Source organism: Vigna unguiculata, chromosome 7, assembly GCF_037176805.1.
Source record: "Vigna unguiculata cultivar grain cowpea cultivar isolate G323 ecotype 2 chromosome 7, ASM3717680v1, whole genome shotgun sequence".
Lineage (NCBI taxonomy): Eukaryota > Viridiplantae > Streptophyta > Magnoliopsida > Fabales > Fabaceae > Vigna > Vigna unguiculata.
The window spans coordinates 30672183-30744271 of NC_140798.1; the positions used below are offsets into that span (position 1 = coordinate 30672183).

Consider the following 72089-nt stretch of genomic DNA (forward strand, 5'->3'; position numbering starts at 1 on the left):
CACTGCTTTATCATCTCCTCGAAGAGACTAATTGCCTCTTGGGCAAGCCCATGCTGCGCATACCCACTAATCATGGTATTCCATGTGACAACATCCCTACCCTCCATATATTCAAATATATACAAGGCCTCATCAATTGCCCCACATTTGGAATACATAGCAATGAGAGCATTATAAATGTGGAGGTAAGAGTGAAAACCCAGGTGAATTATTTGACAATGAGCACAGCTCCCATATTCCAGTGCTCCACTGCCCATACAAGCACTTAGAAGACTAGTGTACGTAAAATAATTTGGTCCCAAATCTGATCCCCTCATTTGATGCAAGAGCTCCAAACACATGTCAAAACGCCATGCTTGTTCAAACCCAGCAATAATAGCCGTTCACGAAACTACTTTTCTAACAGGCATTTCTTCAAACTCACGGTATGCATCATCCAATAAGGCACACCTGCTGTACAAACTTATTAAAGAACTTCCAACATAAACATTGGCAATGAACCCAGTTGTTATTGCTAAGCAGTGATACTGAATTCCTCCCCAAAGGTCACGCTTGGACCTACATGTGCTCACAGCTTGTGACAAGAAGCGCACATCAACTCCGACGAACCCTTGTTCCATCTGTAGAACAGAGGACTGAATATTCATTTCAGTTGTAGTCCTTAGAGTAGGTGAACTGTGACCGAGAGAGGAATGGTTATGATTGCATTTTCCAACATGTTCTCAATGAGCCTCAGATGGCTTTGACGACTCTTAACATCAGCACCACGTTTTTGAGGGGATACAAGGTGAAGGACTCTTAGTGCATTGGTTAAGCCTTTGTTTGATAACAATTTATGGGAAGAGAAAGGCCTAAAATTTTGATTCCTAAGACAAAATGATGGATTCCTTGTGAGGAATGCATTTATTGATTCAAATTGAATCCTTAGATGGAACAATTTTGTGGCCATTCCTATCGGATTGAAGCCTCTGGTGACAAAAATATGTCGGTGTTGCCGAGAAGGTGAAATCTAAATTTAATGGTGGCTATGGATAATGTCTTCCCGTACGCCCCCAATTGCATTCTCAATGCAGCGAAAAACATGGCATCGAGTTAAGAAAAAATAAAACAGATCAAGGGAAAAGAAGAATAACGGATCCATTATTTAACCCTAATACACTTGTTCATATCCATCACTATAGCTTCGTCTGGTTAACTAACCTTCAAGTGAAATCAACTCACGTATCATAGCAAATCCTATGACCCGAAACCCACACAACCCAAAACATAAATAAAAAAGCTAGCACATAACCTACAAATTACTTCCCAACAAAATAATGAAAAACAATTTCTATAACTCGTCTATCACCAGATTTGATCATGATGAACATCGATAGTTTAATCCGATGCAATGTTTCAATGCTTACCAGCTATAATTTTAATATGAACCCAATTGCTGACTTTTCCCCCAAAATTTTATTGTAAGTAAACAATGGTCAACAGAGTGGACAAGAATTTTGTCGGAACAAAAAACAGTGAATGGGGAAAATTATTACAGTTAGAAAGAAGAAGAATCAAAAGTTGTGGTGCGTGCAGAAGTAGGGTTTGAAGATCTACACTAATATTGATAACAGAGGAAGGAGAAAACTAACCAGAGGGAAACACAGGCGAAGACGGTCGTCGAGAGAGTGCGGGAAAAGACGCACGTCAATGAGAGTATCCATTAGTATATATGAAAGGCCACGACTCATCGTGGGCCGCAGGCCCAATTCCAATTGAGTTTGGGCCTTACATATTTGTTTGAGGTCATCCAACCCAATATTTCCATATTTTTCTTTCTGCGCATTCATAAAAACGAAAATTCTTCTTTGTTTGTAAAACATGACTATTAGATTGTTTTTACTTTAAACTGTGCAACTTATATTTCTTTCTGACTTATGAATCGAAGAATTTAAAAATTATTATTTTAAGAGAAAATTTTCATTATTTACATTTTGAAAGACATTAACTTTGCATAAAAAAACCTTTATATTGTGTAATCTAAACTTATTTTTTAGACCGTACAAATCAAAAGTTATTGTTTGACTTTTAAATCGTGTAATTCAGATGTTTTTTTGTTTTTTTATTGTACAATCTAAATGCTTTTTCTATGAAAAAATATATATTTCTACATTGCATAACACAAAACATTTGATTTTCAAATTATAGAATCTTACACATTTTTTTTCCTTTAGTTGATTCACAATATAACATAGAGATCATGATAACAATGAGAATTGAGCAACTATAACAAGGGTGTCAACCTTAGCAAGGGACTCTGATGGCTAGAAAGTAGAGTGACAAAACGGATCAGCCTGACTCGTTTTGGCTCGGTCTACCCTTAACTTGTAAAAAATGAGTCGGGTTGGGTTGACATGTCACTAGCAAACGGGTTCAATACTGTAACTCATCCCACTTGTAACCCGTCCCACTTCAGTGCGGGTTGGCAGGCTGGCCCGCCACATTTTTTAATTTTTTTTAAAATTTTTAACTTTTTAAATTTTTTAATATTTTCTTTTAAATTTTTTTAAATTTTTGTTTACAATTTTTTTATATATACAAATTTGTTTATATAATTTTTTTTTTAATTTTTTAAAAATTTAAACATAAAATTATAAAAAAAATAGTTGGCAGACCAGATCAGGTTGGCCCGCCAAACTGGCATGCCGAGTCACAACGGATTGGCAAATTAGAAATTCTAACCCGGTCCACCTTTTTTTGGTGGGTTGGCGAGCCTGACCCGCTTTGACATGTCTACTAGAAAGTAACAACAAGAAGGGGTGATAATGGTATGAGAGATAGTTTAGAGATAGTTTAGTGTTTTAACCACCTCTATGATGCACATACAAACTATGGAAGTGCATAAAGAAATGTCATTGTTATGCTCTTTTACATTTACCTTTCATAAAGCTATTATAAAATATGATAATGATATTTTGATGGTGCTACATTGGGTTCCAATATTTTTTTACTATGAGAGAGCTCTCTTTTTTTACCTCGATAATAAATATAATTTTACGGGATGAAATTCTCTTAGATATTTATAATGTGCTAAAAATTAAGTAATGTTTTGGATTTTTTATGTGACATAATTAACATTTTAAAAAGCTTAGCAATTTTTCACTATTTTGTTGAGCTTATATAGACATAATAAATAAAAGTAAAAGTAAATTTTGATCTTGAGTTTAAATTAATTAGTTTTCAAATGATAGATGTTCGTTAAAATATATTAATTTAAAATCTTGTGAACTCAGGGGTGGGATAGTTAAAATCAAAATTATGGTCAAGATGTAAAAGAATTTACAAGATTGTAAATCTGAAATTATAATATGAATCATATATTTTATCTTCTTCAAAAGTATGTTATATCTATATACATATATCTTAATTTATTTTATTTTAATTCAAATTCATTTAATTCAAATTCATTAAATGAAATAAGGTGAAAGGTGCATTAGAAAACACCTTTAATTTCTAATTGAGTTTGATTTTTATTTTAATTAAAATCTCATCCATCAAGAAGGTAAAAAATGTTTCACCTAAGAAAAATGTGAATTTTAATGGTATTAAATTTTAATTGGGTGTTGTGATTGACAACACATATAACAAGATGAATCTTTAACTTCATTACCTTTTATTTAGGTTCATGTTTTATTTAAATTGAATTACCCGAAAATGTGCATAGGTGATGTAGCGGACAATTAAAAAAAAAAGAAAGACAATCTAAACTATTTTATGACTTTGTTCGATGATCCTAACAATTTTACAGCATGAAATCTGAAATACATTACGAATTTATGTATTAGATCTTAATTTTAACAAATGATTATTAATGCTTCTAGTAGGTTTGAGATGTCATGAGACTTACTGAAAAAAGATAAACAAAGTGGATTACTTAAATGACAAGATATGATGTCCTTGTTAGTAAGATAATTTAGTGATCTAAGTACATTTTTTATTTTCTGATTTTTAATTAATCTAATTAGACACACATAAAATAATGTAAGAATTAATATATTTTGAAACGTGAGATAATCATACCTGTGTGAGGTAGAGTTAGTGAAGTTTGAGAGTTTAACATGTGTGGAACACCTTTTAAATTTAAGAGCTTCTACTCAGGTAAGGGAAGCTAGTGTTATTTTATATATGTTAATTATTTGATTTAATAAACTAAAATTGTAAAGTAGTGATTTCCTGGTATGTGTAAGATTGATGAATTTGTATGATGGATTTATCTATGTTAGTTGGCCTGGGAAGTATTAAAATTTTGTATGAGTTGATTGTATGATGAATGAATTTTTTTCATGGTATATCAAATTGATTAAGTGATGCTTTCTGAGCATAAATTGTGCCAAACTACACCTACTTTGATACAAGAAAAGAGTAAACTAACCTAGACAAACTCAGTTGCCTAATCTGATTCACATAGGTAGCTTCTAAAACATGCATTACCATTCGATGGAATCATAGAGGCATTGACCGACAACGAGAATGAAAATTTTAGAGATTTACAAAGGTCAGGGGCGTTGGGCGCCACCTGTTGACCGTTGGGTGCCACCTAAAATTAAATATCAGATAGCTCCAATGACCTTGGCTTGGGGAGCCAACTTCCTCTCACTAAGTGCTGGCTTTTGCTATTAGGCGCTAACTGGTACAAAACCTTTTGCTTTGTTTCTGTTGGTCGCACCTATTTATCCGGGTGGGCCTTCCTTCAAGAATGGCATGATAGGTAGAAAATGGGTAGCTAAGCGGAAACTATAAAAGGTTTTCGTAAAAAGTTTTCTTGAATGGAGTATGGTTTTAAAGGTTGTAATATAATGAAATGTGGAAAGGAAAATGTTGAGTATGAAATGTGAATTATGGGTGAAGGTGGTTGGACCAGGATCCTTTATGATATAAATGAAATGGTTTGACCTGGTTATCTTATATATGGATGTGTTGTATGAATGTGGTTAATTTTAAGTAGAATTGTCACATTGTATAGGTTTAAGATATGTATTGAGTTGGAGTCTCAATTGTGAAGTCAACTTACTATATTAAACTCATAGAGTCATATAGAAAATATAGTTTAAGTGGTAAGAGTTAAAAAAAGGTTCCTATAGTGGGATTTAGTGTGAAAGAGAACCATTATGACTATGCTATAGTAAATTAATTAGGTTATGGAGGTGTGTGCCAAGTGGAGCCACAGTGATTATTTTTGCTCGAATCCACTATAGAAAGATAACATATGTGTGTCAAGTGGAGCCATAATGGTTATTTTTACTCGAATCCACTGTAGAGAGATTTCATGATAGGTGTATGACTTTGCGCGTATTTGACTCATTACATTTTGAAAATTGAGTCTTGAGTATATATGTGTCTTAAATCAATGTTATATTGAGGATAACTTATTTAGTAACATATGCATATTGGAATGTTTGTACTGGTGGGTGTTTGAGCATGTATTGGTTAAAATTTCACTAACTTACCCTATTGGACGTTGTGTAGTGATTTTTCCACCTATAATGATCGTATATTATATGTGAATAGATGATATTACAAATGAAAATGATAATAATAGTGAAATTGCTTAGAAACTTTGTAGGGAGTAGTACTTTCACATGTATATATATGTTGTATTTTGTATGTTCCTCCATTTTTTTTATGAAGGAGTTTTCATTAAGAACAAATTTTCCCTATTTTCAGAGAGGATTTCATCTACATTTTTTAACATTTTTTATAGATGTTACTTTAGTTTTTCAACATCATATTAATAATAGAGTTAGTTTTATCATAGTACCACCCTCTCTCGTTTGTTTACTAACCTTTTGGTTTCTGTAAAAAAGAAGAAGAAAACTATTAGAATAGATTAGAGGAGTAGTTATATTTGTATATTGTACGGTGTGAAATTTTTTTATCAGTAATTTATATACTTTAACGTATATAAATAATTTTATTAAAATATTAAAACTTTTTGCAATTTTTAATTTATTAACAAATACAATTTCCAACCTAAAACGGAAATAGAAAACAGTTGGAAACGGTATCATTGATGCTAGAATATCGTCATTAAGCAAATTAAATACATTTATTAAAAATTAATCAATATTTTATACAAATTGTAACCATTTTATCAAATGTATTTTTAATATAATAAACATTGCTATTTTTGAATATCTGTATTTCTATTTTCTGAACTAAATATCATTAAGTTATCATCTATTATTATATTTGAATTAGTATTTATTAACTCTAAAAATCTAAAAACCTGATTTTCGTCCTCCATTGAATTCCATAACTATCCTCTATTGAGTTCTATAATCAATTATTTCTACAATAACAATTTTAATAACAACTACACTAAAAACAACAACAACATGCGAAAAACACTTATAAATAGTTCTAGAAAACATAATTAGGGAGATAAAATATTAAATGTTCATCATCACAGACTCACTTGTTTGACTCTTTATTAAGAAGACTTTCAATAAATGATTCGTTTGAATCAGACCAAATACAAAGACCGAATCACGTTTCTTTGACCTTCCGTTAGAAAGACTTTCGATTCATGAAGTCATCCTAACAAATTACCATGACAAGTATTTGATTTTAATATCATTGATGAATTCGAGGAAGGATAGAAAGAGATACAGAGTACTAATGAAACATAAATTTAACTCACACACAAAAAAGTGACAATACTTCCAATAAAAATCTTGATAGTGTAAAACTTAGACCAATATTCAAATTTAAAGAAAAAACTAACTCCTAAATTTATTTATTTAAAAATTCTAATCTGATCTTCTTAACTCCTTGGTTTTTCAACAAAAAACATGTAAAATTTAATTTATTTAAAATTCTAATTAGTTTTTCTTAACCACTGCTACCAGACAAAAAATTTAATAGTTGTTTAAAAATATGCGACATAATAATCACTCACTCACCATCACCAATAATCAAATAATACCACATAAAAATTTATTACAACATTTTTCTCACTCGTCGATACCTAAAGTGTCTTCGAACTTGTCCAACTCTGAACCTGGGCCATGTGGTGTTGTAAAATGTGCTGTGTTGTTGTGGAGTGCAGTTGGCTCCTATTTAAAACCCCTTACTAATTTCACTTTCAAATAACTTCCTTCGGTCAATTCCATCGCACATACTCCAAAGCTCTCTCTTTCTCTCTCATGGCCCTCTCTTCTCCAAAGGGATCTTAAAATGGGATTTTCTTCCTACGCCCCCAATATTTCTTGTGCACCTCCAAACTTTTCTTAAATTTCAAAACTACCCTTTTACTATTTTAAAATTTTAAATTAATCAATCTCTATTTTTCTCTCTTATTTAATGTCTCGCTTTGTTTTGACTTGTTGGAAATCCCACATCGACTAGAGATAAGGCTAATTTATAATATATAAAGTGAGGTGCAAACCTCACCTTACAAGCCAGTTTTGTGGGGTTGAGTTAGGCTTAAAATCCACTTCTAACATGGTATCAGAGTCAGGTTAAAGCCTATCCTAGCGGCGTGAGGGGGTGTGTTAGAAGTCCTACATCGACTAGAGATAAGGCTGATTCATAATATATAAAGTGAGGGTGTTGGAAGTCCCACATCGACTAGAGATAAGGCTGATTCATAATATATAAAGTGAGGTGCAAACCTCACCTTACAAGCCGGTTGGCGTGAGGGGGTGTGTTGGAAGTTCCACATCGACTAGAGATAAGGCTGATTCATAATATATAAAGTGAGGTGCAAACCTCACCTTACAAGCCGGTTTTGTGGGGTTGAGTTAGGCTTAAAACTCACTTCTAACATGACTAAACCCTAGCCGCCGCACACCCCCCAATCTCTCATCTGCCCCACTCTCCTCTCTAAGGTGTCCCACTCCTCTTTATTTTTTGTCCGCTCTCCCTCTTCCCTTCACCATTCCTCTCCATTAACAGGTAAGTAAACGTATCCTTGTTATATATTTTAATTCTTTTATTGTTTTTGCCATGTTTGCTGCATCGTATATAGTCATTTTTCTATTTGAGTATAAATCTGTAAAAACACAAACCCGGAAGTCGACTTCCATAAGTAACGGAAGTGGACTTCCATAGAACAAGTTTCAGAAGTGTAGATCACGCAAAAACATAAAAAATGGCACTTACGGAAGTCGACTTTCGTAAGCCATCAATACCGGAAGTCGACTTCCGTAGTTAAAAATGAGTTTCGTGAGGTGAATTCCGTAAACATTATTGACTTCCGTAAGAGAGTATGACTTCCGTAGAATCGTGGCGTGACTTCTGTAGAATCGTGGCGTGACTTCCGTAGAAGACGCAACTTCCGTAGGCGTGACTTCCACTTCCGTAATGACGTGTTCCGTTTGTAATTTTTTTACTTAATTTTAATTTTAATGTAAATAATTTTGATATTAATTAATTTTAATTATTATTAATTTTAATTAATTATAATTTTAAATAATTAAAATTTAGAATAATTAAAATTTTAGTTATTTACGATTTTGAATAATTTTAATTTTATTTAATTTTATTATTGAGTAAATATAAGTTTAAATAATTATAATTTTAAATAATTAAAATTTTAGTTTTTTACGATTTTGAATTATAAATTACAAAATAAAACTAAATTAAAATATCACTAAGTCTAAAAGCATCTACGGAAGTGGAAAAGTGAAAGAAAAAAAAAAGAAAGTTCAGTGTAAAAGCATCTACAGAAATGGAAAAATGGTGAAAAATAAAAATTAAAAAGAAAGCTTAGTCAAAAGCATCTACAGAAGTGAAGAAGTGAAAAAAGAAAAAGAAAAAAGAAAGCATGGTAGAACATAGAAAGCATCAGAAGTGAAAAAAGTGAAAAACAAGAGAAACCACCTTACTATAGAAGTCAAAAAAATTTACTCACCACACTACTTACCAAACAAAAAAAAACTCTTCGGAACTCGACTTCCGGGCAAAAAATTCACTTAAAGACCGGAAGTCCACTTTCGTAACACTAAAAAAATTTCACTTTATCGGAAGTCCACTTCCGATTTAATCATACACTTCCGGAAGTCAACTTCCGTATAAGGGAAAAAATAATTTGATTCCCGTAAAATTTCACTTGTCTTCCGGAAGTCGACTTCCATTTTAGATATACACTTCCGGAAGTCGACTTCCGTATATGGAAATAATAACTTGACTTCCGCATAAGTTCACTTCTGTTTCAGAAGTTTTCACTTCCGTAAAATGTAGCATGAAATATTAAAAATACAGCATAACATTTATCTCAGACATAAACTTATCAAATATAAACTTCTATTCTAATGCGCGTACCTTTTTCTGAGAATAAATGAAGCAAATGGTGAAATACGAGTGGACCCTCGACTGAAAAATTCACACCTCAACCACCAACAAAATTTCTTCTTTTGCAGTGCAAGTGAAAAAGTGAAAGTGAAAAAATTGCAATGTAAGTAAAACTGAAAGAAGAGGGGGTGTAGGGTATATAAAACACTGCTGGTAATTAATTCAGGCAGCCAACTAACTCTGTCATTTCATAATTGTTTAATTATTGTGTCTAACTAATTAATTTTTTTTTGTTTATTTAATTTTTCAAGGGCATAAATGGAAGGGCATGAATATTTGGAGGTGCAGAAGAAATATTGGAGGTGCAGTAAGAAACCTCCTCTTAAATTTAAGATGCAAAACATAATAAATTTTCTGTAAAAGTTCAAAAATTAAAACATGAATCCTCAAAAATAAAAAAATATTTATTTAGAATATTTAACACCCTAAACCAAAACATAAAACCTATAGCATACTCAAATAAAGGGTCTATATTTTAAAATATTAAGAACATGCAAAACACACACATAAAACTATATCTTAATTATACAAAACACACACATATGAAAAAAAAAACTTATATAAAATAAATAAACTTTATCAATCAAAATTACACCACACCACACCATAATCATTACATGGATCTATATTTTAAAAGATATTCAATAAATGAAATATTGACTCACGTTTTCTTAATACTAATATTAAGTCAATCTTATAATCAACTAAGGTTGTGTTCTTTTGGAAGAAATGATTTCAAGGAGAGAGACAGAAAAATATTGGAAAGATTCGATGGTGAAATTTGTGTTGTTTGTTTTAAGAGATTTAAAAGTGATTTTGAAGTGGATTAGAAAATAAAGCCTGTGAAAGTTTGTGACTTAATTAACTGATGTGACATATTAAAAAAAATTAATAGATAAAAAAGTTAAATTATCAAAATGTCCATATTATTAAAAGTAATATAAAATGATATATAAATGATTTAGAATTATTTTTATAAATTTTATTGAATGATTGAAATTATAAAAAAGTTATTTATAAAAAAGTGAATAATACAATATATTTGGTATGAAAATAAATTTAATATATGAGGTGGAAAATAATTTATTTACATGGAGAGTTTATTTTATTTTTAATAGTAATTTTAGAAGTAATAAATTTTTATTATAACCATAATAATTTTTTATTTGTGTTATTAATTTTTATTATGCTATTTTCATCATAAGGATAAATGAATAAGTCACGTGCAACAGAACTAAAATATGAAGGAGTAATTTCGTAATTTGGAGTGTGCCACCCTCTAATCTCACCATCATGAACGTGGGGATTGCATTTAGAATGAATTCCCCTAATCATCGCTCGACATCAACTTCTATCACTCCCAAAAGAACAAGCTAATCACCTGCTAATCCTCTCTTCCCATACCACATGAATAGTAAATTCTTCCAAAAGAACACAATGTAATATCCAATCTAAGACATGCATTTATGAGTGAACCCACAAATCATGAAATTAGGGTAAGTTCATCACATTCCAGGTTTGCACATATACAAATGTCACGATGTGTGCAAACTCTCCCATTTGCTTTTCACCACGTTGACCTCTTAGTCCATGTGCCTTAAATCATTAGTGAAAAAGGTAGGGCTGGCAATGCGGGCTAGCCTGACTTGTTTAGGTTCACCTCGCTTCAAAAATGCGGGCTCAAAAGTTTGGCTCGCAGACCATCATATTTTTTTTTTCTTCTTGTATTAAAGCTTTCAATGTTCAATAAATTGAAAAATTTAACAAGTTCACAAAATTAAGCAAAGACTTTGGGGAGTTAAATGATAAATTGATAATCCAACATTTTCATCATATCTATATTCATACTTTGACATGCACGATGAATTCTTCAAATTTTAACATATTTAGAAATACATAACACTTGTCTTTTCTACTCATACAATAGTTTAGAATGTCCATGCAGAAGTTCAGAAGAAAAGTAACTAACATACACAAGTGCAATTTTTTTTATACAGGTTATGGGTCAGCCTGTCGTGTCCTGCCTCTGGCCCACATGGATTGCGGGTTATGCAGACCAAGCTTTTGCGAACCAACAAACTCAATATCTCAGTCCGTGTTGCATATTTTCGAGATATCTATTACAATACAAATATTTAATTGACAACTCAAACAATAGTTCATACATCATTTCATATATATGACCTCAAATATACACAAGTTTCATAAATCTTATTAAGCATTGTAAAAAAATATAACTAATTCAAATATAACCACAAATCAATCAAATATAAATATTTACATTCATTTTGAATTTATGAAAACATGCATATCTAATTAAAGGGACCAACAAGAAAAAAATAACTTGATCAAAAATATCCTCGTTTAAGTGAAAATTAGTTAAGTTGCAGTGCTATTTTCACATGTGTTATAAGACAAAAAAACAATGCTATCTTCAATTCTATATTTGTTTGAGTGAAAAATATTTCGCTTGGTATATAATATGCCAGAGTGTTAGGTCTAACTCTATGTTTTATTTTCATTTGGTTCTCATGGATGTACTATTACAACTCATGAGAATAATAATATTTTATTTTATATTAATTTTAACAATAGAAATAAATTTATTTATTAGAATATTTTTTATCGTATCTATCGCATCATTTATAAATTTTCAAAAACTTTATTTTTAAATTTATATACATTCACCTCTTCATTATTTAAATTAAACAACATAAGATGAATTATTTTACACAAAAATATTCTTCACTTTTATTTAAATTTTAACTAAGTGGTAAAATAATTTTGATAATAATAATAATAAAACTATTACTAATAATAATAAATCTCATAATAATAATAATATTTTATTTTATATTAATTTAAACAATACACATTATAATATAATAACTTTATTTATGAAAACATTTTTTTATCGATCATTTATAAATTTTCAAAAACTTTATTTTTAAATTTATACATATTTACCTCTTCATTATTTAAAATAAACAACATAACAATATTTTCTATATATTTTGTTAAATAAATTTATTTATTATTTCAAATGTGTTCATCGTTTCAAATCTTCGACTCCTAAATTTTGAAATAAACAAGAAAAAAAAAGTAAAAGAAAAGAAAATGAAAAAAACGTGTGAAATATGAGATATTGCACAGGGATAATATATAGTAAAAATAATGACATTAAATAGATATTTAATAATATTTATTAACATTTCATTATATTATTTAACTTAGTTTTTATTTTAAAAAATCAAATAAAAATGATAGAATGAAAATCCTATAAAAAGTTATTTAAAAATAAGATAATTATATTTTAATTTATTATTTTTATTATTCTTGATCATCACATCATACTACTAAATATAATTAAAATATTTAAATAATTTTTTAAAAACGATTAAAATAATAAATTAAAAATAGATTAAAATATTATTATCTTTTAAAATTACCTCACATGTGACTTACTGATAATAAATAATATCACATAAAAATTTATTACATTAGTTTTATATTAATTTAACATTTATTTTATTTTATTTCTCAGTTGTCGTACCTAAGTGTCATCGAACTTTGAACATGGGGTATGTGGTGTTGTAGAATGTGTTGTTGTGTAGTGCAGTTGGCTCCTATTTAAAACCCCTTTCTGATCTCATTTCCATAACTTCCTTCTGTCAATTCCACTCTCCAACACCCCCAACACACACTCCAAAGCTCTCTCTTTCTCTTTCTCTCTCATGGCCCTCTGTTCTCCAAAGTTTCTGATCTTTCTGCTTCTCCTCACCGCCATACCCATCGGAATCATCGTCACGTTGGAGCGAGCCCAACCCGCCACCCATGTCTACCACTACCACAGTTCTGGGTGGTTCCGAGAATGCGCCAAGTGGGATTCTCATCACGCTCGCTTCATAGTTTCTTTTTTCGAAGGCGGTATTGGCCAGGTTAAGTTGCCGGAAAAAGATTCCGACCCATCGCCGCCGTTGGAGGAGGTGACGGTGGTGAAAGAGCCCAACTTGGCCGGAAACGCGTCTCTGGGTATCGCCATTGACACACCTAGAAATAGAGTTCTCGTTGTTAACGCTGATGCCATTGGCAATCGATACGGTGCGCTTGCTGCATACGATCTCTCCTCCTGGGATCGCCTATTTCTCACCCAACTAAGTGGCCCTAGTAAGCTTTTCTCTCTCTCGATATTTCTTTGGGTATTTTCTTTCTTTTAATTTATTAATCTTAGAGTTTAAGTGTAAAATCAAACTAATTACAAATAATAGCAAGTAAGTATGGAGCATGATTATGAACTAATTAATTTATTTTGGAAATCAACTAATTAGCTTACTATAAATTATTGATTGTTATAAAGTTTTGTTTTTTTCGTAGTTACTAATTTTGCGTAAGTTGTGTATACATTTTGTGGGATATTATTATGTTTAGGATGAGAAGTTATTATTTTTATTGAATCAAATAAATAAAAGTTAACTATTAGGGAGTATAAAAAGTAATCAAGTTATTGATTTTCTACATTTTTTCTAATTAAAGTTTTGTAAAATCACCACAAGTTGTTATTTTTCTACCCTTCTCGGGGTGTCCTAAATTAATTACAACAAGTAGTGGAAAATTAAATATACAAATATTTAATTTGTATATTATTATGTTTAAGATGAGAAGTTATTATTTTTATTAAATCAAATAAGTAAAAGTTAACAATTAGGGAGTATAAAAAGTAATCAAGTTATTGGTTTTCAACATTTTCTTTAATTAAGTTTTGGAAATCATCACAAGTTATTATTTTTCTACCTTTCTCGGAATGTCCTAAATTAATTACAAAAAGTTGTGGAAAATTAAATATCCATTTTTTTTTATTGAAGAATTAATTTAAAATTTTCAAATATTTAGAACCTATTAGCATTTTTAACCATACACTAATGCATGTTTGCTCACGTGAAGAGAGGTGTCAGAGTGATTCAGTAACCGTTGAGGTAAAAATTAGTGCATTTAATTTGACTTACTTTTTTATGGGTTAAAGAAATTATATAAAAAATTCTAAAAATTATGAAAGAAATTTTAAATGACTAAAGTTGTTAATAACTTGCCAGTTAAGAGAGTCGAGTTTAATTTTCAGATTAAGTTGATTCATATTTAAAAAATTACAACTTTTTCAACTCAATTTAAATTAAAATTTATAAGGACTTATGTAGTATCAACTCATTTTAATATTCCTTTTTGTGATTTCTAGATAATTGATATGATATAGATAAAGCAACAATATTTTTTTTTCTTCTAAGTTTAGGATAGATAAGGTAATAACAATTTATAAAATATTTTATATACGGGAAATATTGATAAATAAAGTAACAATGATATTTTGTCATTAATTCATAATTAGAATGATCACAACTTACAAAATAACATTTGTGATCATAATAAGGAAATGTAGTTTTTGTCTATATCATAACCAATCTGTGTACTATTTGATTAATAAATCTCAAAACAAATAATGACTCGACACAATAGCTTAACATTTAGACAAAAGCAATGTCAAATTTCTTTAATTGTATTAATTTTTTCTCCTACGTTGTTATCATTTAGAAAATGTTACATAGTTTCTAAATTTATTTTAGCAAAAGATAACTCCACCAATTCTAGAAGTCCAACACCATTGTCGTCCACTAATATATTATGCAATCTTCTCTCTATTATTTTATACAATAATATCTCTAATCTTTCCCAGACAAAAGGCAAAGGTTCAACATATACTATTAAGAAATATTCAATAGAGGAAAATTAAAAATCAAATGCAATTGTTTTTCTATAGAAAAACAGGTCCTTGTCCACTGACTGCTGATTCATAAATTTTATAATGGCATTTGAAATTTAAAACTTAACTATGTGAAAATTCCACGAGGATTCGTGTTATCTCTTCATTTACATTTTTTATTCAATCATATCTATTTGTTATTTTGAAAGTTACACACGCAACATGCCATCAACATCATTTGCAGTTATTTTTTCATCTGAACAAGTCTTAACGCGTTAAAGTATTTGTTTTTTTTTCTCAAACTAAAGTCATGAGAACTCCCTTTTGAAAACTAACCACAGGTGTGGATGATTGAAAAAAAATGCTAACATTTTGAATTTTGGTGTTTTTTTTTTTCAAAATATTTAACTCTAGGAAACCTTTTGTTGGGTATTTTTTGAAGGTAATAAAGAGTTTTACTTTTTTTACTTCAACCATATCAGAGAAAAAAGATAAATGTATTGGCAGAGTATGGAAAAATGTATGACGAAACATTTAAAGTCTGTGTGTTGGATTACCTAAACAAACTAATTGGGAATTCGCGTGGAAAATGGTTGGTAGTTAGTACTTGGTAGTTACGATAGTTAAAAAGTAGGAACTTTTTTCTTGTGCTGTGTCTGAACTATTCCCATCTTCATTGTGTCTAACTTTTTTATTAATCCTATAATTATACAATAGTGTGTATATATATCATTAATCAACAGATGAAACACAGACCTAGTAAGAGATCATTATTCGACCATCCGTTATTGTTTTGCGATAATAAAAATGTTTCTTTTTTTGTCAAAATCTTTGAACATTTGATCTACACCATGAAGTTGCTTTGTTCTGTTTGACATGCATAAAAACATTCACATCGAAGCCACAAAAAGTTGTCTGCACATGCAAGTATGCATGTGGGCAAGAAGGAAGCAAGAAAGAAAAAAACACAGGGATGGCAGTGAATTGCATTGGACAATATGCATGGCAATAATAAAACCAAAGGGAAATGGCCTACCTACCCAGTACCTGCTATTCAATGCATGTCCTGTTAACTTGTTCCCTTGGAAAAAAAAGTTAACTTTTCTATTTGGATTGGCTTGTGATAACAGCTAGTGGACCATCGCAGAGAAGTTATCTTTTATCTTACCGATTTAGGATTTAGGGTTTAGGATTTAGGGTCTTAGATTCGACACGTAACATTTTTGTGACAGTGTCGATTTTGCGATGGATGCAGGTGATGAAAAATCTTTCGCAGACGATGTTGCAGTGGATGCGGAAGGCAATGCCTATGTTACTGACGTAAAGGGCAATAAAATCTGGAAAGTTGGGGTGGAAGGGAAGGTTATGTCAACCATTAAAAGCCCGTTGTTTTCTGCAAAAGAGTGGTACAAGAACTTGGTTGGGCTGAATGGAATAGTTTACCACCCAGATGGGTTCCTGATAGTGATCCACACTTTCAGTGGCAATTTGTTGAAGATTGATTTAACAAAAGGGGAAGAGGTGAAGATGATAAAGGTTAAAGGGAGTCTTTCTTTTGGTGATGGTTTGGAACTGGTGTCTCCTACTAAGCTTGTGGTTGCAGGGAATCCTTCAGCAAGATTAGTGGAGAGTTCAGATGGGTGGAACAGTGCTTCTGTTGTGGCGACATTTTCAGGGCCTAAGCATCGTTTGGCCACAGCAGCAACTGTGAAAGATGGGAAGGTGTATTTGAACCATATGGTTGGAATGGGATACCCCAAGAAGAAGCACGCACTTGTTGAGGCAGTTTTTTAGTTCTTACTTTCTACAATTTCTCAACATTGGGGATGTGGGGATCATAATTTAACACCACGTTTGGTTTAGATTTGGTGTACCTTTGATTATTTATGTTTGGTTTTGTTGCATTACTTGTTCCAATGCTTTTTTGTCTCTTCAATCTTAGCCTCACATACCAAGGTTTTCTTCTTTCCGATTTCGATGGTAATATTTTTTTTTTTTTTTAGGAATTTAATGACTTCAATTTGGATTTTGTTGTGCTTTATTTTCTGAGCGGTAAGGATACACGTATTAGTACTTTAAAAATTATTTTAATATATTTTAAAATTTTAAAATCAATGATTATTAATATATTTTAAATACAAACCAATTCTGCAACTATTTTTATCACAAGTTATTTTAAATTATAGATTTTTTATTGATAAATGCTAGACAAACATTCTTTAACACAACTTTTTTTTCATTTGCTAATGTTGTTTAAGCATCGGTTTGCCACATTAATTAGCAGCCAGGGAAGGTGTACTTGTGCTATATGATTGGAACAGAGTAAGCGACACAAAAAATAATTAGTCCATTCTATCTTTAATTATAAAATAAAATATATGAGAAATAATGAGTTTGTGTTTAATTTTTTATTTATTTTTTTCATAAAAAAAAATATATGTGAGAGTGAGAATATCTAAGAAATTCAAAAAATAATGAGAGAACATACAAAATATCTCAATCAATATATATTTTTTATTGTATTTAATTTTATATATTCATTAACATTAAATATTGTACTTTATAAAAAATAAAAATATACCTCATTTAATTTTCACTGATATAATATATTCTACATATAATTTTAAAGTTTTTAAAAAATTTAGGGAGGCCATAATCCCTTACGTAAACACTTGAGATCGCTTTAGAAGTTGCATAAATGAGTAGGACCCATTGTCAATAATTAACAAATTATATCTTGTTAGTTTAAAATGTAATTTTAGTTATTTTTTATATGTTCTTAGAGTTCTCTCTTTGACTGATGACAATATTCATTGTCTTCACCACTGACACCGTAAAAGATCTTTGCATCATTATCCATGGCATAAAGAAAAGGAACTCGAGTAGGAGAAGAGAGCGAGAGAATGAACAAAGGGAAAACGTATTATTTCTGAATTGTTTGATCAAAATGTACATATGGGAAGAGAGAAAAAAGAACTTATAAAGGAAAAGAAAGGAGAAACAGAAAACAATTGTCACTCCTTTGGACGCGTGTAAACGGTGTTATGCGGTTTGCGGTGCGTGTGGGAATCACTAATATTTTGAGAGCCTTCCTCCAGCTGGGAGTGGATGTTGAGCATACCCAGCTTGGAACAAAGAATTTGGAAGCTTGAAGGTGGCAGAGCCTTAGTCAGAATATCCACATGTTGATTTTTGGATTCAATAGGGAGAAGTTTGACAATGCCGTTTTGAACCTTTTCTCTAATAACGTGGCAATCATTTTCAATATGTTTTGTTCTCTTGTGGAAGACTTGGTTAGTGGCAATCTGCATGGCTGATTGGTTGTCACAAAATAAGAGGGCAGGTTGAGGATGCTGAACTTAAAGATCCTGGAGAAGATATAATATCCATTGTATCTCATATGTGGTGGAGGCAAGAGCCTTGTATTTAGCTTCAGTTGAGCTCCTAGAAACTGTGCTTTGTTTCTTTAATTTCCAAGCAATGAAGAGTGGCCAAGATAAATGATGAATCCAATAATTGACTTTCTTGTTTTTGGACACCCTGCCCAATCAGAGTCATTGAAGCCTTTGACTCTTATTTCATTGTTTGCATCAAGAAAAATGCCATGGCCATGATTTTGTTTGAGATAACGGAGCACACGAAAACAGGCCTGATGATGAACGGTGGTAGGAGCAGCAACATGTTGGCTCAATTGGTGAACAACATTGGAAATATCAGGACGGGTATTGGTCAGATATATGAGTTTTCCAATGAGTCTTCTATAGGCAGTGGTATTAGCAAAATGTTCTCCATTTTCAACGATGTTACGCTAGAAAACTTCATAGGAGTGGGCATAGGAGCAGAAGCTAACATTCCAGTTTCTTATAGTAAGTCTAGATTGTATTTGTAACATCCCTAAGGAATATTACTAATATTTAATAAATAAAAATTCGAAATAAAATAAATATTTCATTTAATATAAACTATTTCCCAAAAGCACGGGAATTTAAAACTTTAATATATAAGTCATAAAACCAGGAGTCCATAATTTATAAAACTAAAACAATAATAGCTCCCAAAGGTTTACATATTTATCTCAAAAGCCAAAATAATAACGTATAAACAAAATTTCCGGCTATCCCTCGCTCCGAGTCTAGGCATCTCCTGGCCCACCTGTCAAATCATCTGCTTCCGGATAACGAGTTATCCGATCATCGTCACACACACACAAAAAGGGTGAGCTATGCACAATATATATATATATATATATATATATATATATATATATATATATATATATATAAAAACAGATACATGAAGTAAATATGCCACCCATCCCAAAATAACATAATTAAGTATCTCATTATCAAATTACCCAACCATGACCTCATAGTCCTTCATGAGTCATATGCATGAACTAGGTCTTGGGACTTCACTGTGCTCCCACGAAACTAACTCATTCGTGGTCCAACCCTATGAGCCTATCCCGTTCATAGTCCTGCCCTACAAACTCCTCACCTGTAGTAAATCATCCAAGCCTCATAACTTGGACCTTGGCACGCACGTAATCACCATACTATGGACTCCTCGCCCAATAGTAGCCGACAGGAACATAACAGTTCCTTGTCCATCGTGCGCCCGACACATGTAATCACCATACTAAGGACTCCTCGCCCATTAGTAGCCGACGGGAACTCAACCAGTTCCATGCCCATCATGTGTCCACCCACCAAGCACATCCCAGACCCCTATTGGACTTAGTCCTTCAAGCCTAAACACCACACCACATGCATATACATCCTATACCTAGGATAAAGTAGCCAAATCACACCCATAAGCAATTACACATGACAAAATAGCATAAACTCACTTAAGTCAGGGACACTCGCTCAGGCTAAGCCCTCAGTCTCGCTTGGGCTAGCTCACCTCGCCTGAGCGAGCTTAAAACAGTAGCATCAACACATCATGTCGCTTAAGCGAGATCCCCTCGCCTGGGCGAGCCACACATTCGCCCAAAACCACACCAAAACCTCGCCTAGACGAGTATTCCACAAAAAAACTCCAAGTTTCATCGCGACCTCGCTTAGGCGAGCCATTCTCGCCTCAACGAGTGTACTTGTCGCTCAACACTCCAAAACTTCTCGCCTAGGCGAGAAGTCACGCTCAAAATGTCCAAGTTTCCTTACGACCTCGCCTAGGCGAGCCATTCTCGCCTAAGCGAGACTAGGTGTCGCTCAACACTGAACTAGGTCGCATGAGCAAGCAGCGAACCAAAACCAGAAATTAGGTTCTGCAACTCTCGCTTAGACGAGATAGACCCGCATGGGCGAGACTTGCCGAGCTCCCTCTCTGTCACGCACATGATTCACCCAAACCAATGCCAAACCAAACCAAAATCATACCACAATAACACTCCATCATTACCAACAAAACAACACACTTATGCATCTTTCAAGTATAAGCACACATTCCTCTCTTTTATAATTCATATATACTTACCTCTTAAATCAATTCCAACACACACTTTATTTTCCCCTTCTCCTTTTCCTACCCTTTGCATGCTTACAATTCACATACCCCACATAAGACACAATCAAAGCTATATAGTTATTTCGCATGCCCTCGCAATTCCATTACTTTTAAATTATGATTATCATGTTCCCATACTTTCCCAAAACCCGTCATGATCATGCACCACTCGATCATAGTGATATCATCAATAGTGGCTTTATTCACACACTTATAACATCATACATTCGAGCTAACATATATAGGTTCATATATTCAACATGTTTCAACAAGCACTACCATAAACATACTCATCAATCACACATCTATATGTTTATATATATACATTCACCAATCAAGGCCATATCAGCACTTGAGCACACTTAATCATCCATTAGTAATCATACTATTAGGGAATTCAAAAAACCAGTCATGAGTGACGTATATCTGCCTCTGCAGGCATCTAATTCAAATCTTCACCGTTCAAAGTGAAGAACAACATGTTATGAAAAACCTTCCAAAATTTCACCTAAATCAGACGGTTAACGAATCGGGAAATGCAGTTTTACGAAAACTGCGCAGACCAGAAAAATTAGTGGCGCCTGGCAGCATGAAAGCAGAGCCCGGCGATACCTGCTCTGCGAAAACACGAAAAACAGCATTTTTCGTTAACAAAACACCACACTTATCGCCTGGCGGCAGCTCGTTACCGCCAGGCGGTGCATACAGTTCTGGGAAATTCCCAGATTTTTCCCGCACTCGTGAAGAACCCTAAATTCCCAAATCTCATTCAACATGCATAGGATACTTTTGCATCAACCCAAAATATCATAAAGTCCATAAAAAATATCACATCAATCACATTATTGTTCGTGCTGCCTGGCGGAAGCACTTGTGCCGCCCGACGGTTAATCTGAAACAACCCAAAAGTGGGTGTCACGCTCATGCATCGCGTGACGAATCTTCAAAGCCGCCAAGCGGTTTCTGGAAATTTCCGGAAACTTAAAACCAGTAAAATTTTAATGTAGAAAAGTCACCCAATCATACAACATACCACATAAATCATACAATTTAATATGACAAATAGAGTAGCTCCCCTAACTTGGTTCCCTTGGCTTAAATTTTGGAATTGTTGTGAATTCTCTCTTGATCCTCAATGATCTCCCTTTGGCTTTCTCTCCCAATTCATCTTCAAAGCTTCACTCCAACCTTACTACTCTCAAAAATCGTGTTCTGTTTTCTGAGTACACTCGTAGCTTGCCAAAACCCTTCGTTTTACCTCACATTGGCCTTTTAAAGGTGCCTTAAAGCTAGATAATTACCAAAAACGAATTTAAGGTTTAATGGCAATGTTTATTATCATTCATTGATTCTTTATGGTCCGTTTTTCAACCTCCCTTGGCTGCCCATGCATCTAGGTTTCCCTTAACCCTTCAAATTCAAGCCAAAACCCAAAATAGCAAAAATAAAGTTTAATTTGGGTTCTCCAAGGCTTGATCCCATAACCATACAAATGCCAAATCAATGTTCAACCATTTAACCAATTCATGTTTCATGATAACTTATATAATTAAATGTTTATATCATTTCATAATCATGCTCAACATATATTTAAAAATAAAAACAAATAAATAACACACAATTGGTATATATAGGACTCAAACCCAAGTCCTCTCACATAATAAAGTACTCTCAATCACTTGAGCTAATACCTTTCCACATGATAGCAATCCGCATTAAATGCCTTAAAATCTCATACTACCCGCATTTATTAAATAATTATTTAATTAATTATTCAAATTTCTCGAATCTTACAGTATTTCTGCTGGCAGAGATGTATTCCCTTGCTGCTCCTTGCCACCTCGAGACCAAGAAAATAAGTTAGATTTCCCAAATTTTTAATTTTGAAGGATACATCTAACTCATTTGTTATATTATTGATATCTTCTAAATCGTTTCCAGCCAAGATTATGTCGTCTACATAAATCAATAGAGTAGTAATGCTAGAGTGCTTTGTTTTTGTAAATAAAGAATGATCTGCATTAGCTTGTTTAAAATGGTGAGAAATCAAAAAAGTGGAGAGCTTGTCATACCATTGACGACTAGCCTGCTTAAGACCATAAAGTGATTTGTGCAGTTTGCAAACCTAGTTCGGCTTTGTTGACTTCATACCCAATGGAAGGTCCATATACACCTCTTCATTCAAATCCCCATGAAGGAAAGCGTTGTTAAAATCTAAATGTTTCAAGCGCCATCCATTTATAGCAGCCAAAGACAATAAGAGACAAACCGTGGTTAGTTTTGCAACAAGAGAGAAAATATCTAGATAGTCCAAACCTTCCATTTGTGTGTAGCCCTTGGCTACGAGGCGTGCCTTGAATTTGTCTACATCAGCTTTATATTTTGTCTTGTACACCCATCTGCATCCTATAGCAACCTTATTCTCAGGTAGGGTGGTCACGGTCCAGGTGTTATTCTTTTGGAGAACTTGAACCTCTTCATTCATAGTTGCATTCCATCTTTCATCTTTAATGGCTTCCTCATAAGATGTAGGCTCAACATTGCTGTCAATAGCAGAGATAAACTTTCGAAAACTAGGTGAAATTTTTAAATATGAAATATAGGATTCAATAGGATATCTAACATTTTTAGTTAATTCAGAAGCAGCAGAAAAAGTATGGTAATCTTTCAAGTATGAAGGAGGCCTTCTTACTCTGGACTCACGTTGACAAGCAGAGTGATCAATATGAGGTTCTACCTCATGAACTTAAGCTTTCGTTATCAACATTATCAATGTCAACACAAGGGCTTTTAATAATATTAGTCATAATAGAATGGTAATTTTCAGAAACAGGCAACGGTATATCAAAGGAATTCATGTTAGTATCATCATTGGTCTTTCTGGAGTACGGAAAATAATTTTCATAGAAAACTACATTTCGAGAAACATTAATACTATGATTTTTAAGATCAAGAACAATGTATCCTTTCACATTACTTTTAAATCCTAGAAACACACAAACATTAGCACGTGGATCAAGTTTATTTCTGTTAAAAACAAGAGTGCTATTGTAACACATGCAACCAAAAACACGTATAGTACTAAGATCAGGTTGTTTGTTATATAATTTTTCAAAAGGGAAACATTTTTTAGAAAAGGCGTTGGTATACGATTTATCAAAAAAATTGCATGTAAATCTAAATATGTGAATAATAAAATATGTGAAAAAATATTGTTTTGTTCTCATGTATCTTTCCTTTTATATTTTAAAAAAATAATCTATTATTTTATTATTATCTAATCTATTTAAAAAAAATTAAGAATAAAAATAATTTATTAAAATTTAATCAAAATCGAGTTATAATTAAAAAAAATTATGAAAAAACATATAATAAATAACTTTTCTTTCTATATTCATAAAATAATAAATATACACTAAACATGAGAGAAAAAGAAATACTATTTACTAAATTAATATTCCAGTATCAAGCGATAAAGAAAAAGAGTTAGTCCTTTCTATCTTCAATTATAGAATAAAATATATAAGAAATAAATAGAATATATGAGAAGTAATAATAGAAATAATGTGTTTATTTTTTTTATTTTTTTTCATAAAAAAAATGTGAGAGTGAGAATATCTAAGAAATTCAAAATATAATGAGAAAGATATCTCAATCAATATATTTTTTTCTATTGTATTTAATTTTATATTTTATTATTTATTAACATTAAATATTGTACTTTATAAAAAAATAAAAATATATCTCATTTAATTTCCACTAATATAATATATACTATATATAATTTTAAAGTTTCTAAAATATTTAGGGAGAACATAATCTCCTACGCCAACACATCGTTTTAGAAGTCGTATAAATAAGTAGGACCCATTGTTAAGAATTTGTTAGTTTAAAATATAATTTTAGTTTATTTTTTATATGTTATTTTGATTCAACATTTTAAAATAAATACAGTTAATCTTTCATTCAATTTTTCCAAAACTAGTAGTTTTAGTTTAATCATCATAATAATGTTAAGTACACTGAAAATCGAGAAATTGAAGGAGGAAATCGTTAAGAGAATCAATTGAATTTAAGGAATCAAATGAGGTAATATGATATAAGACATAGATATATGAAGGTGAAAGGACCCACCCATGAGAAAAATTAAAAGAAAGAATGCTCAAGTAAACAAAAGCCAGCGAAGAGCTCAACGATCATGGCACCATGGAAGATAGCATTGAGAAAAACTTGTTTTGGATAAAGTCAAGAAAGGATTAAAGTCAGATCGAAGGAGGAGTTAATTTATGAGAACTGCTACAAAACATGTGAAAAGGGACACATCTAACACCAGAGACACTTTTAAAGTAGTTATCACAATTTATATATTTTTTTCTTTATTTTATTTTAGTTTAACCGTCAGAAAAGGAAAAATAGAAACAGATAATTCAAATGTAAAATAAAGATGAAAAATAGTGAATATAATTCAAAAACTTTGTGAACGCTATATACAAAAAGAAAGAACAAATCTAGTAATATATGTAGCGATTTAAGTTACCGTTTTCATAATTTTTTTTTACCATATCTTTTATTATTCTTAATAATTTAGTTTCTCGCAATTTATAATCATGCATTTTTATTTACGGTTGTTCATTTCAACCCATCTTCATCTTCAACATTTTCTTTATTTTTCTTTTTACAGAATAAAAAAAAAGTTATGATGAAAAAATGCATGAATTTCCGTTAAAATATACGTTAAAAGAGAATTAAGTGAATTGAATGTAATTGTGAATTTGATCAAATGACATAAATTGTTTACATATTATTTTATTTATTTATATTGTAAAATCTTAAATCTCAACGTGAGCTTGCTTCAAGTTGAGTTGATGATCATAACCATATGAAATGAATTAGACAGTATCAAATCAAAATCTTGAAAAAATATATATTAATTAATGCTGACATTTACTCCGTTGTATTTACTAAAGTTATTTGTTTATTTTAAAGTAATTTAACTTACTTTTCATGGAGTTGCATAATATACTGTATCTAGACGATTCTAATTAATTATTGGGTCTAAATTGTCTATATCTAGTTTTATTGTAAAAAGATGATTAACTGAACAAGACAATATACATGGCGGCTCGAGCCGCCTACTCTAAAGAATAGCGCATAAAGAAGAACCGCTAATCCCAAACTTAGAAAATTACAGCAAGGTCTCTAGTGTCAACCCACTAACATAAGACTTGGGCTTGGCCTAGGCCCATTTAGAGTCTGAACATTGGCCCAACACAATAAAGAGGGTCCAACCCATAAGAAGGGAAAAACATAATTAATGACTTTATAAATGCACGTGGACCCTGACAATTAAAGGGTACACTTTCATTAATTCAAATATTTGACTTTTGAGAGTTTCTGCTGACTTGATCGTAGAGTCTCTTCCGCATTAGACGACAGAGGAATAACCAGTCTGAGAAGTCAGTAATTAGGATAAGATGTAATTTGTGTTCCCTGATATTCTGTTATTGTTTTCCCAGAAACACATAACTTTCTTAATTTGTTGTGATCACAGTTCAAATGACAAATAATATCATTAGATGTGACTCAGGATTAATATCAAAGTCTTAAATTAGACAGTTAAACTCAAATACTTATATTTTTGAAAATTTAAAAACTAAATGTCTTCATCTTAAAATAAATGGATCAAAATTGTAGAATGGAAAAAATAAGAGCACTACATTTTTTGTAATGTGAGTTTTCATATTTTGACATGAGTAAACATTGAATTGACATGAGTAAACATTGAATTGAAGATTTAAATCCTAAAAAAAAGGTTTTTCAACTTGTAAATACTATATTTGCATTTGAAGTATAAATAAAAAAAAATTATAATTGTGTAAGTTTTTTCCAATCGTATCCTTAAAATGAGTTCAGTTTCTTTACTGAACTGAGTTTTGTGTGCTGTCTTCTGCTAAACATTAAAAATATACTATTTTTTTGTATTTTAAAGATAATTTTAATATATTTTAAAATTTTAAAATTAATGACCATCGGTATATTTTGAAGACACAACAAAGGAACAACATAGAAAAATAAGTAAAAAATCCAAACTCCTTTAAAATGATAACACATAATAAAACAAAATACCATATATTTCTTTCTGTTAGAGGAAATGTCCTAACACTTAAAATATATTTCTTTTTCATTTCGTGCACTTTATTCTATTTATAAATATCTTGGATGACTCGTAAAATGAAGGGTAAAACCAAGTTCGAAGAACTAGTTGACTGAAATGTCATGCCTAGTACCTGAAACGAAATTCTATTGCTTTTGTTCCCAACAGCTAGGCTAGTTTGCAGCTTGTTGAAACTGAAATGTCAACATTAACCTGCTTCATCATGCCTTCATCTCTTGCCCATTTTATTACCTAGCTAGCTCTGTCCTATCCATAATTTAAGCATATTTAGCATCAATAAAACCGATTATTTGTTTCCTTCTTTTGTGACAGTTGATCTCGAACCTAATGGGATGTCACAAATTTGTCTATGTAGAGAATATAAGGAATTAGAAACCAAAAATATGTATGTCTGGACCTTGGTCCAGGATTCCAGAATCATCAATGAGACTGGTGTTTCTTTGCTCTGCCTTGACAAACTGTTGATTCGTCGCTCTTGGAACCCTCAGGTTTACGTGCCCATGGCGGTGCTTGATCTGGACCATAGCGATAATCATAGAAGAGCTCCTCGCTAGCATCTATGTGTTCCTTGGCAAATATGCCTACTCGGTGATCTCCAGCAACCAGCATCACCTGTGCCACAAGTACACGAGGCCAACAATTGTAATAGTTCAGAGATAAGGCAACTTAGTCCAAAGTGTACTATAAAATCCTAAAATTAGAGTTTCTGGTCTCACCTTTGCGTAGCAGTTGGGGTTTGACGAGTGGTTTGCAAATTTTAACTTGTCTCCTTTGCGATAAGCATCAAGAACGTACTGTTAAAAAACAGAAAGCAGCTTTAAGGTCTAAATTAGATTGCAGTCCCAACTTGTTATAGCTTGCCATGAAAGAAATTTGACCGAAAAGACTATGTTGACAAAAGTAACAAAAATATAATGAAACAATAATACAAGACAGAAGAAAAATGTAGAAGATGTGAGATACTTGATCATTCAAGTCAAAAAGGAAAGAAGAGTTGGCGCGGTCATATATTTTCCCACGCTTATCGGCTTCTCGGTGGGAGATCAGTTCTCCTGTGTACTCTCCTAGATAATCATTTTTGTTAACAGGGTTCTGAAATATCATCATCAATTAGTAAGGTGAACAAGCTAATGTTGGAATTTAGAAAACAAACGAATCTGTTAATCTTATCAATAACCTTCAAGAAAGCTCCCCATCCTGCAACATCAGACTTTGCCAAGAGAATCTGACAGACACCAATAAAGCAACAGTGAGACCCAAATGCATGAGTTATGCATCATGGTGTTTGATTCATGACATGAGATTAAAATCTGGATAATTTTAAACGCCTAGTTACTTACTCTCTGTTGTTGCCTTAAAAGAAGCCTCATATTTCCACATTGACCTTCTCCACGCCGGGGTGGCTCCCCTAATGAACCATCACCACAACTGTTTACAAAGAACATATAGTCAAAGTAACATACAAAAGGGGAAACCGCTGAGAAATTTTTTACTTGAACAGCAGTAAAGGGAAATACGGTGGTTTTAAACTAAAAGATACTCGCTAAATAGAGAATTATCAATTTATGGTTTCTAAAGTTTTGGGTGCGGCGCGGTGGGGCTTGTGGAGGATATGGGTTCCTGTGATGAATAATTTAATAGCATAATTATCTGTTCAGGATTTACCCTATTGTTTCCGCACAAGAATTGCTTTACTTGTTTAAAAAAGGGATAAATTCACCTAAAAGTTCTAAGAAGTAAATGATTACAATCAATGTAGTTCATTAAGAATTTAAAGGAATTTAGGACAGTTAAACAATAGAAAAGAGAGTCATCCAACTGAAATAGTATGATTTTGAGACAACATAAATGCTTTATATACAGTTAGAAAACGGAATAATACCACAAATAGAAATATTTAGTCTCCTCTAATAATGAAAACGTGATAAAGGAGTAAATAAAGACATTCCTAATAATTTATATATAATCTAGATACTCATGATTACATAGGATGTGCGCCTTATTTCTACATTATAACAGTCCTACTCAAGCTAAAACATATAAGTCATATATGCCCAATTCGCTGCGAAGGGCGTCTTAGAGACTTGATAAATATGTCGACCAGCTATTCACTACAATTGACAAATCTAATGGTATTGTTCCAAACTCTAGTTTTTCATTTATGAAATAACAATCTACCTCAATATATTTAGTCTTGAAAAACAGGATTAGAGGCTGTGTAATGCTACCTAGTTGTTACATACAAAGCTTCAAATATAATCTCTTTGACAAGTGACTGATAGGACTCCAAATAAGAGTCATACAGTGAGAAAGGAGCATGGGCCTGTTACTCAACAAGGCACAATTATTGACGGTAGGCCCAAGATATGGAATGTTTATACCAGAAGAAAGAAAGTGGGGCCAAGTGGGGAAGGAGTGAGAAATTAGTTATGAAGCAGGGCTAACGTGTAAGAGATTCTATTTTGGTGGGTTTGGGTATATGGGAGAGAAGAGAGTGGTGGAGGGCAGTTAGTTAGTCTTTTGGGTGGAAGGAGAGGTATTCTCTGGAGGAGTCTATGACTCTGGAATTATTGTTTTGCTGCAGAATTATAGCCCATTACTGTTTTACTGCATAAATTGCTGAATAATACATACTATCTTTTTCAGTTTTCCCTAGTTTCTATCATTGGTCCGACCTGCCGGATCACGAGGGGAGCTAGTATTGTTGTCCATGCCACCAAAAATGTCTCACCGAGTCGAAGCATTGGAGGAGAAAATGGCAGCAACGGAAGTATTAGTACGTCAGTCATTGGCGGAATTTCGCCAATCCATTTTGGAGGAGTTTGCTAAGTTGCATACAGAACGGCGTGAGGATCATCAAACATCTCCATTTTTGGGAATGGAGTCTGGTGCAGAGTATAAGATGTCGACGAGGAAGGTTGAGTTGCCATCTTTTGACGGCATTGACCCTGTGGGGTGGATTACGAGGGCAGAGACATATTTTGAGGTGCAAGGCTCGACCGAGGAGGTGAAGGTTCGTTTAGCCAAGTTGAGCATGGAAGGTGCAACCATTCATTGGTTCAACCTTCTACAAGAATCTGAGAAGGACTTGTCGTGGGCCCAGCTGAAACGAGAGTTGATAGGTCGTTATGGGGGTCGTACCAGCAATAATCCTTTTGAGGAATTAAAAGATTTGCTGCAGACGGGTAGCGTTGAAGAATATTTGGCAGAGTTTGAATACATATCGTCTAAAGTATCGCGGCTACCAGAGGAGCAATACCTGGGCTATTTTATTGGAGGACTGCGATTAGAGATTCGACGGAGGGTTCGCACTTTCAACCCTGTGAACCATCTACAAGCCATGCGTCTGGCTAGAGATGTGGAAATCGAATTACAGGGTGATGGATTTCAAAGAAGAGGAGGAGCACGTGTTTGGAAAAGTAATCGGGATTGGGGTATGGGTCAAGTGGACAAGTTTGGATCTGGGTCAGGCCAAGGCCCATATCCAATGAGGTTAGGAGTTGGACCAGACCCAACACAAGGGACAAAATCCAAATCATTTTCGGTGAGTAGTTCGGGTCCCCATGAATCAAGATCTGTGACACCGCAGGGTAATCGTGTATCCATGGACCGCACTCCGACCACCGATCGCAATCGTGATACGAAGCACTTACCGTATTCTGAGCTGATGAACAGGAAGGCTCAGGGGCTTTGTTTCTGATGTGGTGAGAAATACCACCCTTTACACCAGTGTGCGGAGCGCCAGTTGAGATTGGTGGTGTTAGCAGATGACGAAACAATTAATGAAGAGGGGGAGGTTATCGCGATTGAGCTGCGAGAGGAGGAAGCTGATCGTACCTTGGAATGTGGGTCTATGGGGCTGTTTGCGGAGGTCGAAATATCGTGTGGGGGTCGGAATCGTCCTTCAACCTTGCATTTAGAGGGTCGTCTCCATGGAGTAGCTTTGGGGGTGTTGATTGACAGTAGTGCTAGCCACAATTTTATTTCTCCTCATGTGGTGGTTGTAATGGAGTTGAAAGTCGACAAAGGGAAATCGATGGGGGTGCGTTTGGGAGATGGGCACAAGGTGTCAACTGTGGGAAAATGTAAAGAGCTGAAAATTCAATTAGGAGAATTCTCTACTATAGTAGCGCCATATGTGTTAGAGTTGGGAGATGTAGACATGATTTTAGGAGTTGCTTGGTTGTAGAGATTTGGGAAGGTCACTTTCGATTGGGAGAGATGACTTTGAGTTTTGTTTGGCATGGCAAACAGATAGAGTTACACGGTTAGAAACAAAAGAAATCTGGACAACAAGGGCAAACAGTGACTTCCCTCCAGAGTTTGGTTAAAGGGAATAGTCTTGATGAAAAGTCCAATTTAAAACAAGGGTTGTAGGATAAACAAGTTGGAGATATTCGACAAATTTTAGCAAATTTTGCGGTTGTCTTCTAGAAGCCACAAGGACTACCACCATGCAGGGCTGTTACTCATTCCATTGAATTGCAGCCTACAACGGGGTCGGTTAGTGTGCATCCTTACCGATACCCATATCACCATAAGGAGGAGATTGAAAAACAGGTTAGGGAGATGTTGAAGCAGGGAATTATTAGACATAGTTCAAGTGCGTTTTCCAGCCCTGTCATTCTTGTTAAGAAGAAGGACGGATCTTGGCGCATGTGTGTGGATTATAGGGAATTGAATAGGGTCACAATTCCTGATAAATATCCCATTCCAGTTGTAGAGGAGTTATTAGATGAGTTACATGGAGCGATTTATTTCTCAAAACTAGACTTGAAATCGGGATATCATCAAATACGTATGACGGAGGAAGATGTTCATAAAACGGCTTTTAGGACACATGAGGGTCACTACGAATTTTTGGTGATGCCTTTTGGGTTGACTAACGCCCCGACAACTTTTCAATCAACCATGAATAATATTTTCAAGGCATATTTACGAAAGTTTGTTCTAGTATTCTTTGATGATATACTAGTGTACAACAAAGGATGGGGGGAGCATTTGAAACACGTAGCTATAGTGTTGGAGTTGCTGCGTTAACAATACTTTAAGGTAAATAGAAAGAAGTGTGTTTTTGGGAGTAGGCAAGTGGAATATTTGGGTCATTTAATTTCTAAGAAAGGAGTGGCAGTGGACCCAGAAAAAATTAAAAGTGTGTTGAATTGGCCTATTCCTCATAATGTAAAGGGTGTAAGAGGTTTTTTGGGCTTGACGGGGTACTACCGAAAATTTATTGCGAATTATGGTAAGATTGCTAGACCTCTCACGGAATTGACAAAGAAGGACGGATTTCATTGGGGTCCTGCAGCAGAGTTGGCTTTTGAAGAATTAAAAAAGGTAATGACTCACGCTCCTCTATTGTCCTTGCCTAATTTTTCCAAGCCATTTGCAATCGAGTGTGACGCCTCCAGAGCAGGGATAGGGGCAGTGTTGATGCAAGACGGTCACCCAATAGCTTATTTCAGTAAAGCTTTGTCACCTACCAATTTAAATAAATCAGCCTATGAAAAAGAGTTAATGGCGTTAGTCTTAGCTGTCCAACATTGGAGACCGTATCTGATTGGAAGGAGTTTCAAGGTGTATTCTGACCAAAAAAGCTTGGGACACCTTTTACATCAAAGGATCACCACTGCAGTTCAAGAAAATTGGTTGGCAAAGCTGTTGGGATATTAGTTTGAGGTGATTTACAAACCTGGTCCGGATAACAAGGGTGCCGACTCACTGTCAAGAATGTTTGAAAATGGTGAATTGAAGGAGATTCAATCTTTTCCAATATGGCTGCAGGAACAACATGTCCAAAAGGAAGTTAAATCGGACCCTTTCTTGAAGCAAGTGGTGCAGAAGTTGCAGCAAGGGGACTCATCGGTTGCGTGTTTCAGCAAACATCGAGGGGTGTTATTTTACAAAAACAGATTGGTGTTATCAGCAAAGTCATCGTTAATTCCAACCATTTTAACTGAGTTTCATTCGTCACCAGCCGGTGGTCACTCGGGTTTTCTAAGAACCTATAAACGTATTGCAGGAAATGTCTATTGGACTGGTATGAAGGGGATGGTTCAAGAATTTGTTAAGGCATGTGAGGTCTGCCAACGCCAGAAGTATGAGGCAACTTCTCCAGCAGGATTACTTCAACCCTTACCTATTCCGGATAGGATTTGGGAAGATGTTTCCCTAGATTTCATTCTAGGATTGCCCAAATCAAAAGGGTTTCAGGCGATATTGGTGGTGGTGGACCGGTTGTCTAAATATGGTCATTTCATTTTGCTGAAACATCCTTACACCGCAAGAAAGATTGTTGAGCTATGGTATAATACTACGTTTCATGGATCTACTGGCAAAACTCCTTTTGAAGTGGTTTATGGGAGAACACCACCTCCATTAGTGCGTTTTACACAAGGGGAAACGCGAGTGGAAACAGTAGCAGCTGACTTGGTTGATAGAGATGAGGCCATTCGACAATTGAAATATCACTTGTTGCAAGCTCAACAGCAGATGAAGAAATTTGCAGACAAAAAACGTAGGTTCATGCAATTGGAGGTGGGAGAGTGGGTGTTTGTCAAATTGCGGCCACATAGGCAGCAGACCATAGCTCGACGTATTAATCAAAAGTTGGCACCTAGGTATTATGGACCTTTCCCAATAATTCAGAAAATTGGAGCAGTGTCTTATAAGGTGCAACTGCCAGAATCAGCCAGAGTACACCCAATTTTTCACATTTCTCAACTGAAAAAGGCGATTGGGAACCATGTGGTGGAATCTGTTTTGCCACAAGAATTGGGCATAGAGGAAGAAGGGATGGAAGAGCCCGAGGCAGTGTTAGCAGTTCGGGAAATTTCTAAGGAGGGTACCATTATCAAGCAATGGTTGGTGAAGTGGAAGGGAAGAACGGAGGAAGAGACAACATGGGAAGATGAAGTGCTATTGCAAAGTCAATTTCCTTTATTCAGCCTTGAGGACAAGGCTGTAGTTGCAGAGGAGGGTAATGATAGGACTCCAAATAAGAGTCATACAGTGAGAAAGGAGCATGGGCCTGTTACTCAACAAGGCACAATTATTAACGGTAGGCCCAAGATATGGAATGTTTATACCAGAAGAAAGAAAGTGGGGCCAAGTGGGGAAGGAGTGAGAAATTAGTTAGGAAGCAGGGCTGACGTGTAAGAGATTCTATTTTGGTGGGTTTGGGTATATGGGAGAGAAGAGAGTGGTGGAGGGCAGTTAGTTAGTCTTTTGGGTGGAAGGAGAGGTATTCTCTGGAGGAGTCTATGACTCTGGAATTATTGTTTTGCTGCAGAATTATAGCCCATTACTGTTTTACTGCATAAATTGCTAAATAATACATACTATCTTTTTCAGTTTTCCCTAGTTTCTATCAGTGACAAAGGTCATTGCCTATATTTTGCTTGTGCAACTGGTGTTATTACATTTTGTTTCTTACTTTTCCACACAATACCTTGAAGTGGAACGTCTGTTGCTTGGTGACCTTGCCAAGTCAACATCAAAATACCCAAAAATTTAAGTATTTCCCTTAAATGAGGTCTTTGTCATGAACATTCTTAATATATCTTAGTATCCTTACGGCTCCCTCCAAAAGGTCTTGACAGTGAGAACTTAAAAATGGACTTACTACACTCAGGATGAGTTAAAGTGAAGTCTTTCAGCTGGATAATATCCTTCTTATAATTGCCTCATCACATATATAATACGATAGATATGTATGTTGTATATGCAAAAGTCCCTATATGGCCTCGAGCAACAAATCCAAGAGATTGCTCTATGTAAACTTCCTCGTCAAAGTCACCATGTAGAAATGCATTCTTGATGTCAAGTAGATAACATCTAATGGTGAATAAGAAAAGGGAAGTCGAATAGATATCCTTTTGGCAATTGAAAAGAAAGTGTCAATGTAATTTTGGCCATAGATTTGTGTACGTCCTTTGACAACAAAACAAAACAAGTTTTATAGCAATTAATTTTACCATTTCCATTTCAGGAATGTCAAATCACCGACACCAACAATTAATTTACCAATTGGAACAGGAACAAACTCCTAAGTATCTACTTTGAAGAACACATATCTCATCAATCACTCGTTGTCACCACTTTAAGAGAGGTTAAGTGAGATAAAGCTTTATCTAGACAATTAGGAATAGGAACAAATGATAACAAGGACAAACAAATATATGTATGGTGAAAGACGATGATAAATTTAGTTAGTATAGTGAGACAGGTTATGCATCAAATGTGTAGAAGAGACTGAATTCAATATGGGAGATAGTGTTGGGGAAAGATCAGAAATAGCCTCCACTACAACATTATTCGTTGAAGATAGGTCCCATATTTGAATTCTAATAGGCCTTAAACGACATTGATATATATGAAGAAGGGTTGTAGAAGCATCCTGGGTCATGGAAGAGACGCCTAATGGTGATGAGAGAAGATTGACATTGTGCGAAAGTGACTACATGGAAGAACTTGTTATGAAAGTTGATGAGGTGCTGGAAGATGCGTTTTTTCCTTGAAATCTGGAACAGAATAATCCAAGGAGAGAAACGTAGATTAGACCACGAAACAAACTCCAAGGGAGCCACTACCACAGGGAAAGGAATGTATGGAGGAGGTGACCTGAGCACAGGTTGGTCAGTCATCAGGCGTTGCCATGCACCAGTTGGAGTTGTGGTTGTTGGAACAGGAGAGAGATGTGAGAAAGGGCACAAGGATGGATGTCCCACGTTGGCCTTGATGTTTGGATAGTTCAATAGTTAGGCACAACACAAGCCCAACTTGTGTGTACCGAAGAAAAAAAATGGTCTCTAGAAACTTGTAGGAGGTAGCACTAGAACAGTGCATGTGAACCTGAGAGAAAGATTCGCCAAAACAATCCTCAAGAAACAATGGATCTACTAAGCCAACATGGTTATAAGATACCATGTTATTAAACCATAGGAAAGAGAGACATAGTTAAAAGTGTGTGTTTCTGAGAGCATGGATGTTTTACTTATACTGAAAAGATGAAATCAATACAATTGAGAGAAAGGTTTGCCAAAAATAAAATCCTCGGTAGACATTGGGTTTACCAGGCCAACATATAGGAATATAGGAAAGAGAAACATTAAGCTAAAACAATAGTTTTTGAGATAACAGGGATGTTTATTTATATTGAAAAGACGTAATCAAGACCATAAATAGAGGATATTTGATGTTCTCTAATAGTAAGATGTGATACAGGAATAAATGAAAACATTTACAATAATAGATATTTGATCTAGATATTCTTGATTATATACGATGTGCTCATTATTCCTACATTTGTAATAAGGACAGTTCCAAGAACAGCTGGCATTTATTAGGTATAGAGGGAGGAGAAAGAGAGAAAAGAGAACTTTGAATAATGTTTAGTTTTGTATTGTGATGTTTTACAATAAGATGTAATTTGATGAAAAAATCTGGAGCAATCACTCCTAACTAAATAAGGAAATAAATTATACGCCCTCTTATCCTTAATAAAATACGCTTCTAATACAATCACAACACACCAATAAAAAGTAATTATTTCAGTAGATTTTGTTGAAATTTTAAAATAACGATACTGATGTATCAAATTTACCCACATTATTAATGGATTTTAAAATCCTTTCTTGCTATTTATTAATAAGAAAAACAAACATTCATTATATTTAAAAGGGACAAATTAATATTTGCTAAAAATAATAATATATTTATATAAACCAGATATAAAAAAAAATGATTCCAAGAGTGTAACTTTGGTTTCTCAAGTCAGTCGATATATATGACTGAAAAATTTACAAAAGGTTTGTGTAATACACAGAAACAACCAAATTGAGCAGATACTACTGAAATACTGGATTATTGGTGCACAAATATTACAGGTGATTTTTTGAATAATGACTTTCTTAATCAGGTGAAGCAATAGAATGGAGATATGTTCATTCAAAAACTAGCAGTCTTAAAATAAATTTCACAGAAAAAATAATCGCCATAATACCTAACCCAGCAATTCCGACAAACATCTGGGTCACATTCCCGTCCTGCAGCAAAACAAGGACATTGTCGACTTCTGCACTGACTCTTGGCACAATGGCATCCTCTGAATCGATTTTTGCAGCTTTTTGAACAACTGAAGGTAGAAAAACCAATTTATTATATTAAATCATGATTTACGAACACAACTACACATTAAGTTGAAAGTGCATTTTATAGGAACCTAACCACTGAAAAAAGAGTTTTGAAGAAATAGCTTTATATTGACAGTTTCACATCTGTTGCTCCTCAGAAATAGATGATTGCTTCTTGTATTATGTTCAAAGGTTTGCTAACCAAGGGAAACCATATTTGATCATCAATCCAGATTTCTTGCAAGATGTCTTGCAATTTTCTCTTCCATTATATTAATAAAAGCTACATAATTAAATGAAAAGTGAAATACCCGCAATACTTTTCACAGCATGTTCCACCATTAACGCAAGTACATTCCTTTCCACACATTGACTGACATCCACATGGCGTATACTGCTTGCAAGATTGGTTTTTCCCATCAGCAATTCTTTTCCATATTGATGGGTGGCCAGTAGACTTCCAAGAATATTTAAACTTCCTTGTTTTGCCCCTTTTCCTCAGCAATCGTGACCTAGATGGCATCTCCTGGTCCTAGCATGAAAACCCAGATACGAAGGAATTTAGTTGGCATCTAAAGTAGAGTGTGCTCATAAAGGTTGGTAGAAGTTTTCAGAACAAAAGTAGCATAATACATGTAAGTGCAGCCAAATGATGTTTTATTTAAAAAAAAAAAAAAAAACTCATCATACAATGGAGTATCGTGGCAGAGGTAATAAAGAAAGAATATTTATCAACTCAAAAGCCAAAAGAAAGCCAAATAAGCACCCTCATAATAAATGTAAGTGCAGCCAAATGATGTTTTATCTAAAAAAAAAAAAAGAACTCATCATACAAATGAAGTATGGTGGCAGAGGTAATAAAGAAAGAATATTTATCAACTCAAAAGCCAAAAGAAAGCCAAATAAGCACCCTATTTATGAGGCAGCCAAATAAAAAAGCCAAAAGAATTCCTTCAATCAAAGATAATTCATATATTTTGAAGTTCGATGCCTAACTAGCCTATTGAGATACCAATTATCCTATTTGCAAAGAAATTTCAGAAAATATTGATGTTGGTTATATAATTTTTTAAATAAAAAGATTGGTCATATAACCTATTGGTATATTACAAAACCTACACAAGAAAGTAGTAGGGCAAAGAAGATGGAAACAGGAAAGCTTGAATTCTCACCGTGTACTCTGCATCAAATTTTCCCTTGTCATCCATGATTGAACTAGGTGCAATGATAGACCCATGGGACATTGACACTCCTCCAGCATGCATGTAAGTAGCTATTTCCATGCAAGTCTTTAATCCAGAAAGTAAGTTCCTTGCTATGAGGCAGCTGCAGATTACGAGTTTCACTTTACATGAGCACAAAATTAAATTAGAACTAACATGAAGTAAAAGTATATGACAGGAAAATGCAATATGCTTTTAGTTTCATTTGCATAAGAACCATTAGTAACAACTGGATAAGCTTCCTACAATGGGTTGCTATTACTTGCCGCTCAGAGAAAATCATTAGTTATTATTAATTGCATAGTACAATGAAAAGGGCTGTTGCAATAGAGCACAACACTAGCACAAGAAATAAGATTATTTCACAAATAACTACATGATATGTTATATGGATATAATGTGTAATACATCAAATTCCACGGACAATTGTGAAGGTTATTTATTTCAGAGGTACAGCATTTCCACTACTAGGATACAGGTATTAATCTAAATTGGTCATACAATTTTGTGATACAGGCGAAGCTAGTACAAGATGACATTTTGGTAACATTTCAAGTTACTTGTTGCTCTCCCCTTCCCCCTCCACTCCATTAACCTTCCCTCACCAAACCCCATCAAGCATGTGGAGGGTGGGTTCCCTCTCATTTAGATGAACTCTTTATTTCTACCCACTTTTATTATTTTATTTTTGGAGGGTACTGGAGGGGAGAGATCAAGTGCTCAATGATTTCTTCCAGAACATGAGTGCAAGACAATATGTTACTTCCAAGAAACAAAAAACACTCATTTCACTCAGTAGAAAACATATGAAAGTACAAAAAATTTTACAAACTCTTTCGAAGTTAAAAGCTTTATTTTCCGTAATTACTCACATCTTCCAGAATATTAATTGAAATTGAAGTTAAAACAAGAGGTTGGGTTTGTAGCATTTAAAGGCAAAGAAAAGTGTAACTTCCATAACAACAACAACAACAGTGATAAGTGAAATAAAATAAAATCAAAACAAAACAGTGTGCAAACAAGCAAAAGAAACATATACTAGACATGAGAAAGTGAATAGACACACTATAAATTAAATTTGGTGACATCCTTGCATTTCTCAACAGAAACAGAAAAGCTCCATACCTATTTCTTCCAAACATCTCTACTCCCTTCAAGTATAATTCTTTCTCTAGAGGTTTCCAATCTGAGAGGCCTGGCATCGCATCAACTTTCCCTTCCATTGAACTGGGAAACTTAAATTCTATCTTACTTGTAGGATCTTTGGGTCCATCCCCAATACTTTTGTCCTGCTCATCCGTATCGCAAGTACTAGAAGGGTCTATTAATTTATTCGAATTATGTTTATCAGATTTGTCCAAAATTGCACAAGTAATAGTATGTTTACTTTCATCACATGCACCCAAGAGGTTATTGCTAGAATCACTATTTACAGTAATTACATCATTTGAGATAGTCTTCAGTTTTTTATTAGAATTTTGAGAACCATCAGGAGGGGTTGTTGAGTCACAAAGTGCTGTGTCTGACAGATTTGTGACTTTCCGTTTTTCCACACTTAATGAGATAGGAACATTTAAATTGAGAGATCCATGACAATCAACTTCTGTTCCAAAAGGTGCTGTACTCTGATTACCAGGTTCCTCTATAGTGGAGGGTGCCAATATCCCATCTGCCTCTTCCATAGTTGTAGTTCTCTTATTTTGATCAGACCCAGAAGTTGCATCTGTTGACACACCTTTGACTTCATTTAACTTCTGGTAATTGAAATGGCAATCAAATACAAGAAACACTTGAGTTTAAATTGAAGTTGGGTGAAAAAGTGGACACCAAAAGATAAACAGACACACGCATAGAATCAGTCACCATATACTACGTCTAAAGCACACCTTAATAAGCCAACATGCCTCATACAAAAAAATTGACTGCATTGACTTCCAATATAAATCAACAGAGCATATCTATTTTATAATGGTCGACAGTCAATGAAAACCTGTTCAACTGAATACCGGGGGAGCGGGTGGTGTGACTAATTTCATCTTTTAGAATTGAAAACCAGTAAAAAATTCAAAATTTGACAAATATGTATCTCAGACAAGGAAAAATACCTCAAGGTAACACTGATCACTGCATGGTTTCTTGTCACCTTCAGGATCACACCATACTGTCTGCTTTTCACTCTGAAGTAAACCATCAAATTAGTCTTATGGATGAGGAAACTATGGATTGAGTTGAAAATAACACAGGATACAGTTACTTACAGGATATACTAAAGGTTGAGAACAGCCATGCAGACGACAATCAAAAATCTGCTGTATGAAAAGCAAGAAAGAATGGATGCACTTACTATGAGATGATAAAATGATAAAAGTATCATGCTTTTAGTACTTACTAGGCACCGGCGACAAAAAAGATTATCAAACGAATCTAATGCAGCACTCAGGCTTTTCTCTGGAGAGATGCCAATACATTCATAATCTCCTGGGTTTTCCAAATGCTGATCCAACATACCAATGTTCTTTTCCTTTATACTTTTGTACCTCTCCTGCAGATTGTTTCCAAAATTTCTCCCAGAAATAAAAATTGCTTCACAATGTAAATCACCAGATGCATGTTTTTCTTTTAAAGTTAGATTAACAACCATGAAGCATAATCTCGTTCCACAAGTTATGCAAGATTACCTGAATTTCTGAACTGGTGCCCCCAACAAATTCGCTAACAATATTCAGTACCTCCTCATTTAACCCATATTCCTCAAATGCCATCCTAGCAAATCAAATAAAGACAATAATTATTGAAAGGAAAAACGTTGAACATTTCATAAAGTTTATAAATGTTATTAAAATTCTTGTGCGATCACAATAAAAGTATTGTTTCCTGAACACTTAAACAGTTATTTGCACGCCAACAAAACATTGATCTTACTTGTCAATTAAATGATATTCATATGGCTAATGAGAAATGTTACAATCAAGATTGTTCTACTTCCATTGAATCTTCAGAAATAAATGGACCTTCTTTAAACAGCTCTATCCTATTCATTTTAACTTACCACATTACACGGTCTTCAGCCTCGGAAAATTCATGTTTTTCTTCCTCATGTTCTGTTAACTCTTCCTCACTGTCACTACATATCAGTGCTTCACTTCCATGTTGATCATAGTAGATTCTTCTTCTTCCAACAACTGACTGATCTTCAGCCATTCTCTGATTTCTGATGCGTGTGAAAGATTTAAAATAGCATAAAAACATTATAAATCTGCGTACTCACCGATCAATAAATTTTGAAATCTCAGTTTCTGTTTTAAAATGGAAAGCAGGTAGTTTCAATTTGGAAAAAAAAAAATTGCACAACAGACCCATCAGGAGAGAAATTAATTATTTGAAAGTTAAAACACCTGTCCAGAAATATCCAAGAGGTATACGGCGGTAATCTTTCAATATATGGTATTTTGATACTTGTAGCAGATAATACATCTTGATTGCTGTGGTCTTTGTCTCCTGAGACTGGAGAGAAACCACTGAATTTACATAAAGGACGGTCAATTCTAGAAAGAATTGGAGTTTTCCTATTTTCCTCCTGTGAAGAACCCCTTGTTGATATTGCCGATAGGACTCCTGAGGTATGACATTGTAGCTTCTTCTCATTGCTCTGAATTTTTTCCTGCAGAAATATAACTAAGGTTGATTGCAATGAGTACAAAAAGAGCCCTCTCAACATTGAAATTTTCGAAGAAACATGAAAAGAAAAACTGCTTGCAGCTCATACAAAGACTTCTCACCAATATAACCAAATTAGAAAAATTAACTCTCTGTCAGAATGTCAAACAAGAACTGAAATAAAATTTATAGACAATCGAATTCGCATACAATAACAAATGTTACGAGATAGAGTTTAAGGTCATCTTCTCGAATAAATAGAAACAAAAAGTTATGTCTCAGCCAACAAACTATAAAAGTCTGGACTCTTTCCTAGAAGAATAAAGCTAAGGCAGCTTAAACCCGTTTCAATCTTACTTTAATGTATACAATTCTCTCCGCCTGGATTTGCTTTTTCAACTGATTTATCTTGAGGGACAAGGTTCCCAATACATCATTTGCAGCCTCTCCAAGTTGTTTCTGTCGACATTACAGAACAAAAAGTTACCATTTCAAAAGTACAGAAAATAGAAAATCATAAAACAAAATCCGCTACATGCAGTAGCGGCGTAAAATTTCAATTCTCACTCGACGAAGCAAAAGGACCATTTAATCAGTAACGAAAAATCCACAACAAAACAGAAACCAACATTGAAGACTAAGCACAATCCAAAAGCCCTACTCCCGAATCAAGTCTTGTGATATTCAATTACAGAGAGATAGAGAAACAGAGAGCTCTTAAATGATGTTCGCTCGTGACTATCATGTCAAATTCAAAATTCTATACAGGCATAGTCAAATTCTGAAAAGCAGTTACGCCACCGATTCCTTTGAGTCAAAATAGAAAAAAGGAATTGAAGCATTAAACAGCAAGTTATCTAGTTATTGTTAAATAGAAGAAAGAGAGAGAAACTAACTACTCGAGGTTTGGAAACGGAGTCGGTAGGTTTTGACACCATCGATGATGTGCCGTGTGGTGTGGAGTCAGTCGATCGAAGGAAGTGGAAGAAGAAAAAGAGAGACTCACTCACTCTCGTGTGTGCTGTGTAAGAAAGAAGAGAAAGAAAGTAACAACTTCTGAGTTTTGACACGTTTGGTTACATGGCCTACCGCGGAAACAAACGCAACGTAATTTTTGGTGGTTGCGTATAAATGGTAAGGTACGCGCTATTCACCACCGCTACTATTTTCTGCTACTGTTTTTTTCGTTATATTTTACGCTATTGCCTATATTGTGGGATATTGTGGGAGTTAATTACCTTTAATTTGGACCGATCCATCCACCTTTTGTGGTCATTTCCTCGCGTCCTTTTAACCGTAAGGTGAAAAAATATATATATATACTAAGGTCAATTGTGTTGGTACATTATTCCAATTGTATTATTGCAATATGCAAAGATGGGTTTTTTAAGAGTTCAATTTAACTATTTTGACATACTTTGAATCTAAAACTTTGGTATTAAATTTATAAATACTACATCTAATATATAATTTACATGTACCATCACAAAATAAGAAGTTTGTGTATGAAGATGCCTTGGAAAGAGGTGCACTAATTATAATGCTCCTTTATGTGAAGAGCAAACAATTAGTTGCATCTATGTTTTGTGCTCTGAACTGAAAAATAATTATAAAGGTGTGGAAGGATGGAGACAGAATGGTTTAGTGCTGTGTGACGGGATTGACTTAACATATCTGTCCGACATTTATCGTGATTCATTTCACCGTTAAAAATAGGTTTAATTATGCCTTTGGTCCCATTTTGGAGTCAAAATCTCAAAATGGTACCCAAATTTTTAAAAGTCTCAAAATGGTCCCCTTTTTTGTTGAAATGTCTCACGTTTGCCCTTGCCGTTAAGTCAACGTTGACGCCGTTAGAGGGAGTGTCACGTGTCAGTTCCTCGATTTTTTGAATTTTTTTTGAATTTTTTTTGAATTTTTTTTTATTTTTAATTTTATTTTTAATTTTTTTTAAAAAATTAAAAAAAAATGTCACGTGTCAAGCTGTCATTGTGTCACGTGGCAGTGACAGTGACATGTGTCAATATTACGCCACGTGTCATTTTCTTAGTCTCAATTTGGTCCCTTTATTTTAATTTGTCTCAATTTAGTCCCAATTTTTGTAAAAATGGGCAATTTTGTCCCTCTCCAAATTGAAATCAAATTTAATTTCTGTATAAATGTACACAAATATTTCCATCAAAATTGATATTTCAAGTAAATATTTTTAACCAAATTAAGTTCATTTAATTAATATTTTACATTGAACTTTATTTAAAATGGTTTAAAAGTTGTTAATAGAAAATAATGTTAATAGAAGAAAATTCATAAAATTACCTAGTTCATGTTACAATAAAACACATATAAATTTAAAATTTTAAAACAATTTTAAGTAAAGTTGAATGTGAAACATAATTTTAACTAAACTTAGTTATGTTAAAAATATATAATAAAAATATCAATTTGAATACAAATATCAAATTTAATAAAAATATTTGTATAACATTTATATAAAATTAAATTTTGTTTCAATTTGAAGGGGGACAAAATTGCTAATTTTTACAAAAATTGGGACTAAATTGAGATGAATTAAAATAAAGGGACCAAATTGAGACTAACAAAATGACACGTGGCGTAATACTGACACGTGTCACTCTCACTACCACATGGCACGATGACAGCTTGACACATGGCAATTTTTTGATTTTTTTAAAAAATTAAAAATAAAAAAAAAAATTCAAAAAATCGAGGAACTGACATGTGTCACTCCCTCTAACGGCGTAACGGGAAGGGCAAACGTGAGACGTTTCAACAAAAAAGGGGACCATTTTGAGACTTTTAAAAATTTGGGTACCATTTTGAGATTTTGACTCTAAAATGGGGACCAAAGGCATAATTAAACCTTAAAAATATTAAGATCTTTTTAGATTATGATGATGGTGAAAAAGTGTCAAACTTCATTGAAAGTAAATTTTCACAAAAAGTTCATTTATTTGATATGATCCACTTTCAATCAGAAATACATTTTAAGAACTTAAAAACAATTGGTCAAGGTGTAGAAAAAAAGATGACAAGATTTGAAAAGACAAAAGAAATAAATGTGTTGAGCCTGTTGAAGATGCAAAATTTCTGAAGAAAACAACACTTATAAACAATTTCAGGCGATTATCGGAAAGACAGATTAAAACAAGTGGTGACATTGTAGATGATCAATGCCTAGGTGTGCAAATCTTATAATTTAATCGTTAAGCCCAGAAGTTTATCATTTTAAGGACAAAGAGAAATACAAATGTGTAAGTGTTATTCATATAAAAATAAATCGAGAAAAGAGTAATTAATGATGATGGATTATTTGAATGAAAAATAAAGGTGATACAAGAGCACACTAAGTTCTTTCAGTAAATTGATAAGAAATAATATAAAGATATTGATAAAATTTCCTAGCTTAAAAACTTATTTTGAAGAACTCGATTAAAATAAAAATTGAAACAGAAGTATCGAACAGTTATCGGATATCAAAACATGTATTTACTACACGATGGCAACTTAGTAATAGTTCTCTTAGTATAGAAAATTGATGAGAAAATATACTTTAACACACTTCTACACTCATTTGACATTATCACTCTCCATTTATAAAAATCTTGTATAATTTTACCATTGTCCAAAAACTGTACACGTGCACCATAGGAATGATTAACCATCAAAATGTTTTTATAAATTGGGACCTTGATTATAATTTGTTAATGTGAAAATCCTATGTACTACATTGAAAAAAAAAAAAACTCCACAATATTTATTATACCACACTTATTGTTTGAAGTCTAACTGTATTGTGTGGCCCTTCGGCCAATCGGCCAAGCGAACCAAGAGTTTGATCAAGGTCAAGCGGTCGCAGGCCACCCGCTACAGGCAAACCTCACCTTGGACGCTGATGTAACAATACCTCCGGAGTCTCAACTTTGAAACGCTAAATCAGTTACCCGTCGGCCAGACGGGCTAAACACTCCCTCCGCCTTCAGTTCCAGTTGAACTTTGTCTCCATTTCCATGGAGACCCTCACTCATAAGGACACTCGTCAGACCGCACGACCCTCGGTCGGGCGGCCATGCCAAAACCTGGATCAGTAAGTTAGAAATAAATTAAGATAATACAAGTCAGTAATCAAGTTTAAAAAGCAACTGGGTCATGATTAAGAAACCCTAATCATAGGCCCACACCGAAAACTATAAATAGAGGCCTAAGATAGGTTGGTAAGAATCTTTAACTCACATTTATTACAACAGTTACTAATACTTACCGATCGATCTTAGCTAACTCTTAAGCATCAGAGCCTGTTAGACAGGTACACCAATCGCCAGCGTGACCAAACAGAGGAGGAGAAAGATTGTATTGAACGAAGGATTTGACGACTTAATTGAAGAGAACGGAGATAGTAAAGATTAAAGGATAATTCAAGTCTTGATAGTAGGTATTTGGTCCCTACACCCGAAAATCTTGTATAATTTTACCATTGTCCAAAAACTATACACGTGGACGATATGAATAATTAACCATCAAAATGTTTTAATAAAGTGGGACCTTGATTATAATTTGTTAATGTGAAAATCCTATGTACTACATTGAAAAAAAACTCCATAATGTCTAACCCAACACTAAAATTTATATATATATATATATATATATATATATATATATATATATATATATATATATAAATATAAGATGTCTACAAAGCTACCTAAAATTTGAGTCTAAAACGGAGATAGTAAAGATTAAAGGATAATTCAAGTCTTGATAGTAGGTATTTGGTCCCTACACCTGAAAATCTTGTATAATTTTAACATTGTCCAAAAACTATACACGTGGACGACATGAATAATTAACCATCAAAATATTTTAATAAATTGAGACATTGATTATAATTTGTTAATGTGAAAATCCTATGTACTACATTGAAAAAAAAACTCCACAATGTCTAACCCGACACTAAAATTTATATATATATATATATATATATATATATATATATATATATATATAAATATATATATATATATATAAATATAAGATGTCCACAAAACTACCTAAAATTTGAGTCTAAAAGTTGGATTGAAGTCGGTCATATGACGGCTTGAATTTCATTAACAAATATTATTGTATAAAAAATATTATATTTTGTTATTATTTTTTAACTAAAATATTCTCTTATTTTTAAAAAATAGACTATTTGTATCTGTTTTACTTATGAATAAAATAAAATGTTAATTTATATATCCAAGGAACGAAACTATAATAATGCTTTTCAAATGATTTTCATTTGTATGTTATAAAGATTTAAATTTATGTTTTTGTTAATTTATTGTTTTCTTTTCATTTAACCCGCTTTCAAATTATTATTTATATATCGATTTAAATTCAATTTTTTGAATTTCTTTAACATTCATGTTTTCTTTTTAAATCCATTACTTTTTAAATTATTTTTTATCAATAAATTCTCTATTTGAATGTTATTTATAGAAAATTTACAAGTTAAATTCATAAAAAAAATGTGTAAGCTTAGCCTTTTTATTTTCATTATTCAAAATGATGTTTTAATAATTATGAAAATTAAATTGATTCTTTCACATAGTGAATTGTTTACTGAAATTAATTATTTTGGGTAAAAACTGGTAATTCTTATCATCCTCTAAATTGAAAATTAAGAATGACCGGTCTAAACAAAACTAACAAATTATATTTATTTTGATTGACTGAACTTTCTGAACTAATTTTAAAAAATAAATAATAAGATTAAGTAAAATAAAAATGATGAAATGTTAACTCTAACAAAAACAAAATACCTTTCAAATAAAAAGTTTCAAGAGATTATAAAATAGGAAATTGATATTTTAACTACTAAATTTTTATAATTTTTTTTTACGTATTATTTTCTAAGTGATTTTAAAATATTGACAAAGAAAAAATAATAAAATAGAAAACCGCTCAGAAAATTGTAAGAAAAAGTTATTAAAATTTATTACTCAAAAAATTATTTTCCATTGAAATATAAGCTTAAGTAAATACATGGATCAATGAAGCATAAAGGGAAATTTTATGGAAATAAATCACAGTCGAAATGAAATTAAAGAAACTTCCAAGCTGAGATTGAATGAATTGTGGCTCCTTTCCATCCAAGTATCAGGCATTTCCCGTTTCTTTCCACAGTGCAGAAATTCCCACACTCAAATTTTTTGGTAACCAAGTTAGCTTGGTACAATGATGACTCGCTAAATGCAGTCTCCACCATACTATACCTTGCAAAGAATCTTCTCCAAACATCTATCTTCACATCCCTGACCCTTCTTTCTCCATCTTCCATAGCAACAATGTTTCGTATCCCTTCTGATAATATTCCCTCAAGTCGCATTCTGCACTCGTAATCCTGCTTCATGCAGGTGTCAATGCAGTCAAAAAATGCCGCGTAGAAGAACAATGCTTCAATGAAGCGATTCACAAAGGAGGGTGAATTGTGCTTTGCTTCCAACTCAAGAACTATCATTATAGTTGGTCTGATTTTTCTCATCACCCGCATCAGGTGTTCCAAAGAAACAAAATCCGACACCATAGTCCTCAGCATATAGGGAGAATAAACAGCTACAGCTTCATTATCCTCAATTCCAAATTGCTCAGCCTTGATCTCTGTGATGCTTCTGACAAAAACTATCTTATATAAAAATGACAAGTTCAAGGATTCAGCAAAACTCACTAACCTTTTCCCTGTTTCTTCAAGTCTGGTTTTACCTTGAAGTCCAATGGCGGTTATCTTCAGAAGCTCAACTTGCCTTTCATGCCTCTCAGCCAGTGCTTGCATCAAAGCTGTGCATTGCACCCCACACCCAATATCAAGGTTTATGAGATGAATTCTGGTTTGAAATGCCACATGTTCCACTATGGCTTGCACCCCAGCAAACTGCATTACTTGATTGAAAGGAATTTTTTCATGGCACGTAAGAGCCATGTTAGTATCCAATCTTAGCTTCTCAATCATTTCCCTTTCCTCGTTTTTTACACACTTGTTCAGTGTCACTTTTCCACTCGTTTCTCTTTTGATCCTTTCAAGAAGTGCTTGAGAGAAATGAAAAACAACTCTCTCAACGGGGCTTCCACCACCGCCTGAAGAGTTCCACAGCAAATGGGAAAGTAGCATGCTGGCACGTTCAAATTGCTGGCACCCTACCCTCTCAGCAGCTGCCAGAAGAAACTGAGCGAGCTCCACGCCTCTATTTTCTTCTTCCGATAAAACCCCAAGACTCATTCCATAAGGGTGCATGGGGATGCAAAGATCATGGTGCCACTGTGTAGAGTGTTGAAGATACCTTGCTCCGGCCACTCTTATTATTTCTTCAGTTGATAACTTCTGAGGACTGAAGCAAGTTTCAACACTACACCTGATGTTTTGCGTCCCTATCTTATTGAACCTTCTTCCATAATTGCTCAGGAGCTCTAGTGATGCTAAAGAAGATGGCAGAACTTGTTTATCCTTTTGTCCCTTAGTTTCTTGAAAAGAAAACTTCTTTGGTGGCTGAACAGATTCGAAGTTGAACTCCTCAGACGTCACGTGATCAAAATCGAAACTACGTTGCTGCTTTTGAGATTGATCTTCGTGAGTATTTAACTCCATTGTTGAAGAGAAAGTGTGCTCCCTTTGGAGCACAACATCCTCTCCTTGTATAGAGCCATAACCGCCATGGAATTCGTTGGATTTGAAAGGTGTGAAGGAAAAAGGACCCCTTCCCATGTTGCGTTGCAGCTGAATTAATCAAGCAGGGTATTAACAATGAGCTTATGAAGAAAAATATCGACATTGGTGTTTGCACAGTCCTTATTCATGGTCGGAAAGGAATATTTGTTAGAGGATAATATTGGTAGAAGAAATCAAATGCATTATCTAGAACGTGAGAAGTATCATGCAACTTTGATGTTATATTTCGATGTTTTCATCAAATGCCGCCGTCACCCATGGTTGGTTTATCATTATTGAAACAAATGTTCGAATCAATACAAACTATGGAGTAATAGATATAATTTTTAATCCGATAAGTGTTCCTAAGAAGTTCAGCCAGCGTGACGAGAGAGTTGAGGAAAATGATGGATGGCCTTTTTTAATTAGGGAGTGGCCATTTCCAAGAAAAGTCCCACAATATCAAACAGACTTTATCATGCACACAAATATGAGAAATATGCTATAGATTGCTGATAGTATATGCTAAATTTGTCCTGGAGCATGAACTGTGCTACATCATGAGATGTTTCCTAGGAATTTTTTTGGTTACATTCATGGCTAGATGTTTTTGTCTAGTATGGTAGGATGCATATATGAAGGCTTTTAATTATAAGGCCATTTTGTTGAAACTAAAGAAAAAGAAGATTTTTTTTTTTTTCAATTTATACTTTGTTTGCATTAGGGAGTTTAGATTGTTTAGTTTAAAAAGAAGTGAAGAAAAACCAAAGAAAAATTGTGAAAGTTTATGAGTTACACCTACAGCAAATTCCTTCAACCCATGACCTACATTACACCATTCCTATATCTTTCAAATTTTATGCTTGAGACTTTTACATGTCATTGCAGTGAATTCTAAGTCATGCAAAAGAGTTTACCAAACAACTAGAAAATAGGTTATCCTCCACCATAATCAATTATGTTGTAACAGGCTTGCCTCGTTGTTTTTTTAGTCAAGTACATTGAAAGTTTTTTTTGTATTTTGGAGTCTATTGAAAGTTAAATTTGTATAAATGAGTTCCTTATTTTATTTTATTTTTTTGCAAAAATGAGTCAAGTCGTCAAAGTGGAAGACGATATTGGCGGTGAAGTCATCCTCTCCCGACCGGTTTCTTTATTTTTTTTAAAAGATAATGTCATCATGTTAAATGACGTTTTGTTCTATTTGGAAAAAGTGAAGTCATCCTCTTACATGACGACTTCACTTTTTTTATTTTTTTTTTGTTAAAATGAATCAATTTCACCGCTTTTAAATTAACACCAAATTTAATATCTTTTATAAAAATTATACTAATATTTTTTCTAAAAATGACATCTTTATTAATTATTTTTTAAATTCAATTATAAATTACTAAATTTAATTATAAATTGAATAAAATTCATATATTTAATTGTTAAATAGAATATAATTATTTAAAATATTATTATAATATAATTATTAAGTGTTTTCTTATAATATTTATATTCTAAAATACTTGTACTTTAAAATTGATATTTAAAAATATTTCAAGTATTATAAATATTATACAAAAGTAAATTAATATTTATAAAATTAACATTTAAATATAAAATATTTTAAATTTTAATATCTAAAATGTAATAAAAATATTAAATATTTTAGATTTAAATATCAATTTTACAAATATTAATATATATTTTTTAAAAATTTAATAATTATATTTTAATAATATTTTAAATAATATATTCTATTTAACAATTGAATCTAACAATTGATTCAATTTATAATTAAATATAATAATTTATAATTGAATTTCAAAAACAACTAATAATAATATCAATTTTAGAAATAAATATATGATATTTATAAAAAAATTAATTTGGTCTCAACTTGTAAGGGAAAAATTGTTCCATTTTAATAAAAACTGAGACTAAATTAAAGAAAAATATTAAATATAGGGACTGAATTGAATAAAAATAATGAATATCGAAATTAAATTGAACAAAAATAATGATTATCAAAACTAAATTGAACAAAAAAAAATAATACAATTACAAACTAACAAATGACACAATTGTGAGTTGGAATGTGGAAATTTTTTTAAATTAAAAAAAATTAAAAAAATTAGAAAAATTATTAAAAATTTTAAAAAAATGATAAAATCAGGAATTGACATGTTGCATGTATTGTTAAAAAACGTTAAATATTTAAACACCATTAGTAAAAATGACCGAATTAACCAAAATTTGACAAAAATGAAGATCTAATTGAATGTAAAAGGAAAATAAAGATCAAATTAAATAAACACAACAAAAATAGGAACCAAATATATATTTAAACAAAAAATAAAAGAAATTGTTGCAACCCAATTCTGAAGAATAACTCAATTCAATAATACCTTATGGAACATTTAATTCGGAAAATTTATATTTAATATATTTTAGAATACATACATATTATATTTCTGGATCCAAATATATATTAATTTCGAAACATATATTTCAAAACAATTTTTAAATACATTTTAGATTGTGTAATTTGAATGGTATTTTTTATTTGAAAATAATTCTAAAATGTATTAAAAAATACATTTCAAAATATGTAATTTAGAAGATATTTTTAATTCCAAAAATTCATTTTAAAATGCACATTTCAAATATATTTATTAAATGTATTTCAGAATACAGATTACAGAATCTACTTTTCGATTCAAAATAATTTTTAAATTATACAATCCAAAATTCATTAAAAAAAAGACACGCATGAGGAATAATTTAAGGTGTATGGGTTTAATATGGGTGCAGAAAGAATAAAAGGAGGTGGAAGAAACAGCCAGAAAGAAAATGTCAAGATTCTGGCCCAATATAATGCAATGCATCATGTACCAATTACTTTGAAATTAAGTTTAAACAAAATAGTTTTAGACTAAAAGAGTACTATTGAGTTTAAATTAAATAGAACTGAGGTTATTTCGAAACAAAACACAGTCCCGTATATAATTTATTACAGATTATATAAACGTAAAAGTAATTATATCTGTAAACACTCTTTCACTGTTATTACATTTTAATTCAATAAATGGCAATGTAATAGGTTAACCCACTAAAACCCGTCACCTGTAGTCAGCTAACCTTGATTGTGAATAGAAATTTAGGATCTTTGCAAAATTTAAAATTGAATTATAATGTAGTATTTTTCATCAGTTTCAATAAATAAGACATTTAATGCATTTATTCTGACTAACAACGAAATCACCGCATTAAAGTTGGTTGTAGGAGATTAGCACCGAAAACCAATCTTATTATAGACGGTTTGGATTGATTATTTCAGACGCGGTTCTAACAAAACAACTTATATTATCTAAACGATAAGAAAAAAAAACAATATCATATTGATTTGTCGCAGGTCATGCCTATAAATAGCCACATCCAATAATAAGCCATGTTAAAGAACTATAATCATCGACATGCTGAGCAATAACACGTTTCCAATACAATATTAGTGTCGCGTTTGTTACAATTTTGCAAAGGCATAGTGTCTCTGACCAGAGAGAAGAGGAAAAAATTTGAGGTAAGAGAAGCTAAATTTGAAAGTAAAAACAAAAAAACAAAAAAAAACAAAAAACAAAAGGAAAAGGAGAATAGAGAAACGGTCAACTCTATCTACACCTTGTCATCGTTCTGATTGGATTCCACCTCCATTGTTGTTGGCCTTCTTCTACAGAGAGAAACCATGAACATCCACATCATACCTTTCACAATTCTCACCATCCCAATGGTCACAACGAGATAATACAACCACCACCCAACAAAGTCACAGATTCCCACATCCATCAATTGCTCGTTCTTCACCTGGGCCACAACCACCAGAGTCTCCACCTCCTCCCTCAACCTCCACCACCACAAGATGCCCAAGCCCGCAGCCAGGCCCACCCTCTCCACCCACCTCTCTTTTCGGGCCCCGGCGAATACCGTGTCATCCACGACGGGCCTCACCACCATCCGACACCATACATAGGTGGTCTCGTGCAGGCCCAGCAGAAAAATCATCCTGCTCAGCAGGCTTCTCTCCGCGCCGAAACCCGACACGTCATCATCGTACTCGTAAAGCCCCGCCGCAATGCTCCCCTCGATGCCCAAACCGACGCAAACCTGGAACGCGCATAGGAGAATCCACGCTAGGGAGAGAGAAGAAGAGGACTTGGACGGCGTCTCACTAAAGATTTTGTTTTTACCCATGAGCCCCTGAATCAGGGTCCCTACGCTGACAATGGAAACCAAAACGTAGAGAACACATGGGTTGATGTGGAGGGCAAGGTGGAAAAGATAGGGAAAGTGGTGTGGAGAGTACTGGAACAGAGTTAGGGTCTGAAGGTAATATTGGGCACCGGAGAGAGTGGCCAAGAGAAGAAAAGACAGAGGGAGGAGGAGGCTGAGGATTACGACGGTGAGGAGGTAGAAAACCTCTCTTGGGTTGAACCACTCCTTCGTTTGTTTCCAAGCTCCAATCATCATGAACCACTCCAATCCAACCAACAAACAAACACCACACCTCTTTATTTGCAAGCCACGGGAAGTTCAACGTTAACCTCTCTCTCTGTTTGTGACTTAACAACCATTTTCTGGACCTCCTCAAGTTTTTAAAAGTGGTTGCCACGTCCATTGCTTGCTTTGCTTACTTCACATTTTATATATACGACATGCTCTTCATTTCATCACTATCTTTTCATATTTATTTCCCTTTCGCCTAATTAAATATACGTATCTACCTGATGTATAACAAATTCCTTGTTTAGTTATTTATCCTCTGCCATCGGTTTGGTACAAATGAAATACTGCTTTGAATAATGCATCTTTGACGGATGATGGAGTTACTTTGAATTTTCGAGGACTCCTCTTCCTCCATATCATCAACCATTTGGTTACTAATTTCACTCAGATTTACAACTAGAATAATCAGTATATGTGTGGTTATTTTATGTGCTTTTGCATCATAAATCGTATCCGGTGTCTATTTAATTGTAATCTTGTTGTGTTGATTTTATCTGAAAATGATGGCTGTCGCCAAGTTGAACTATACCTGAAGTTACTACCATAAACATCAATTGCGAACCAAATTCTATAACATTTGGCTTGAATTAGATATAATTGCAGTTGAAGTTATTAAGTTAAGGGGAGTTAGGAATTGTATCTCATATAGATATTTAGTTGAAAGTAGAATCTAAATCTATTCTTAGAGTTTAGGTCGTCCGGTAAAGTGCAATATTGTTGAAGAGTGTGAAAATCAATTTTACTCCTTTCTTCTTCTTCTTTATATTTTACCAGATATTTCTTTAAATATAAATCAAATTTTATGGGAATAATTATGAAGAATCTAATAGTTATATAACCTTTTTTTTTTGGCTCACCCACCCGTACTTTTAAAATACGCACATTTGACAAATAAAAAAAATGCGTACCAACTTGATTGATTGCGAAAGTCAAAACAAGAGATATAAATGAAATTACAATTTGACTCGATCTAGATAGACAGATATAACTCGTTCAGACCTCTGTCAAACTGAATTGGTGAATTTTTAAATCAAAGTAGTTAATATAGTTTGATCAATTCATGAATGTTGCTGAAGGGTTAGATTATTGGTCCCTGTTTTGGTACGTTGAAAAGGGCTTTGTCTCTACTATAATCATAATCCATATCACTGTCCAGAGAGTTTAAAATTTATATGGAAACACACACTGACTAAGAAGATCCGTATGGATTATATATTTTCCTCTTCTTCTCGTAGCTGCTTTGACATCTTCTGGAAACGAATGTTTAAAAAGTAAGTTAAATTAAATATCTTTGAATAGCAAAATAAACAACAAAAAACTCCAATCTTAATTCTGGTGAAACTCTAATTCCGCAAGACTCCAAATGCGAAAAAAGTTATTATGTAAAGCGATATTTGCTGAAACTTGTTATCACAAACCCTTTGCAGATTTAAGATAACCATATATAGAGTATTTGAAATAATTATAACAACTCCGATGTGTGAACAGGTTTTTTAGTTTGGGAAGAGTTGACACGGAAGCAAAAACTCAAGAATGTATTATTGTTTGTGATTAGGAAAAAAAAAAGTATTATATATTCTTTATAAAATATAAAGGAAATGAAATAAGGGTTACGTGCAAGTGTTAGGTGGGGGTGATGTGGGCCACAGTATTGGGAATTCAATGGCCTGAGACCCAACATCCCTGTAATGCCAAATAAATAAAGTCGTAAGTGGGTTTATAACCCAATTCAATCTCCCTATAGCATGTGGTGGTATTACAGTTAAATTTTTACAATTAAATGATATTTTTACAATTAAAATTTTACAATTTTTTTATAATATGAGGTAATATTTTTTCAAATAATTTTAAAATAGAAGAAATAAAAAATAAAAAAGTATTACATTAACCTTAAATTGTAAAAAAAAAAAAATTGTTAGAATTTAGACATTGAAAAATATTTTCCAAACAGAAAGCAAAACAGAAAGTCTAGTACTAAAAAATAATAATGTTATTCATAGATCGATAAAGGTAGATGATAAGTGATTATCAAAATTAATCTACATTATACATGTCTTCTTAGCATATGATTTTTAACCGTAATTAGTTTTCTCACAATTATATTTAATTTTTTTATCTATTTTTCCTGTAGTTTTTTATTTATCTGTTTTTTTTTAGTTTTTTTTATATACATTTTTATGATCGATTTGTTTTATATGTTCAATTTGTTCGTAATAATTAATGTACGTAGTCAATATTATAATGTTTTTCTTTTTCAATATCCTCTCATTAATATAAGTTTTAGGAGACTTCAACTATAATCAGTTTTTGTTTTGAATCATATTCATATTCAATTTTCTGTTTTTTTGTTTATTCTGTTATATTATCTCATTCTCTGTGTATTCATCCTGTTCACAATGATAAATATACAAAGTAAGCATTATTATGTTTTCCCTTTTAAACCTTCTTTCTTCCAAATATTTCCGTATATTTATGCTTATTTTGTTAATGGTTTTTATGAATGATTTATAAGACATTTACAAATTAGAGTCAAGTATTACATTATATTAGTATAATCTATATTGCTTTTTAATTTTTATAAAATAATGAATTATTTAGAAAAAGAATATTTAGTATCCTAAATTTAAAATAATTATATATTCTTATGAAGAAGATAAATAGATAATCCATTGATTCGAAAGAGATGAAAAAGTTGACGATGCTAAGTGTCTGTCAGCGGCAGGTGACTTTTCTCATAACGTTGAGGCTTACCAAATTAGGATGGCAACGGGGCGGCGCGGGGACGGGTTTCATTATCCCATACTAATTCTTGTAAAAAGAATTTATCCACATCCCCATACCCAAATTCAACGGGTATCAAACTTTTATCTCATCCCCATCCCCACCGGGTAACGAGTATAATCTCGTACACATACCCGTACCCGTTTTCTTACTACTTTAATATTAATTTTAACTAATTTTCATAAAATAATAAAAATTACGGTAAAGGAAGCATAATATTATCAAATATTCAATATTAGGAGTATGGTTGTTTCTTTGATATCAAGTACTTTAAAATAAATTATAATTGTTTACATTAGAATACCAAATAAAATCTAATGAGAACTAAAATATTTATTAAATTTGCAAACATTAATGAAACCTAGTTGATAAACTTTAAAAATATTTTTTTAAAAAACTATAAAAGGAAAAAATATTTTTAAAAAAATATAAAAGGAAAAAAATATTTAAAATTAAAATATATTTTAAATGTTTGTTTACTTCAATTTTTTAAATTATAATGAATCTATATTTTATACACTAATAAAAGTTATAATACATCACTTGATCAAAATGACGCAAAGAACAAATAATAAACATAATAATAAAATTTTAACATAGATCTTGTATCTTTTGAACCACAATATATGTTGGATGGTGGTAAAAAAAAATTCATGACAATTACATTAAATTTTTATATTGTAGTAAATAAAAATTATTTATACAATTTTAGTGAAAAAATTAAAGTAATATTGTAATGAGTTAAAAAATAAAAAATAAAAGATAATTAGATAAAATTTATCGAAATAGTATTCTATATGATGAAAATAAAGAAAAAATAAAAATATTAAAAAATTATCAAATGTGTGTCTTATAAACAATTTGGAGACTATTGGAAGGAATCACACAAAAAGAAACAAATATATAATTAATGGTATTATAAGATGAAAAATATCTTAGAGATCTAAGAAAACTTTTCAAATATCAGCATATATACTCAATGGTTGATAAAAAAATGACGCAAAGAACAAATAATAAACATAATAAATTTTATCATAGATTTTGTATCTTTTAAACTTCAATATATGTTGGATGGTGATAAAAAATATTCATGACAATTACATTAAATTTTTATATTGTAGTAAATAAAAAATATTTATACAATTATAGTGGAAAACTTAAAGTATGATTGTAATGAGTTAGAAAATAAAAAATAATTAGATAAAATTTATCGAAATAGTATTCTACATGATGAAAATAAACAAAAAAAAATATTAAAAAAAATAACAAATGTGTGTTTTATAAACAATTTGGAGACTATTGGAAGGAATCACACAAAAGAAAACAAATATATAATTAACGGTATGATAAGATGAAAAATATCTTAAAGATCTAAGAAAACTTTTCAAATATCAACATATATACTCAATGGTTGATAAAAAAATGACGCAAAAAACAAATAATAAACATAATAAAATTTTATCATAGATCTTATCTTTTAAACTCCAATATATGTTGGATGGTGATAAAAAAATATTCATGACAATTACATTAAATTTTTATATTGTAGTAAATAAAAATTATTTATACAATTATAGTGAAAAAATTAAAGTATGATTGTAATGAGTTAGAAAATAAAAAATAATTAGATAAAAATTATCGAAATAGTATTCTACATGATGAAAATAAACAAAAAAAAAATATTAAAAAATTAACAAATGTGTGTCTTATAAACAATTTAGAGACTATTGAAAGGAATTGCACAAAGAAAAACAAATGTATAATTAAGGGTATGATAAGACGAAAAATATTTTAGAGATCTAAGAAAACTTTTCAAATATCAACATATATACTCAATGGTTGAGAAATAACAAAAATTGTTTTAGCGAAATAAAAGAGTTCTTGAAATGAAATAAAAATTAATAATAATAAGTAAAGATTTTTTTTATATTACCAAGTAAATGAAATGTTTATGCTATTAAACACTTAAATTAAGAGTATTAAACATTCTCATGTGAAAGGAAAATATACAATAAATAAAAATATTAAAAAATAATAGAAATATTCAAATGTTAAACATATTTTTTTTTAATTGACATACATCATTTTAACATAATTACATAAAGATTATGATAAGATAAAAAATATATTGGAGATGCGAATGAGTTTCATGACAAACCAAATATTTAGAAGAAATAAATAAATAAATAAATAAATATATATATATATATATATATATATATATAGGGTTATTTAATTAATTGTGAATATTTTAATAATTTAAACGAGGATGGAGATATGGCGGGGACGGGTATTATGGCGGGGATATATTCATCCCCATCCTCATCCCCATACCTAATTGAAAAAATCGGGGATTCTCCATACCCATACCCATACCTAGTCAATGCGGGGATTCTCCATCAAAACGGGGACGGGTTCGAACAATACCCACGGAGACGGGTTTATTTGCTATCTCTATTACCAAGCAGAGCCAAAAACTGGAAAATCCTTAATGCTTACGTACGCTTTTAAAAACAACTCACTATATTTTTTAAATCGTTAATTTTTTAAAAAAATAAAAATAAGACAAATTGTTGACTATATTTAAAATTAAATCAAATCATTAACATATTAAGCAATGACATTGTCTCTTGGTGTTTACCTTATATTTTTTTAATATATAGAAAATAATAATTTATTTTAATTTTAGTATATTTTGTATATGTGGTATTTTAAAAAATTTCTATTTTGGCACTTAAAATATTTATTGAAGATATATGCTATTGATATTAGGGATGGCAACGGGGCGGGGCGGGGACGGGTTTCGCTATCCCATACCCATCCCCACAAAAAAAATTCATCCCCATCCCCATACCCAAACCCAACGGGTATCAAACTTTTGTCCCATCCCCATCCCCACCGGGTAACGGGTATAATCTCGTACCCATACCCGTACCCGTGTTCTAACAACTTCAATATTAATTAATTTTTATAAGAGAAAAAAATTACGATAAAGAAAACATAATATTATCAAATATTCAATATTAGGAGGATGATTGTTTCTTCCATATCAAATACTTTGAAATAAATTATAATTGTCTACATGTTATATTTGAATACCAAATAAAATTTCATGAGAACCAAAACATTTATTAAATTTGCAAACTACAACATTAATGAAACTTAGTTGATAAAATTAAAAAATATTTCAAAAAAATATAAAAGGAAAACAAATATTTAAATTAAAATATATTTTAAATGTTTGTTTAGTTCAATTTTTTAAATTCTAATGAATCTCTTTTTTATACACTAATAAAAGTTATAATACATCATTTGATCAAAATGACACAAAGAACAAATAATAAACACAATAATAAAATTTTGACATAGATTTTGTATCTTTTAAACTTCAATATATGTTGGATAGTGACAAAAAAATATTCATAGCAATTACATTAAATTTTTATATTGTAGTAAATAAAAGTTATTTATACAATTAAAGTGAAAAAAATTACAATATGATTAATAATGAGTTATAAAATAAAAAAAATTAGATAGAATATATCAAAATATTATTCTAAATGATGAAAATAAACAATAAATAAAAATATTAAAAAACTAACAAATGTGTGTTTTAGAAATAATTTGAGAGACTATCGAAAGAAATCGCACAAAGGAAATCAAATGTATAATTAAGGTATGATAAGATGAAAAATATCTTAGAGAGCAAATTATTAAATTATGTTTGAAGTGGTTAAAATTAAATAGAAATATCATTAGTGCCCAAAATATTTGTCACTAAATTACAAATAAATTAGTAATTAAATTGGTCACTAAATCAAGTACCGATTCAATGATTGAATCGGTCACTAATTTAATCACTGATTCAGACAATAAATCAACTACTACCACCAATGATGAAAAATAGTGATTGATATGGGTTAATGACTAAATCAGTCCATATTTCATGTTTTTTTTGAAGTGAATTATCATATATTATTCCTAAATATCATTATATATATATATATATAATTTTAACCACTTCAAACATAATTTAAAGTAAAAAAAGTACAGTATGATTAATAATGAGTTATAAAATAAAAAATAATTAGATAGAATATATTGAAATATTATTCTACATGATGAAAATAAACAATAAATAAAAATATTAAAAAAACTAACAAATGTGTGTTTTAGAAATAATTTGAGAGACTATCGAAAGAAATCACACAAAGGAAATTAAACGTATAATTAAGGTATGATAAGATGAAAAATACCTTAAAGAACAAATTATTAAATTATGTTTGAAGTGGTTAAAATTAAATAGAAATATCATTAGTGCCCAAAAAATTTGTCACTAAATTACAAATAAATTAGTAATTAAATTGGTCACTAAATCAAGTACCGATTCAATAACTAATTTAATCACTTATTCAGTCAATAAATCAACTACTACCACCAATGACGGAAAATAGTGATTCATATGGGTTATTGACTAAATCGGTCACTATTTCATGTTTTTTTTTGTAGTGAATTATCATATATTATTCCCAAATATCATTATATATATATATATATATATATATATATATAATTTTAACCACTTCAAACATAATTTAAAGTGAAAAAATTATAGTATGATTAATAATGAGTTATAAAATAAAAAATAATTAGATAGAATATATCGAAATATTATTCTACATGATGAAAATAAACAATAAATAAAAATATTAAAAAATTAACAAATGTGTGTTTTAGAAATAATTTGAGAGACTATCGAAAGAAATCGCACAAAGAAAATCAAATGTATAATTAAGGTATGATAAGATGAAAAATACCTTAGAGAACTAAGAAAACTTTTCAAATATCAACATATATACTCAATAGTTGAAAAATAACGAAAATTATTTTAATGAAACAAAAGAGTTCTTCAAATTAAACAAAAATTAATAATAATAAGTAAATAATTTTTTTTATATTACCTTAAATTGATAGTATAAATATTCTCATGTGAAAGGAAAATATATAATAAATAAAAATATTAAAAAATAATAGAAATATTCAAATGTGAGGCATAAAAAAATTTTAATTAACATAAATCATTTTAACATAATTACATAAAAGTTATGATAAGATAAAAAATATATTAGATATGCGAATGAGTTTCATGACAAACCAAATAATTAAAAGAAATAAAAAATAGAAAGTATATATATATATATATATATATATATATATATATATAGTTACTTAATTAATTATGAATATTTTAATAATTTAAATAGAGATGGAGATATGGCGGGGACGGGTATTATGGCGGGGACACGTACATCCCCATACCCATCCCCATACCCAATTGAAAAAGTCGGGGATTCCCCATACCCATACCCATACCTAGTCAATGCGGGGATTTCCCGTCAAAACGGGGACGGGTTCGGGCAATACCCACCGGGACGGGTTTATTTGCCATCTCTAATTGATATTAAGTTTATTTTCATATATTGTTCCCAGATAAATTTGAGATTATGTGTTTTTTGTTATTTAAAATATCATAAATATGTTTTATAGGTAAAAAATATTTGTATAAAAAGAGGCATAATTATATAAAAATATTATTCTCATAACCACATTTCTAAAATGTATTGTGTATATAAATGTTATTCCAATTATTAGGAATATGTTTGGTTGGTAGAGTAGTTTAAAAAATATAAAATTTATTTAACTAAAAATCACAAGACAAGGGAATTGTAAAAATAATGGAGCAGAGAAATTATTATTTTATAAAATAGTTCTCGCTCTTACTTTATCTTTAAAAACTTGTTGAGGATAATTAGAAGTACAACCAAATTATTTAAAATATTGAGAGTCGTTGAGGGATTAAGAGTAAATAGAAATATGTCTTGTTCAATTGATCAAAAGACAAGTTTATGAAATGAAGGATTACAACTTATAATATTTTACATGAATGGTGTAAGTAAAAGACATCATAAGATACACATGTAATTCATTAAAAACGTTTGTAACTCGTTAGAAATCAATTATTTACTTCTGGTTAAGCAATCAAGGCAAGTTATTTACCCCTTTTAGAACGTCAAACAAAAGAAGTTGGTTGAAACAAAGGATTGAAGCAAATCAAGAAGAGAACAAAACAACCATTATAAAGGCTTAATGAATATTAACTGCTCAAGACATATGAACTCCAAAATCGTTAAGTGAAATTTTTAGACAGTTATATGAAGATTTGGTATGTAACTTGTTTAGATTTCAAATTAAAAATCCTTTAACTATCATAATGGACTAGAAAATATAAATAAGTTTATTTTATATTTTACAAAAATTACAAATAATGAAACAATACATATATTTTTTAGAAACACCGAGAAAACATAAAATAATTAATTCAATATTAGTTGTTGCAATTTGGTTCTTTCGTTCTATTGATTTATGTTACAATTTCTTTTATTTTTCTTGATAATTTATTTCCTTACAATTTACTATGATGTTCTTTCCCATTCATTACAACTCATATAATTTTTCATTTTTCTATTTTATCATTTGTACATTACACTTTATCCATTGTTAGTGTATTCTCATCTTCATTGTTACCAAAAAAAAAAATCCAAAAAGAAACAAAAATACAACTTCTTCTGTTATGCATGAAATTCTCATTGAAGTCCCGGTAAGAAGGAGTTCAAATTTATTAAATGCGTAAGTGAGATTAGTTCACGAAATTAATGATTTTTACATTAATTATATTGAAAACAAGTGTTTACTAGCTCTATACAAAAATATCAAAGTTGATTTAATTTTAAAAAACATCAATCAAAACTAAATCCTAGATAAACAATAGAATGAAATATGTGAATGTGATATTCTTAAAGTAATTAAAAGATAAAACTTTACAATAATGCTTTAAAACAAAAATCTTCCATTGGAAAATTGCTACTCTGTAAGGAAAATAAGTAAATGAGCTCTTCCAATGGATAGCGTTTTCTTCATTTATTTATTGGGCATTCCAATTTTCACGACCGTGAGGGGCCTTCTCCCTGCACCTCCAACAGTTCTTCTGTACCCCCAAAAAATACCTTTATACCCTTATTTATCATTTGCGCGAGTGGATGAAATTCGTTGGGACGCAGTAAATTTCATTTACTGCGTCACCAACCTCCTGCACCCCCAAAACTTCACTCTTAGTATTTTTCTCGTGTTTCGTTGTTCTCCATCCCAGTACTTTTGCTCTCATTCTCTTCTCCGTGGTCCCTTAGAGTTTTTTCTGTTTGCTCCGTTTCATAAACAAGAAAACCCGTTTGACGAAAAAAGCAAAATTTACTGGAAACGGATTACAGAATCCGTTTCATACACTATGAAACGGATTCTGTAATCCGTTTCTTAAAAAAATTTGCAAATTTTTTTAGGAAACGGATTACAGGATCCGTTTCACAGTGTATGAGACGGATTCTGTAATCCGTTTCCTAAAAAAATTTGCAAATTTTTTTATGAAACGGATCACGGAATCCGTTTCACAGTATTATGAAACGGATTTTGTAATCCGTTTCATAAAAAAATTTGCAAATTTTTTTATGAAACGGATTACAGAATCCGTTTCATAAATACGAAACGGATTCCACAATCCGTTTCAAAAAAAAAAAAAAAAGATTTCACAAGCCGTTTTTGAAAAAAAAAAATTAAAAAGGAAACGGATTCCAAAATCCGTTTCCTAAAAAAAAATCCTTTTGCTTTATGCATCCGTGATTACTAAATACACCACCTCACAAATGCATGGAATTGGTTTATGTTCTTAACGGAGCCGCACAAAATATTGCTATGCTCATTTTTGGTCGTATTCTTCTTGGCCTGGGAGTTGGCTTCACTAATCAGGTTAGCTTTTAAACTTTTTAATGTCTATAGAATTCCAAAATTCGTAATAGTAGATTTAGTCTTCACTTTTACTTTTGACTTCAAAAAATAGGTAAAGTGAAATAATTTTTTGTGAGTAAAATTGATAAACTGTATGCATGGTATTATTGTATGTGTTTGGAAAAGGCTAAGCCACTGTACCTTTCCGAAATCGCACCACCCAAATGGCAAGCCACTGTACCTTTACTGAAACAGATTGTGGAATCCGTGTCGGAGGACGCTGAAACGGATAAACTTTTTTTTTTTTTTTTTGAAACGGATTGTGGAATCCGTTTCGTGTTTATGAAACGGATTCTGTAATCCGTTTCATAAAAAAATTTGCAAATTTTTTTATGAAACGGATTACAAAATCCGTTTCATAATACTGTGAAACGGATTCCGTAATCCGTTTCATAAAAAAATTTGCAAATTTTTTTAGGAAACGGATTACAGAATCCGTCTCATACACTGTGAAACGGATTCTGTAATCCGTTTCCTAAAAAAATTTGCAAATTTTTTTAAGAAACGGATTACAGAATCCGTTTCATAGTGTATGAAACGGATTCTGTAATCCGTTTCCAGTAAATTTTGCTTTTTTCGTCAAACGGGTTTTCTTGTTTATGAAACGGAGCAAACAGAAAAAACTCTAAGGGACCACGGAGAAGAGAATGAGAGCAAAAGTACTGGGATGGAGAACAACGAAACACGAGAAAAATACTAAGAGTGAAGTTTTGGGGGTGCAGGAGGTTGGTGACGCAGTAAATGAAATTTACTGCGTCCCAACGAATTTCATCCACTCGCGCAAATGATAAATAAGGGTATAAAGGTATTTTTTGGGGGTACAGAAGAACTGTTGGAGGTGCAGAGAGAAGGCCCCCGACCGTGATGTTATTTAATGTTATTCCCCGAGAGTTCGGGCTCCGGTACTCATTCAAGCCCAATCATAGTTTTTGGTCCATTTTCGAGCCCAAAATGTAAGTTGAAGAATCTTAAGGCCTTTTTAGCGTCATTATCTTCTGTGTTTATTTTCAAAGAAAACAAAAAAGTATTGGAAGAACGTTTAGTGGATAATATTTTTTATAGAAAGGAACAAAGTACATTTTAGTTGATGAAATAAAAATATTAAATAATTTCCAAAGAATCGAAAATGAAAATTACTTTTTCCGCTATTTCGTTTAAGATATAGTGTCTTTAGTTTTAATCAAATAAATAAATTTTGATTTTACTTATTTTAAACTTTCTTTGTTTTTATCATCTAAATTTAAAAGTTATTCCTTTTGATCTCTGGTGTCACGTGATAATAATAAATTACTTATTTTTTTAACAAAAGTAATACATGGTAATTTTAATTGATGAGTGATATAACATAGGTATGTGTTGCTTAAAAAAAATTCTTAAAATGTGTAAAATAAATATTATTCATCTATCTTGAAACGGATGATAAAGATTAACATAGAGACTTAAAATTTTGGATGGTTGAAAATCAAATTCAAATTAATTTGTCAGAGCTTTTCTAGATAACAATTATCAATTAAATTGCTGATACAAAAAATGAATTACCAATTAAACTTTTCGATGGAAGCGTCAAACTTAACTTTTCCTTATTTTTTCTCACGGCTTGAGAATAAGAAATAAACCGAGACGATAATTTAAAATACACCAATTTGGTCAGAAGAGTGTTAACATGGAAGCAGCGAGTATTTCCAAATACATTATTGAAAATAATCAACACAATGCTGAGTTAACTGGAAATCAGAACATTCTGCATTTGATAAAATCAGAAGTTCAGAAATTCTACAAAACTTGATTTATAAACAATTTAAGTATAAATTACTGGTAAAGTAAGATGCAGTGCCTTTATGTAAAATTAATAACTGAGAGGTGTAGCATATCGTTTCATTGTTTAACGAAGCATGAAGGGTGAAGGAAAAATTACATTCAGGATCCATTAATTAAAGAACCTTCTGTCAGTGTAAAATCTAAAGGAATAAATAGAAGTATCAATTTGACCTCATTTTGGTACAGGGACAAAGATATCAACATCCGTTAAAAAGTTCAGTTGAACTCAGCAACCAAAAACATCTTACAGTTTAAGCCTACCTCGGTAACTAAAGTGCAACAATCTGGTGCTCAAACACTAGCCCGATCTTTACCCTCTGCTGCAGCCTCTAATGGCTGGAGAGCTTTGAGAGGATTCATAATCACACCATCAATGAGTCCATAATCCTTGGCTTCTTTTGCACTCATAAAAAAGTCACGGTCTGTATCCTGGTTAATCTTCTCCAAACTTTGGCCAGTGTGATAGGAGAGATATCCATTCAGATTTGCCTTGTGATGCAGCATTTCATTAGCCTGAGAATTTTAAATCATAATCAGTTATGTCCAACAAGATAATGTAGGAGAATTATGAATATATGATCTGTACAAAATAGCACCAAATAAGTAAATCCTTCAGTTTCCTTTGGTAGTGTCATACACAGTGTCACTTATTGCAACAGTTTGGTTCAATCCAATCTAAAGAAATGCTGGATAATTCCAAATATATAATAGTAGGGAATGGGATATAAAAAGCAGGTTAGTATAGGGAAGAAATCATAGTATCAAGGGTATGGAATATAATGTATTAATAGAGAAATTACTAAGCATATTTGTATACTTAAATTTAGGTTATTAGGAAACTCACTACCATATAAAGCAATCATCTTGATTTAAATTAATTCATTAAAGAGTGTTAAGTACTATCCTAAGATTTTAGTTTTCTATGATAGAAAATGTATATAAACTATTAGATGTAAATCTGACATTTGTTCAATAAAAATTAAAAGGATGAAAATGAGGTTTGTACCTGAATATCTATGTCAGTTTGGCCTCCTTGAGCACCACCAAGCGGTTGGTGAATCATAATCCTTGAATTTGGCAAACTGTATCTCTTTCCTTCAAAGGTTTTGTAGAAAGGGATTTAAAGTTAGAAAGAAGCATTTTTTCACTTTTGGAGAAGTAAAGATGACACATTCATCAAGAGAAGGATACAATGATTTCAAGTTACAAGAATTATTACCAATGGTCCCAGCGCTAAGCAGAAAAGCTCCCATACTGCACGTGAAAAGGTTTCTATAAGAATGGTAACTAAATTTTCTTCAACAAGAAATGATAAATAACTGTAGTATACAATCGACTATCATTCACTTCTCATTGTCAAACTATCAATATTTATGTGAGTTTTAATTCTTGGGAGTGTTAAGAATATTTTTTCAAAGGAAAGCTTTCAGTTCAACAGTTAATATTATCTTCAACAGCACTACCAGTGGCAGACCTATATATATCTTAGATCCACCACTAAGCACTACCAATACCATTTCACTATATGAAGGTAAGAGGGAAAATCACAACTCCACTCCCTTTACTTTCACAAAGTTATTGGGAACAAATATTATACCGGGAAGTTGGATAAAACGGCTATAATATAACCGACCACATAACACTACCAATGGAGTAGATTTTTTCAAATGAAATGCAGCAGACTTTAAATGTACACCACGGTGGGGAAACTATTTGTTCTCAACATTGACAAATGACTAATCTTGAAGCCCGTGGAAACTCATTTAAAATGTCATTCCCAGATACAAGGCTGTGCTAAACCAAAGATTAAATCAGCAGATTGATATGCCTTATTTTATTTTTATTAATTGGCCTTACCAGGGGTAGATATACAAGTCAATAGGGATAGGGAAAATACAAATTGGAAAAAGGATCAAGGGGTCAACCATCCAAATTAAAGAAACACAAATAATAACGTAATCTCGTGTTTTTAAAAACATAAACTCACATGACACAGTGTGGAAGCCAAATATCTAATATAATTACTAATTAATCATCTTAATTCTCCAAGTGTTTTCAGCATAAATAAATAAATCAGTCCGTTCTGCCAGCAGCATGCACCAAAAACAAATTGGGAAATAAAAATTTTAACTTTCTACTGGCGGTGATAACCAGCAACCTCTCAGCATTAGGGTAATATTGTCCGAGAAAGAACAAAACGTTACCTAGCTGCTAATCCAACACACACAGTAGACACATCAGGTCGGATATGCCTCATTGTATCAAATATTGCCATACCTGAGGAAAGAAATAACAAAGGAAGCATGTTTTACATTTGAAATACACTAACATTCTTTTTGAAACCATGTGTAAATTGAATATAATGAAAACAATGCAATATAGAGTTAACTCAAATAATTACCAGCTGTAACCGACCCTCCTGGAGAATTTACATACATGACAATATCCTGTTCAACATAATGAGAAAATTGGTAGTTGACTAAGTACGTGCACAACAACATTGAGTTTATTACACAACAGAAAATACCAAATACAAATTCAAGATATCTTGATAACAATAACAGCTGAATGAAAAAGTACCATACTATAATCCTTTAACATCAGCTTAAGAATCCAACTGAACACTTTATATGGAGAAAGATTAAGAAGATAAACCATGAGTTTTCAATGTCTAAGAACAAACCTTGTTAGGATCAACAGCATCAAGGTACAGGAGCTGAGCAACTATGATGTTTGCCATATCGTCATCAACAGCTCCACCACAACGGATTATTCTCTAAATACCAAAACACATTATTAATACTAGCCAGATTAAACAGAAGCTGAAAGTAACAAGAGAAAAAATTGCCTACATATTGGAAAAGCTGACTTATAACACTCTGGAAACGCTCCTGCACCATAGGAGGTGGCCCTTGTCCTTGTGCATAGGTGGGGAAATAAGGGGAAGATGGGACTTTCAAATCCCTCCTTCAAAAACACTATCCAAGTCAATAAATAAGACTAAGCTAAAACATAAAACTAATAACAAAACCAAATATACCTTATGGACCAAATATCCTGACGTGAACTGCTCTCAGGGGTCCAAAATTGATCACCATACACTGCCTTCACAGCAGAATTTTTACTAATCTTTCTACCTTCTACCGATTTCCTTAGTTTCCTGCAAACCACAGCAAGGCTTCATCCCCTTAATAGACATAAATACATCCAGCATAATAGAGAATATTCTAGTCTCTTCCGTGACAAATTTCCTGTTTTTTTAAAAAGGAAAATTCAAGCACAGATAAAAGGTGGATAATAAAAATTCAAGCTTTAGCAATTAAAATTTGAGAAACCCTTCACAGCAGACCCACCCTAGATTAATCATTTTAAAAACTCAGGCAATTCAAATTTTATCATGACGTTTTTATCAAACCATTTTTCAGTTCGAAACATAACCCAAAAGTGACCCAAAATCTCACTTTCACCCTTACCCATCAGCATAAAAATTTAAGGTCATCTTCCACAAATCCGGTGTCCATAATTCTCTAAAATAACTAAATAAAATGTAACAAATCGAAAAACCACAAACTCGCATATTATCATCAAAATGCAAACTTTACGGCAATTGAGTGTTTAAAAAACACCGCAGCACATGGGGTGCCAAAAAAAATTGATAAAAAAAAAAATACCTGGAGAGGGTGGGAAAAGAAAGGTTGTTGGAAAGAGAAGAAGAAGAGGGAGTGGAGGAAAGAAGAAGAGGGTTGAATCTGAGAGAGGAAGAGGGAGTGAAAAGGGATGTGTGAGCCATTGTTAATGGGTGGATGAGAAGGAAGGTGCAATGATATGAGTGTTTGTTTAATAAGAAGAATAAGAGGAAGAATAGGGATAGCGGAGTTGAGTGTTGGGGCAAAACTTGTCGACAGTGAACTCAACCCAGCGTTTGTTAGTGTTGAAGGAAAGCCTCCCTGTATCTAATCAGGTCAAAAATAAATAAAAGAATAAATAATAGATAATATCGTTATACACAAATATCTTATTCTACTTCGCATGGTAATTTAGTAGGAAATAAACTATCAAAATTTAAATTATGTAACATAAAACAAGTTATTTGAAAAACAAATTATGAATGAATTTTTTTAAAGTATTTATTAACTTTTACGGTCTAATTCGATAAGTTGGGATATATACAATTTTTCAACCAGATTCACCTATTAAATTTTAGGCATAGTTGTTGTTTTGTTTTTATTTTATTTTATTTTACGATTTTTGCTTGATCTTGAATTACTTTTCTACAATTTTAATCCTTTTGAGTTTTAATTATATACAATTTTTTGGTTCCTGGATATTTTTGTACGTAAATTTAATTCTCCGTTTTTTAGTTAGTGGTAATTTTGTTTCATTTTTAGTTTTAAAAATATATTTAATTACAACGAAATTACATTTTCATAATATGATTATATCTTTGTTATTACTTTCAATAAAAGTCATTAGAGTGATGCTTTGTAATTAGGTTTGAGAAATCAACTTAGTTCTACGTCTCAACAATGTTTGAGTTTTGAAGTGGAAAGTTGTGGAATGTTTGAGGTTAAAGCTAAGAAGAGTAGGGACCATAAAGTGTATAAAAAAGATAAATCTCTAGGGGAGGTTAAGATGATATAGAGCTTTGAAGATTAGTAAGACATGGTGATGTTTTCTGAGTAGAGAGGAAGAACAATCATGTGATGAAAATGAAGTATATTAGGGGTTTTACACCAGATTAGGATTAGTAAAAGGTAGTTGGATCTTCTTGGTAATAACAACAATCCCAATCAAGAGTAGAAAGGATGTTCTAAGAAAGATGGCTCACATAGGAGAAAGGTTTGACCTTGAACATGAGGTAGATGGTTTTAAGTATCAGAAGGAGAGGCATATCTTTAAGTGGGGAAAGACAAGTTGGTAATGTCATATTTGTCATGGTTGCCTGCAAGAGAGAATTGGAGTTGAGATTGTGGTTTTGCTACAGTTGTGGCCAAGTGAAGATTGCTCAAGTGTGTGTGGTAGGTCTTGTGGTGGTAAAAGGATTCAAATTCAAAGTCAATTTGAATTGTTCCTTTGCAAGGTTGGGACATAATCTCAAGGGTACATTGGTGGCTTTCCCATTCATATTCCTATGAGATGTGATACCCAACGAAGTCGTGTTCTTTGATTCAAAGAGATAAGTCAATGGTTGTGTATCAAGTGTGGATCAAGTTGATAAGTAGGGGTAGAGTGTCATGTGAATCAGAGTTGTTTGACAAATACAATTGAAGAATAGACGCAAAGGATCTCAATTGTGAAAGAATTGTAAGACATGTAATGGTTTAGATTTAATGTAATCGCCAGAATAATTGTAAGTTTTGTGGAGGTTGGAGGAAAGGTAGTAGTATGTCAAACCGTTCAAGAATAAGTGTGGGCTAAGGGAGGAATGACTATTAGGATATATGGCTTTTAAGAGTGAGGAAAATGATGAGGAAATGGAATGTTGAGGCTATAAAAAGGGGAGTATCAAGGATTTTGCAAGATTTATAAAAAGTTTGAAGGAGGTTTCGTCAAGGTGATTGTT

At 32.1% G+C, this 72089-nt stretch overlaps 6 protein-coding genes and 1 pseudogene across 10 annotated transcripts; 2 read left to right on the forward strand and 5 right to left on the reverse strand.

Annotated features, from left to right (window-relative positions):
- The window catches only part of LOC114189528 (pentatricopeptide repeat-containing protein At2g37320 pseudogene), a 2029-nt pseudogene extending 862 nt beyond the window's left edge, over positions 1–1167 (reverse strand).
- Positions 1168–12976: 11809 nt separating this feature from the next.
- Positions 12977–17055, forward strand: LOC114189495 (uncharacterized). Its single transcript, XM_028078070.2, has 2 exons — positions 12977–13500; positions 16341–17055. Exons 1-2 carry the CDS (start codon positions 13068–13070, stop codon positions 16877–16879), a joined length of 972 nt encoding a protein of 323 aa, XP_027933871.2. The 5' UTR covers positions 12977–13067; the 3' UTR covers positions 16880–17055.
- Positions 17056–26693: 9638 nt separating this feature from the next.
- Positions 26694–42892, reverse strand: LOC114191522 (histone-lysine N-methyltransferase EZA1-like). 5 transcript variants are annotated; one of them, XM_028080735.2, is made up of 17 exons: positions 42678–42892; positions 42139–42240; positions 41520–41785; positions 41174–41335; positions 40803–40887; positions 40514–40666; positions 40383–40430; positions 40230–40301; positions 39250–39878; positions 38074–38227; positions 37213–37433; positions 36772–36903; positions 28109–28196; positions 27946–27993; positions 27732–27860; positions 27485–27562; positions 26694–27380 (listed from the first exon to the last, which is right to left on the reverse strand). In XM_028080735.2, the coding sequence occupies exons 1-17, from the start codon at positions 42717–42719 to the stop codon at positions 27189–27191; spliced, it is 2601 nt and encodes an 866-aa protein (XP_027936536.2). In that variant the 5' UTR covers positions 42720–42892; the 3' UTR covers positions 26694–27188. The 5 variants fall into 5 exon arrangements, with proteins under 5 accessions (XP_027936536.2, XP_027936535.2, XP_085532040.1 ...); XM_028080734.2 differs by having other exon boundaries at positions 40383–40433; XM_085675914.1 differs by having other exon boundaries at positions 42681–42889.
- LOC146884782 (uncharacterized) lies at positions 28904–30631 on the forward strand. The gene has a single exon (XM_085675915.1). It carries the CDS (start codon positions 29479–29481, stop codon positions 30466–30468), a length of 990 nt encoding a protein of 329 aa, XP_085532041.1. The 5' UTR covers positions 28904–29478; the 3' UTR covers positions 30469–30631.
- Positions 42893–47884: 4992 nt separating the features above from the next.
- On the reverse strand, positions 47885–49540 carry LOC114191314 (scarecrow-like protein 23). Its single transcript, XM_028080484.2, has one exon. It carries the CDS (start codon positions 49538–49540, stop codon positions 47885–47887), a length of 1656 nt encoding a protein of 551 aa, XP_027936285.2.
- Positions 49541–52948: 3408 nt separating this feature from the next.
- Positions 52949–54345, reverse strand: LOC114190542 (uncharacterized). Its single transcript, XM_028079474.2, has one exon. The coding sequence runs from the start codon at positions 53993–53995 to the stop codon at positions 53144–53146; it is 852 nt and encodes a 283-aa protein (XP_027935275.1). The 5' UTR covers positions 53996–54345; the 3' UTR covers positions 52949–53143.
- Positions 54346–66608: 12263 nt separating this feature from the next.
- On the reverse strand, positions 66609–70478 carry CLPP5 (nuclear encoded CLP protease 5). Its single transcript, XM_028082406.2, has 9 exons — positions 70198–70478; positions 69567–69686; positions 69379–69493; positions 69210–69302; positions 68928–68973; positions 68731–68803; positions 67746–67780; positions 67533–67621; positions 66609–67039 (listed from the first exon to the last, which is right to left on the reverse strand). The coding sequence occupies exons 1-9, from the start codon at positions 70314–70316 to the stop codon at positions 66818–66820; spliced, it is 912 nt and encodes a 303-aa protein (XP_027938207.1). The 5' UTR covers positions 70317–70478; the 3' UTR covers positions 66609–66817.
- Between the last annotated feature and the right edge of the window lie 1611 nt (positions 70479–72089).

Coding starts and splice junctions, on each gene's coding strand:
- LOC114190542 (XM_028079474.2), bottom strand. CDS start 53,995: ATGATGATTGGAGCTTGGAAACAAACGAAGGAGTGGTTCAACCCAAGA.
- LOC146884782 (XM_085675915.1), top strand. CDS start 29,479: ATGCCACCAAAAATGTCTCACCGAGTCGAAGCATTGGAGGAGAAAATG.
- CLPP5 (XM_028082406.2), bottom strand. CDS start 70,316: ATGGCTCACACATCCCTTTTCACTCCCTCTTCCTCTCTCAGATTCAAC. Junction 69,494..69,566: donor CAGGATATTTGGTCCATAAG/GTATATTTGGTT, acceptor GTGTTTTTGAAG/GAGGGATTTGAAAGTCCCAT. Junction 67,040..67,532: donor AAACTGACATAGATATTCAG/GTACAAACCTCA, acceptor TAAAATTCTCAG/GCTAATGAAATGCTGCATCA.
- LOC114189495 (XM_028078070.2), top strand. CDS start 13,068: ATGGCCCTCTGTTCTCCAAAGTTTCTGATCTTTCTGCTTCTCCTCACC. Junction 13,501..16,340: donor CACCCAACTAAGTGGCCCTA/GTAAGCTTTTCT, acceptor CGATGGATGCAG/GTGATGAAAAATCTTTCGCA.
- LOC114191522 (XM_028080734.2), bottom strand. CDS start 42,719: ATGGTGTCAAAACCTACCGACTCCGTTTCCAAACCTCGAGTA. Junction 42,241..42,677: donor CCGTTTCCAAACCTCGAGTA/GTTAGTTTCTCT, acceptor TAATGTCGACAG/AAACAACTTGGAGAGGCTGC. Junction 40,434..40,513: donor TTTTTTGTCGCCGGTGCCTA/GTAAGTACTAAA, acceptor CTTTTCATACAG/CAGATTTTTGATTGTCGTCT.
- LOC114191314 (XM_028080484.2), bottom strand. CDS start 49,540: ATGGGAAGGGGTCCTTTTTCCTTCACACCTTTCAAATCCAACGAATTC.